General features: G+C 40.9%; 2 long non-coding RNA genes and 1 pseudogene across 3 annotated transcripts in view; all 3 read right to left on the bottom strand.

Moving 5' to 3' along the window:
* The window catches only part of LOC144333511 (uncharacterized), an 8515-nt gene extending 2705 nt beyond the window's left edge, over window positions 1–5810 (bottom strand). Inside the window, exon 1 of the long non-coding RNA XR_013402204.1 lies at window positions 5669–5810. This is a non-coding gene — a long non-coding RNA (uncharacterized LOC144333511). The remainder of the gene's footprint in view (window positions 1–5668) is intronic.
* Window positions 5811–18728: 12918 nt separating this feature from the next.
* Window positions 18729–43983, bottom strand: LOC710525 (ubiquitin carboxyl-terminal hydrolase 21-like; annotated as a pseudogene). Its single transcript, XR_013401832.1, has 2 exons — window positions 43853–43983; window positions 18729–19508 (listed from the first exon to the last, which is right to left on the bottom strand). The product of XR_013401832.1 is annotated as a ubiquitin carboxyl-terminal hydrolase 21-like (transcript).
* A 13488-nt stretch (window positions 43984–57471) lies between these two features.
* LOC144333510 (uncharacterized) lies at window positions 57472–60841 on the bottom strand. The gene is made up of 2 exons (XR_013402203.1): window positions 60733–60841; window positions 57472–60551 (listed from the first exon to the last, which is right to left on the bottom strand). It is a non-coding gene; the product is annotated as an uncharacterized LOC144333510 (long non-coding RNA).
* Between the last annotated feature and the right edge of the window lie 11248 nt (window positions 60842–72089).

The raw sequence follows: 72089 nt of genomic DNA, 5'->3' as shown, positions 1-72089 counted from the left end.
TACCTATGGATCAGTTTAAAAACTTCAGTTTCTTTAAAAAAAAATTTAATTGACGCAAAATAATTATAAATATTTATGGGGCACGTAGTGATGTTGCAATACATGTAATGTATAGTGATCATATCAGGGTAATTAGCACATCCATCATCTCAAATGACTCAGTTTCTTGATGTCAGAATAAAATCGATATTAGGAAGACCGGAGAGGAAGTCCAGTTATAAAGTTCTTAAATGGGTTGCTGAAATGGGGTATTTTCCCATTTCTGTCTGATTTCTAGATAAATTGTAAAATTTTGAAACAAGCTTTCTCTTAAAGTATGGACATCCCCCTACCTGACCCCTCGCTCATCAGATTTCAGGTTTGGTTTTAATTTTCTGTTGTGTTCTATTACTGTGGAACAAGCTAACTTAATAATTTGCTAATATAGAAACTTACTTCCATACGGGACAGAGAGGGGCTTTTCTCAGTGATTATATGGGCAATGGTTTAAACTCTTAATTGTAATCAACTTTTGCTATACTTCAGAGATCCTCCAGCAAACATCTCTGTATGATTTTCTAGGATGAGAAGATGGTATGAATTGATGTCCTGGCTATCAGGAAGTTAGGGATTTAGGACACCCTGAGTTAGGCCATCTAGCTTCTGCTAGCTCCAGAGTGAGCAGTGGGAACTCAGAAGCCTTAGCCAGTTATTTACACATTAAAGAAGAGATTCTTTAACTCACTTTGATAGAAATAGATGATAAGAATCATAGTGCTGGGCCAGAATGCCAAGAGGATTCAATGTCTTCCATCTTATAAGGCCCCATAGTCCTTTTACACTAAGAACTGCTTTTAAGTAACAAACAAAATAATTGATCATAGAAGCTCAATGCTACCTCACCACTGTCTTTATTTCCTTCATTGAGTGCAATAAGCCAAAAGTGAGTCTTAAATTCATGCTCAGTGAGTTTTAAGTCTCACAGGGATGTTCAGAGAATCCCTTTGATGTCAAAAGAATGTTGTTCAGAATAATTAGGTAAGAGGGCAGTGCTGGTGTGTCTTGTGGAAATGACAACTCGGGGGAAGAGGTTAGTGAGCCATGGAAACCAGTTTTTATTTGAGGTAAAGAACACACATAAGAGTCAGGAAAGTTGGTGTTTGAAGCAAGGTCATGCATAGTTCTTAGAGCAGACTAGGAAAATGAATGAGAAAGATGATGGGCAGATTGAGGGGAGATCAGGACTTACAGAAAGAGGGCTCCGTGAACCTCTTTCAGCATTAGAAAAGAAACGAAAAAATAAATCTGTTGTGGAAAATCAAGCTATTAGCTGCACTCAATAACCCCTAAAGCTGTTTTAGGCCAATTTAGCCCACTTGGGATGCCTGTGTCATGGCTCCCCTCCTCATATTCCCTCTTCTTCCCACACTAGCATGCCCTGATCAAGTGTGTAGGAGTTAACTCATTATTTTAGAATGGCAAATAAGTATAATCATAAAGTAATCCATTTTATATTAATATTCTGAATGTTGATCTCATTGTGTGGACTTTATGAAAGAATTAAATGTCTCCCAAAGTTCAGCCTCAGATCCCCTGCCTTACCTCATTTAACTGGAGGGAGTTGGCACTTGTTTTGAATGCAGCTGGCCTTGAGCCACCTATGATGTACTGGATTAGAATCCCTGTGCATGCTACCTGGGAGTCTGCATTTTCACAGTTTACATTGCTCAGGCTATGCTTATGCACACACACTTTTGATATCTGAAAGTGTGACACGTACTGTCCTTAGCTGATAAAATTAGCAGTTTGACTCACACTCATCAAGCCATGGGCTACCCCTTGTTTTTTATTATAAACACACATTGTCTCCAAAGGTTTACATTTGCTGAAAATGGAATACAGCTCACACTCAAGTACCCTTTGGTCTCTTCACCCCTTTCTCCTAAACATCTGAGGTTCTCAGTCCAAGGCATGGGCTATGGTCTGAATGTTTATGCCCCCTCCTCCAAATTCACAAATGGAAACCTAATCGCAAGGTGAAGTGAGGCCTTTGGGGAGCTGATTAGATCATGAAGATAGAGCCTGTATGAAAGAGGCCCTAGAGAGCTGCCTCGCCCCTACACGACATGAGGATATAGTGAGGAGGTGAGGTCTAGGAATTAGTCTGTTCTCGCACTGCTATAAAGAACTACCTGAGCCTGGCTAATTTATAAAGAAAAGAGGTTTAATTGTCTCATGATTCCATAGGCTGTACAGGAACCATGATTGGGGAGGCCTCAGGAGCTTATAGTTATGTTGGATGGCAAAGGGGAGGCAGGAACGTCTTACATGGCTGGAGCAGAAGGAGGAGAGAGAGGAGGAGATGCTATACCCTTTTAAACAACCAGATCTTGCAATAACGCACTCACTATTGCCATGACAACACCAAGGGGGACAGTGTTAAATCATGAGAAACCACCCCTATGATCAAATAACCTCCCACCAGGCCCCACCTCCAACACTGGGTATTACAGGTAGACATGAGATTTGGGTAGGGACACAGATCAAACCATATCAGTCTATGAACCAGGAAGCAGACATCAAATCTGCAGGTGCCTTGACCTTGGAATTTCCAGCTTCCAGAACCATGAGAAATACATTTCTGTTGTTTATAAGCTACCCAGTTTATGGTATTTTATTATAGCAGCCTGAACAGTCTAACAAAGCATGCTTGTTCATATGCCCCATGGACTGAAATGCAGTTTACACAGTGCATTTTACATTATTAATGTCGTTTGAATCTCATCAACTGTGAGTTTGAAATCATTAAAATCTCCTCACACTAACTCTCATTATAACTCTGTGGTAGTTTCAACATAATAGGATAATTTTGTTAACTTTAAAAATAATAAAATTTAAAAATTCTTTCTTGGTTTTCCTCAGTGTGTTTGATATGCTTAGGGATTAAAAATATATGACTTGAATAAAAGATAAGGTCAGAGTAAATTCTAAGCCTCAACGTAGACGGTCATGAGTTTCAAGGAAATAAATTTAATAAAAAAGCAGCAGCCTGGGCATTTATAAGTTATTATGGATATAGATTTGGTCTTTTAAAAATTATTACTTTCTTTCATTTCTAGCCCCCTCTGGCCTTCTTCTTTTGCTGGGGAAATTTTCTTTCCTTTCTCACATTTTTGTATGAGATGTGTTTCCTTTCTTTGGACAATTGAAGCAGTCTCTATCACTTTAAAGCAATCTCTCAGCTGGAAATTCCACTTGGTGTTTCAGCAAGGCACTGTTAATTAGCTCACAGAGATTACATAGAGTAAAACCAAGCAGGTTTGAGTTTCCAGTCTGGTTTTCTTGGTCAGGGCAGGCAATATTTGAAACGAGGTTGTCATACATTTTTTAAATGTATCTGATACACCGTGTCCATTACCACATTATGCAGATGTACTCTGGGAAACAACTAATTATGACAATTGAAGAATAGGAAAGTCAAATATCTACTGCAGTGGATCATGATCTGAGGAAATGAAAGTGTCACCAACCCTTCAAGGCCCATGTTAGCACCCAACAGAATACTGACAAGCAGACAATATCTTTAAAGAAGTCTCTCAAAGAGACACCAGAAAAAATTCCACTCAGTACACATGAAAAAACGTCTTAACATCATCTCCAATTTTTCTCTCACATCAGAGCAGTAGCCCCTAAAACTCCTCTCTCAAAACTCCCACCACTTCCGTCTCCCAAATCCCAAGCCATGTTGCCTTTTCTCTCTTGCCCCTTCCTCTCACCATCCTGCATAATTTCTAATATAACCCTCTGCCCTTTCAGATAGAACTCCAGGCATGAACATGCTGGTGTGACTTTGGTACAATCAGTAATTTGTATGTAGATTCAAAAACCATGCTGAATTTTAAGAATGTGGTTAGAATTTTCTTAAATGCAATGTAAGCCAATGTATGGGTTATTGTGAAGTAAGTCCTCGTTTATGAAAGTCTGACCTTTTGGATTCAGAAATAAGAGAATATCTGGTTATCCCTGGCAAAGGTCAAAAGAGGAACTAGCATGGCCAGCTGTCACAGATACTGTCCTGGTTTTATCACCAAAAGTGTCACATCCTAGGAACTCTTCAAATCTCAGTAGATGGAGACAGTCAGTCACTGAGGAGGAGGCCCTTAGTTATTTCTCTGGGCAGCCTGATGAAATGAAACCCCAAAGAGTAACCTAGAGCATGTAGCCCCAAGCATGCTTTGTTAGGCTGTTCAGGCTGCTGTAATAAAATACCTAACCAACATGGCAAAATCCTGTCTCTACAATAATGAAATTGGTGCCTCTCCTTTAATTGGACAAGGCAAAGTCATTATTCTTAAGGGATCCATGAGTTACCCAGATAACTCCTTCTCACCTGCTATGGTTTGGATGTTTGTCCTCTCCAAATCTCATGTTGAAATCTGGAACCCAATGTTGAAGGAGAGGCCTACTACGAAGTGTTTGGGCCATGGAAGCGCCTCCCTCATGAATGAATTAATGCCCTCCTTTGGGGGTGAGGGGAGTCACCACTCCATCAGTTCTCCTGAGAGCTGGTTGTTATAAAGAGCCTGGCACCTCCCCCTTCTCTCTCTCTTGCTTCCTGTCTGGCCATGTGATCTCTGCATATGTCGGCTCCCCTTTCATTTTCCACTGTGAGTGGAACCAGCCTGAGGCCCTCACCAGATGCAGATGCCCAATTGTGAGTTTTCTAGCCACCATATATCACAAGCCAAGTAAACCTCTTTTGTTTATAAACTACCTAGCTTTAGGTATTTTGTTATATCAACACTAAATGGACTAAGACATTCCCTACTCTAAATCCCTCCCTTGGTTTCAGCATTCACTGCAGCCTGCTTGTGATAGTGGTAGAGAGCATCTAGGGCAACAGACGCAGTAAAAAACTTGTTCTTGGCTGGGCTTGGTGGCTCACACTTTAATCCAGCACTTTGTGAGGCAGAGGAGGGTGGATGGCTTGAGCCTAGGAGTTCTATCTCTACAAAAAAATGCAAAAATTAGTTGGGTGTGGTGGTGTATGTCTGTAGCCCCAGTTACTTGGGAGCCTGAGATGGAGGATTGATTGAGCCTGGGAGGCAGAGTTGCAGTCAGCTATGATTGTGCTACTGTACTCCAGCCTGGGCAACAGAGCAAGACCCTGTCAAAAAAGAAAGAAAAACAAACTTGTTCTTGCTTTACTCAGATCTTTCAAGTCTTATTCTTATATTTTCCAACAACTTAGCTTCATTTTCACCTTTAGAACTAGAAAATTAGTCATTAACCAGATTAAAACCATCTCTACATGGTGACTTCCCTGCATGGATAAAATGAATAATTTTAGCCTTGAAGTAATTAATTTTAGTCCTGAAGCAATTTAATTGTCCCCATTTTTATGAGAGGATGCCAACACATAAGTAGATACTGTTATTTCTTTTCTTGTGTAGTTCTAATGACATTATAATGATAGCTGTTTTAAATCTTAAAAATGACATTTTGGAAAAAGTCACACATGCCATGCCTCTTCAAAAATTCAAACTGAAGACCAGGCAGGCATGGTAGCTCATGTCTATAATCCCAGCACTTGGGAGACCAGTGTGGGAGGATCTTTTGGAAACAGGAGGTCAAGACTAGCCTGGACAACATGGCAAAATCCTATCTCTACAAAAAATACAAAAATTACCCCAGTGTGGTGGCATGCACCTGTAGTCCCAGCTACTGGAGAGGCTCAGGTGGGAGGATCACTTCAGCTCAGGAGGTTGAGCCTGCAGTGAGCTGTGATTGCACCACTGTACTCCAGCCTAGGCAACAGAGTGAGACCCTGTGTCAAAAAAAAAAAAAAAAAAAAAAAAATCAAACTGACAGCATTTATGAATGGTCAGAGTAGTTTCTATTTCATTTTGTCTTGTTTTGTGGGCAGATGTGCTGAGGCTCAACTCCTGTATACCCACTCCATAGCCCCACAGATTGATTGGAATTGTCTTCATTTTGAGGCCTCATTGTTCACCCCTGAGTGCATGTCCTTAGGGCTTCTCACTCATTGGTAACTTGGTATAGTTAATTAGGCCTCCGGTGGGCTTAAGTCATTTATCCTTATAATGGTCAGAGGTTCTGGGCTTAAGTGAGACTGTGCAAAGAGAAGAAGCTAAAGTCTTATAAAAGCAAATCTTATTGTTATTACAAATGCATTTATTAGTTTCAAAAGACAAAAGGCATATGAAGCTGAATCAACAATGAACATCAATTTAATTACATCTTTAATAATTTTAAAAGAAAATATAATAAATGTATCAGGTTTCCTAATAACTATTCTGTTAAAACTTTGCTGTACCTTTGCATAATGGGTTTAATATACAGTACGAACTAGATAGATCAACATTTAACTGGAACTAAAATATAGGGTTTATGAAATAATCATTCCATATCTGATAAATTGGGAAAACTTCATCATAAGCATAACCAACCTAAATTCTCAGAACAAGTGATCCACAGACCACATGGCAAAAGAGAAGACTTGCTAAGATAGAAATTCCAAATCCAGGATTTAAAATGATCTCTCTGATTGTAAAAAGCTTAAGTAGAACAGCCTTGTGAACATTTTATGAAATACAACAATCAACCTAAATCTCCTGTTCTCCTTGGTCATCAGCCCAGGAGGTTGGGGAATGTTGCTTCATGTTGCTTCACTCTTCATTTACATGGGCTTCACCTTCCTGACCCTCTTCTAACAGTCAAGCTGTTTGGGGGCATCTCCTGTCTCTCTTGGGTCTTTCCTTTGCCCCTTCACACCAGTTAGGACTCTTTAGATCTGATCACAAACCAGTTCAACACCAACTTAAGCAAAAATGGGGCTTATTGCAAGAAAGAAGGGAATAGAAGCTCAAATGCTACGAAGAGCTGAGGACATACGAAATGCTGGGGACCTCAGGGTTTGCATCCAGCATGCACTGCTTTTATTCTGTGTATTCTTCAAGGCTTCATCCTCATCAACCACAGACAGGCCATCTCCATGTGGCAGGGATGTGGCAGCTATCCACCCCAGGCTGACATTGATTCAAGGTTTGAGAGGAGAGCTCACCTCCAGTAGGAAAACCCCAGTGAAACTCTGGGCCATTTGTGTCACAGGCTCCTCCCTGAGAAAGTTACGGAGACCAGTGGGATGGAGGGACACCAAGGTATCCTGTGGTCTCATCCCCCAACCCTTATCTCTGCTCAGGAAGGCAGAGTCTGTTGCCAAGAAAGGCGCCATGTGTGCTGAATGGACACATTACAATGGCTAATAGTTACTGTGTCCTTAGTGTGTTCCAGGTACTGTTATATTTGTTTTTGGTATATTATCTCTTTAATCTTGCAAGGCCAAGATGCAGGTCTGATTATTGTCACCATTATACAGAACAGGAGGAAATGAGAACAGTTAGATGACTTGTCTGAGGTCACAAACTTGGTGAATATCAGAGGGAGGAGCTGAACCCAGACTAGCTGACCCCAGACCTAGGCACCCCACGGCCCACCTACCAAATCCATCAAATTCTCTTTCCCTCTCTTCTCTCCATGCTCTTCCCTTCTCCTCTGTAGGATGACTGACAGATGGGAGGGCTTGGTCAGGGTTAAGAACTACAGTGCAAGGAATTCTATAGAATGCTTTTTGTCCTGGCTACACAAGACAAGAAGGGCCCACAGAGCTTCCTCTGGTCTTTCTCAGTCTCTTTTTGGCAGTTTCTGTTGCTATTTTTATTGTGTTCAACTATTATCTCCAAACTAGAACCAAGAACTAGATTCAGATTCCTGATTTTTAGACAGAAAGCAGTGGCTGATGTTCTTCAATACGGCAGACAGCACCACTTCTTGTAGGCAAAATGCCCAATGAACATCAGAAAACAATTTTACACTTTGGGAGGCTGAGGCAGGTGATCTCTTGAGCCCAAGAGTTAGAGACAAGCCTGGGCTACATGGCAAAACCCTGTCTCTACAAAACATACAACAAATTTTCCGAGCATATGGTACATGCCTGTAGTCCCAGCTACGAGGGAGGCTGGAGGTGGGAGCATTGCTTGAGCCTGGGAGGTTGAAGCTGTAGTGAACCGTGATCATGCTACTGCACTCCAGCCTGGGTGACAGAGTGAGATTGTAAAAGAAAAGAAAAGAAAAGAAAAGAAAAGAAAAGAAAAGAAAAGAAAAGAAAAAAAACAATTTTACATAAAACCATGTAGGGGGAAATAAACAAGGAAAAATAATATACAGAAATCTATTAAAATGAGGAATCACTCCTGTTTTATCAGATTACTATCCCAACTTAGAGCTAAATACCCACTAAAATACAATTTAGTGCTTGATTATAAACTGTCTTCTGTTTCTTGATTTCACATCTGTGAGGGGCTTTACAGCCCATCCCAAGTGCCATCCCTCTATGTGACCCCCTCACTGTTGGAGTTTTCCTTTCTCTGTCCTTAAAGCTCTTTGTACCTACACATCCTGTACACATACAACCCCCTGTTCCATCATTACTTGTTCCCATTTGCTTTCCTTCCATGAACAATTATGATTTGCTGAAGAACAGTAACTGTTTGTGGATCTATATTTTTCTATCCTCCTTAATAATAACTAGTACAAAGTACAAGTTCAAGAAATATTAATTCACCTTCCCCATTGATCTCCCTTCAGCATTTCTAGTACATTCTGCATATTCCTGCCTTAGGCCTATGGGCTTATTCTAAATGTTTGAGTGAACGTGCTGGACTCTATGGGGTGCTTTCTGCCAAAATCAACCCTACTCTATCCCTCTATTGCCTCTTCAAACCCACTGCTCAAAGTCATTCTGAACCACAAACAAGAAGAAATCTCAGGCAAGTGTTGGCAGTTTTCTGTTCATTCTCAGATAATAGATGAATTGTCTGTTTTTCAGAGACACGAGGGGGTTACATCACTTGGTCCAAACCACAGAGCTAAGGGAGTGATGGAGTTGGAACATGCATGCAGCTGTGCAGGCTGCAGCCCCATTCTCTTTCCCACTTCCAAAAACATTTGTCGAGAAAAATCCCGTGTCTTAGGAGGGACCATGCCTGAGGCACCAGTGCATTTAGAGAAAGCTTTAAATTCTAACTAGTCAAGAACTGGCTTGGGAGAGCCCTGTGGGGCATCTGTGTCCTCTATCAGACTCCACACCTGCAGTGAGTAAAATGGCAGCTGGGTTCGGTGCTGACCCTCACTCCTCGTACCCTGCTGTTCCCAGCCTTTGCATCTGTGTACGCATTGTTCCTTCTGCTGGCCGTGCCCTGGCATCAGCAAGTGCCAACATCTCCTCTGATGTTTGATATCAGGCTTGGGGGCTCTTCCCACTGTGCTTTTGTTGTACCTTAGTTATACCTTTACCTCACTGGGATCAGTTTGGGGGGGGGTGTGTGTGTTTGTGTGTGTGTGTGTGTGTGCGCACGTGCGTGCGTCTCCACAAGACTCAGCTCCCGAGGAGAAAGGATCATGCCTTCTTATCTGTATGGCACTAACGTCCACTTCAGTGCCTAATACGGTTTGGCCCTCTGTCCCCACCCAAATCTCATCTTGAATCGTAATCCCCACATGTTGAGGGAGGGAGCTGGTGGGAGGTGATTTGATCTTGGGGACATTTTTCCTCATGCTATTTTCGTGATAGTGAGTGAGTTCTCAAGATATCTGGTGGTTTAAAAGTGTGGCACTTCCCCCATCACTCTGTCTCCTGCCACCATATACGATGTGCCTTGCTTCTCCTTCACCTTCTACCATGATTATAAGTCTCCGGAGGCCTCCCCAGCCATGCAGAACTGTGAGTCAATTAAACCTCTTTTGTTTATAAATTACCCAGTCTCAGGTAGTTCTTTATAGCAGTGTGAGAACCAACTAATACAATGCCTGTCATTGATATGTTATGAATTTTACTGAGCACCAATTACATGCCAGGCCCATGCTACACACTATGGATATAAAGTAACAGTTCCTGTTCTTGTAACTTCCAGTAATGATAGGAATTGTTGCAAATGTCCCCAAACCATTAAGCCTGTACCTACCAGGATTGTGTCTAAGTTCTTGGAGTCCTATGTTATGCTGAGGCATTGGGTTGGTGGGTGGGAGAGCGGGTGTCTGATCTTCAGTTATTGTGCATGCAGGACTCTAGCCCGTTGCTCCTTGGAGTCTTGTCCAAACAGCCCCTTGGAGTCAGATCCTCTGTGCCTTTAACGCTTATCCTTGGCAAGAAGACACATTCTTCTCTCCCCACCCTCAGGCCCCCTCCCCCTTCGCTGGCCACAGGAAGCTCTGAGAACTGACCAAGAGCTTTCTGCTTCTATCCTTTTGAGGCACATGGTGCTGTAGACAACATTTGTATCTTTTCCCTTCAAATTCATATATTGAAGCCTAATCCCCAGTGTGATGGCATTTGGAGGTAGGGCCTTTGGGAAGTGATTAGGTCATGAAGGTGAAGCCCTCTTAAATGGGATTACTGTCTTTATATAAGAGAAGCCAGAGAGCGTGCTCTCTGCTTTCTGCTATGTGAGCATGCAGTGAGAAGACAGTCATCTGTGAACCAGGCAGAGGGCCCTCAACAGATACCAAATCTGGTGGCACCTTGATCTTGGACTTCCCAACCTCCAGAACTATGAGAAATAAGTGTTTGTTGCTCAAACATCCACTCTGTGATATTTTGTTATGGCAGCCCAAACTAACTAAGCCAAATGATATCTGCTCTTAAATCTCTTTATGTGTATGTCAGGTTCATGTCATGCACCATACATACCCTCTGGATTTTCCCTCCCTCCACCAGAAAGCACACCAGTACCCCTTTATCAGGCTCTGACAATGCCTTTTCCATCGCTCCCCCACACTAAGAGAAAAGTGTCTAGTCTCAGAAGATGGAAGGTGGCTCCAAGTCAGCTTTTGAGTTTGATGTCAAAAGCCTTTTTAACTTTTGTCTGTTACAATGACTTTCCCCCAAGTAGTGGTTTGTAATGGTGATCTCCCCAAATAGGAAAAGAGCAGGAGTAATGGAAAATACCAAAGAAATAAATTTCAAAAATAATTTCAATTTCAAATATTATTGTTTGAAAAACAGTAATAGCGATTGCAGCTAATTACTTCTAAGCTTTTATAATGTGCCAGGAGCTACAATAAGTAATTCATATGTCATGTATAAATTAGTTATCACTACAACCCATGAGGTAAGCAAATTATCATCCCCGTGTGACAAACGAGGCACAGGCAAGTTCACTGAAGGCCAGAGAGCCAGCAGATGTGAGAGCCTGGTGGGACTCCAAGCCGTCTGGCCCCAGAATCCATTTTTAACCACCATCCCCACTGCCTCCCTACATTGTGCAGCTTGACCTAGACTCAAAGTAGCTGACTACAGTGCAACGTGGTAAATTCATATCACAAACCAGTACAAAGTAGGCACCCAATAAATATTTGCTGAAAGAAGACAAATGGACAAATGCAAAAACATGGTTAATGAAAGCACACACAGAGGCAGTCCATCAGAGAAATGATTTGGAGGCTGTTCACCATATTCTCCAGTCAAATAAAAATGTCATAAGTGAGAGATTTCTGCATGTTCTAGAAGAAACAATGACTGTTATGCATGCAGAGCTCTGAATCCTCCTATGTCCAGACACGCTGTGGACCTGGGCAAAAAGCCAACGCGGGTCTGAGAAGACTCCCTAGAATGAATATATTTACATTTATTCCGTAAACCTGTGTTTCCTTGCCAACCAATAACATCCATCAGCCATGTTACAGGCACTCTCTGAGCTAAGAAAGAGTTCTATTTTTAGCTGGCCTGTGGGTTGGGGCTCCCAGACTTTTATATATTCTGTTTTGGTCTTGATATTTTTCTTTCTCTTCCCTTTATCTTAGAGTCTGTGCTTACTTCATCAGCAGTTAGAACGGAAAACCTTGAGGGCCTCCAGCAGGGCAAATCAGTTTTGTGTGTTGTTAAAGCTCAGTTCTTGATAGCATTCATGCTGTCTCATCATGAGGAAAATTAAAGTAATAATAAAGGTTTTCAAGAGACCTCAAAGTGTGTTTTAACTGCATAAAAATTGGTTTTAAAGAGCAGTAAGCCCTGGAAACTAAAAGCTGGATGCAATCATGGGATATTTCTAAGTCAATGTTCCTACTTTAACACGGCTATGATATTCGATGATAACTGTACAATGTCCTATTGATCAGTGCCTACCACTGTGCTAGGTTTTAGGGAGGCAGTGTTTTTAATACGCTTATGGACTTCTTGAAGGAACAAGATATATATACACATGAATAAAGAGCCAAATAAGGCTGGGCATGGTGGCTCACGCCTGTAATCCCAGCACTTTGGGAGGCCGAGGCAGACAGATCACAAGGTCAGGAGAGCGAGACCATCCTGGCCAATGTGGTGAAACCCTGTCTCTACTAAAAATACAAAAATTAGCTGGACATGGTGGTGCATGCCTGTAATCCCAGCTACTCGGGAGGCTGAGGCAGGAGAATTGCTTGAACCAGGGAGTCGGAGGTTGCAGTGAGTTGAGATCACGGCACTGCACTCCAGCCTGGTGACAGGGTAAGACTCCATCTCAAAAAAAAAAAAAAAAAAAAAAAGCCAAATAAGACAGATATAATTGAGTGATGAATTAATCTCATAAACAGCAGGCACTGTGTACTTCTAGGAGGATGGGGGCTCCTGCTGTGTGCTGAATTATGCTCCCTTCCCCAAGTCCATATGATATGAAGTCCTAAACCCAGTACCATAGAATGTGATTATATTTGAAGGTAGGTCTTTAAAGGGGTGATTAACTTAAAATGAGGTCGTTAAGGTGGGCCATCATCCAATATGACTGGTGTCCATTTAAGAAGAAGAGATCAGGATCCAGACATGCACAGAAGGAGGACTGTGTGAAGACAGAGTGAGAAGGCGGCCGTCTGCAAGCCAAGGAGAGAGGCCTCAGAAGAAAACCCTGTGACATCCTGATCTCAGACTTCCAGTCTCCAGAACTGTGAGAAAATAAATTTCTGTTGCTGGAGTCAGTCAGAGATACTTTGTTATGGGAGTCCTAGCAACTCCATATATCTCCATTAGCTCCATAAGTGGTCCAGGAAGAACTCGTGGAGGATGAAGAAGTAAAAACCAAGCTGAAAGACAGGTAACATCAGTGGATGGGGACAGGCATTCCTGGCAAAGGGCAGAAGACACCCATTGGAACCAAATTAAATGTCTTTGATGTAAAAAACAGCAATTTCATATGGTTCAACTGAATATAAGTAAAGGATCTAGGGTAAGAAGGTGGCTGCCTGTCACACTGGTGAGTGGTGACATATTGCAGTAAAATCTCATGGTTGTAAAGTACCCACTCTACTCAGTGACTGGGGGTCAGTATCCTCTTAGATCCTCAGTTTCCTCTTCTGTGAAGTAAGCACAAAATACTTGTACCTGATTCATAGGATTGTGGAGAGCATTAAAGTAGATGATGCCTGTAAATGCTTAGCACAGGGCCTGGGACATATTTAAGATCTCAGCAAATGTTAGGATAGCTTTTAAGACTCCCTGGGTTGCAGGTAATAAGACCTAAATTGAAATAATTTAATGGAAAAAGGAGAATTGAAAGAACAGGGATGTCTTACAGAACACAAAGCAAGAACTTAGCTCAGTGGATCTCAACTAGGGGTAATTCCGCCCTCCAGGGGACACTGGCAATGTCTGGAGACATTTTTAATTGTCACAGCCGGGGAGGTGCTATTAGCATCTAGTGGGAAGAGGCCAGGGATGGTGTTCAATATCTTACAATGCTCAGGACAGCCCCCACATCAAAGAATTATCTGGCCCCAAATGTCAAGAGGGCTGCTTGTGAGAATCCTCCAGGCTAGGGACTGCAGGGTCACCTGGACCCTCAAGGCCATACCTGTCCATGTGTCCTGGCTATTGAACTCTTATCTCTTGGCTCCAAACACACCCTTCTTAACTCTTCTTTGTGATGCTGCAGTTAGATCTCTACAAATCACTTTTTTCCCCCCCGGCTAACTGGTTCCATGCCTGGCTTTATGGAGGGGAAGGGATGCTAGAGAGAATCTGCCAGGCTGAAGGAGGGAGAAGGGACTACTTGCTGCCTTATCCTTAGTTGTCTGGCTGTTGCTGACTGTATCACCTATCACAGGTCTTTGCCCCAGCAGCAGCAGCAGCTGGTTTCTGTTTCCAGCTTTGTCCTGCACACCCATAACCTGCCTCATGGTGACCCTTTGGAGACACCAGCTGCAGCTGGTCAGCACCTTCTTCCTGGGCCTCTGTCTGTGGGGACTTCCTATGAGTTTCAGAGGCACCAACACCAGCCAGATGACAATCCTCCTTCAGAGTTCCGAGTCTCAGCTCTTCATGTTCCTTTTCCAAACCTCCAGGTTCTGGTAACTTCCTCCATTTGTTCCCCTAGCCTTAAGAATGTGAGCTGCTTCCTGAAGTTACTATCTCTGTAAAACTTCCATGTTCCCTGTTTGCCACTACAGCCCCCAAAGCCTTTTGACCAAATTGCATTATTAACTCTTCTGTTAAAATAGCTGGTGTGGTTTCTGTTTTCCTGACTGAAACTGACCAAGGTACACAGCACATCTACTCCATTCTTCTTTTTCACAGAGTGATTTCACCGCTCAGCTCCCCGTCTCGTGGTTCCAGAGTTCAGCTCCCCGTCTCGTGGTTCCAGAGTTCAGATAGTGCAGGTTTAGCCACTGGAAGAGAGAGAATCTCTCTCAGTTCCATTGCAAATTCCTGAGAAAGGAAATCTAATTGGCCCAGCCTGAGTCATGTGTCCAACCTTGTCCAATCAGCTCTGGCAGAGAGGGGGTCCATGTTGTACAAAATGGCAGCCGTTTCTTCTCAATTCAGGTCAAGGGTTTAGCAGGCCATTACTTTCCAGCTTTTTGAAACTCCTAAGTTTGTCCACTTAAAATATTTGTTGTTAGTTGCAGTTGTGTTATCAAAGAGATACCCTCGAAATGGCTCTTAGTAAGTTATCAGTAAATAATAGCCTTTTTGCACTTTGCTATTTTGTCTTAACAGAAAGTTGGGAGGTGGTGTGTATCTTTTAGAAAACAGCATGCAAACTCATATAGCCTGAGAAATATGACATATGAGATTTGCCCTTAGAGCCCTCATATTCCTTTTCTGAACCTATATTTAAACTGATCTTAAGGCTAATTTAAATGCAGATTTTAAAGAGGACTAAACGAAATATGATTTCTAATAGGCTGATGAGTCCCAAATACTGAGTTTTAAAAATGGTTAGATAAGTGGTATAAGATTATAGTCCTCAAAAGCTTCCCCTGGCCTTGGGGCTTATAGAAAGGGATCTGGATTGAGAGGCCAATGCCATAGGTTTAAATCTTATCTCCAAAATATATGCCTCAAGCAATCTCTCTGAGCATCAGTTTTCTCAGCCTTTGTGGATTTTATGCTCAACCTCACAGAGATGGAGTCATGATTACATAAAATAATACCTGTGAAAGCTTTGAACAGAATGTCTAGAACTAGAGCCTTCATAACTGTGAGTTATATTCCTTCTGTGTCCTGCAGCATGTTTCTGAACAAAAAAGAATGAACACAAGTCAAGACTTTGTAATAACACTAACATAGACCTGTTACTCCAAAGATGCCAAATGCCGCTTGTACATGGCCTTACTCTGTCTCCAATCCTTGCATTCAAGGTATCATCAGTCCCCATAGACTGTGGCAGCTGGGCAAACAGGGGCCAAGGGGCATAAGTGTCTGGCTAAGAACACAAGCTCTGAAGTCAGAACCACCTGTTTTCAAATCCATGCTGCTAACACTAGCTGTAGGACGTGGGGCAAATTACTTCTGCTTCATCCATCAAATGGGGCTAATAACGACAGTAGCTTTGTCAACACTCTCATTATGAGGAATGAATGAGATCAACCATATAAAAGCACTTAGTTCAGTGAGTGCCTGTTACTTAGGATCTAATAGCAGTGGGCTTCGCTAAGCTCTTATGATTGTCTTCTGTCAGTAAGCCTTTGGGAATTCGATGATTTTGTAAAGTCTAAAGGCAAAAAAGTTCCATTAGATAAAGGAACTGGAAGATTTTAAAGGCATATGGACTTCTTAATTTCGGAGGCATTCAATTTAATGCCTTTCTCTTGTAGCTGGAAAATATTTCTGCATTTCTTGCTGTTACAATATGCTCCAAGACCACTTTTTCAATGGGGTCCATGGTTGACATTGACTGAGATGTCAGCTTCCTTACTTGGCACCGTGCAGTTCTCTTTTTGTCGAAAGCTCTATTGAGAGATTTCCTTAGGTTTGGGTGTTGTTAATAAGGAGGTCAGAGCCTATCTGGGGATGTGTGACCATGGGCTATATAGAGTCCCTCTGTGAATTGAGAAGAGCCACGTTGAACACAGTGCATGACAACTATTCCAGGACTGCGTTAGGTTTGCAGACTTATGTTAAATATAGCCTTCAATGAGAGAGTGGTCTTAGAAAAATATGCAAAAAAAGATAGTTTACAATTATGGCAAATGCTTAGTGTTAAATATCTGATGAAAGAAAATTCTCTTCATATTTAGGATACAAATGACTCTTTTACGTCCATCATCAGGGGAATGCATAAACTGCGCCTTTTCAAACAACAGAATTACATACAGCACTAAAAATAAATGAACAATAGGTTATTTTGAATATGGATGACTCACAAACATAATATTGAGTAAAAAAGGAAGTGGCAAAAGAAATCAATTCTTTAAAAAAAAGGCATACAATTTTCTAAAGTTTCCAAGCAAAGAAAACTGATTAAATAATATATTGCTTTAGGAAGCATGCTTATGCAGTACTTCTATGAAGAAAGTAAAAAGATAACTTTTCCCTATTTGAGAAATTCCTTTTTTTAAAAAAAAGAATTTTTTAAGATAGTGTGATATATTCATACAAAGAAAAAAGAACAAATTACCCATGCCTGCAAAAATGTGAATGAATGTCACAGACAGTGTGCTGAGAAAGAAGTGAGACATAAGAGTCCACACTGTATAATTCCATTTATATAAAGTTCAACAACTTGTAGGTCTACTCTATAGGGTTAGAGATTAATATAGTGGTTTTCTCCTTGGGGTGGGGCAAGGGGTGGAGGTGAGGTATTCACTGGAAACAGTGATTCTATTTCCTCATCTAGGTTATGGTTACATGAATATTTACATATGTAAAAATTACCCTTAGTCCTTCCTAAATATTATTATTATTACTATTTTTTGAGACGGAGTCTTGCTTTTCGCCCAGGCTGGAGTACAGTGGCCGGATCTCAGCTCACTGCAAGCCCCGTCTCCTGGGTTTATGCCATTCTCCTGCCTCAGCCTCCCGAGTAGCTAGTTTTTTGTATTTTTTAGTAGAGACGAGGTTTCACCGTGTTAGCCAGGATGGTCTCGATCTCCTGACCTCGTGATCCACCCGTCTCGGCCTCCCAAAGTGCTGGGATTACAGGCTTGAGCCACTGCACCCGGCCCCTAAATTTTAAAAGTAATTAAAATGATGATAGTAGTGCATAATTTTTGAAAATTCGAAGTCCTTTTGCTAACATGAAAAGTAAACAACCAGGTGGGGCACGGTGGTTTATAACTGTTATCCCAGCACTTTGGGACGCTGAGGTGGGAGGATCGCTTGAGCCCAGGAGTTTGAGACCAGCCTGAGCAACAAAGTGAGACTTTTTCTCTAGAAAAAATTTCCCAGCTGTGGTGGTACATGGGAGGCTGAGGTAGGAGGATCATTTGAGCCCAGGAAGTCGAGGGTGCAGTGAGCCATGATTGCACCACTGCACCCCAGCCTGGGCAACAGAATGAGATCCTGACTGAAAAAAAAAAAAAAAAAAGCACTCTCCATAGTCACTACCACTTTATTTTGTTATTCTGTTGGCTCATGATATCACAAATGAACCACTTCTCTAACCTGTTGAATTTTTTATAGCACCTAATCTATCCTTCCTTATTTATATGACGTCTCTTCTCTATCAGACTATAAAAAACAGGAGAACAGAATCCATGTCCTATGGATCCCAAACTGTACACTGAGGCACCCCAGGGTGTCACAGCAAATTCATAGGGTAAATATGGGATATTTTAAATTTTCTAGAGAAACACAGCATCTGGTCAGATACCACATGAACTCCTGGCTCAAAGGTGTTCAGGTTCAGATTATATTATGCTACATTCTTTTTCATAATGTCGTATTTTTGGCAAAGCTGAATTTAGTGGTCACTATCTTAAAACGCAAGTAAGCATGCAGTGTGGAAGCATCCAATCTGATTCTAAGGTTTGAGAATTTATGCAGTGACCAACATGCACATAAATCCCATTTGTAAGTAACCATGGTTATTTACAAATAAAATAAAAATACATTTTTCAAAGTATGTTTTTCAATTTCAAATACATTTCAAATTTTAAATACATTTTTTTTCACAGAAAGATTGCCGAGGGTCTGGAGGCTCTACATGGGCAGGGGCCTGGTGAGCTCTGTACATGGGACTGGGAGACCAGGGAGCCTCCACTTGGAAAGGTACTTTTTAATTAAAAAAAAAAAAAAAAAAAAATATATATATATATATATATATGGAGCTACAATCACCCTCTCCCCACTCTCTGATTTAAAAGACACAAAAATAGATGTCTCTAAGATAAATGGGGATCCTGGGGCTTAAGGGTGTTTAAAGGGCTTCGCAAGGGCCAGGGCTTACGGGGGCGTCCCAGGCGCTGGGGTGAGTCCTGCGTCAGTTGGTAGGACAGTAGGCTTCATTGGATGCCACCTGTTTTTCACTTACAGGGAGACACAAGAGTCATTGTAAACGTGCCAACCAGTCTGGCACTGGCACAGGGCTGTGTAGTGGCCACAGTGGATGCTGCCTGAGTGGTTGCAAAGGGCACACAGCTGGTAGACAGGACTTCCAACTTTGCCACTGGCAAAGACCCCTAGGCTCAGTCACTGCAGTGGGAAGTCTACACTTACAGAACTTTACTTGATGGAGCCTCGGGAGACAGAAAATAGATTCAGATGGAGCATGAAGATGCAGGAGAATCTTTGTATAGTCAACTTTTGGCACCGCTTGTTTTCTGCCAACGTGGGTCACACACTGGGGCATTCTCTAACTCTAGCTCTTCTTTCTTGGTAAAAAGGCTCAAACAATCCCGCAGAGACACCTTGCCCCCAGTGAATCCTTTCTTGGGGATGGTCAGGGAGAGGTCACAAAAAAAAACCTCGAAGGTCATGGAGTGGTATCCACAGGCCTGGCACTTGAGACAACTTTTCAACTGGCCCACAAACAGATCCACCATCTTGTTGTCCTCTTGTTCTTCCAGATAACACTTCCACATTAGGTTGGCCCAGTCTTCATCATTTAACTCAGGCTCTTTTAGCATAGCACCCCCCTCGGTGGGGTGGAGAGGGAGCTGGACCATGGGCAGGGACTGGTGAAGCCCCGCAACCTCCGTGGTTGATTTCAAGGTGTAGCCACTCCATAAAGAATGTCAGGAACTCTTGGGTATCCTGCTGGCTATATCCAGAGAAGAATGTTTTTCAAATGTCTACTAAATTGTTAATCTATATGTATTTATTAAGTTGTTTAAGCCTAATTGTTAAAAAAAAAAACTGTTAGTTATTACTCTTAGACTGGTGGAGCCATAAAAATAGTACTAACAGACTGGGGGTGCCATGACCAAGAAAGTTCAAGAACCCTGCCACGACTCATTGTAAATAACACGTAAACACAAACACATTCACACATGTGCTAGTCACCCAGTGTGGGGTCTGATGTGAAATGACTTCTTAACAAACGTACTGAAGAATTAGTGAATGAATGAGGAAGCAGTGCTCCTCTGGCTTATCTTCCCATGTCTGGATATGTGTTCAAATTGGCCATCTTAGTGTGCAGCTCTCTCAGTGAATAACTCCCTTCCAGCCTTCCATTGCACAGGCTGGGAACAAGAAAATGGAAGCTAGGTGAGGTCCTGGATCACCGGGGTACCACTCTGGGCACACAAGAAATCTTCACAAAGCAAGTGAGCATGACAGAAATTGAAGGTATAAGGCTGAGGGAGAAGCTTCCATCCAAGACAGTTGACCAGGAACACACAAAAAAACCTGAGAACAAAAACACAAAGCAGCTGAGAGGGGCGGAGGGAGAGCCTGAATGAAAGGGCAGGGAGGTGTGAGAGGAGACAAGAACAGGAGGCAAAGGCTGGCAGAGGCGTGAAGTGAGACACGGAAGAACCAGAAGGTCAAGTCATTGAGTTTGAATGTCATTGAGATTTCTTGAAAAAAAAAAGAGTAGGTTGGATGATATGGTCAGTGTCTTGGGAAAGAAATGTCATTTTAGCACAAATGCTTGCAATGAAGCAACAAGGATACCAAGGTCACTTGGTTAATATGTAGCTTGGAGAGCTCCCAGATGGGCTCTGAGCAGGATTTGAGAAGAATTCAGAAGCATGACGGAGAGTGCAAAATAGGACCCGGGGTAGATTCATCTGAGGGAATCATCTATTATGTTAGAAGGGTTGCAAGTGAAGGAAAACAATACATGTTTTCTCTCTAGGCTGAAAATTTCTACACTAAACTCACTCCTTCAAATTAGGCTAGAGAACATGGTCTGATAGGGTTCACCTTTAGATTACCAATGGAGCAACAGGGATGTGGCTCAAATATAAAAACCTGCTCTCATACAGATTATGTCTGCTGAACAATGGCTCCGGATGGCTCGCCAGGCTGGCAGATGGCTCTGCTTGCGAGATTCATACCAAGTTTTGTCTCATTCTGTCTTTAAGAGGGTTCATTCATTTTGCATTGCCGCTCAAATTTTAATGTAGATCATATTTCAGTGTTATCTCTATGTGATCATACCATTTAAAATAAAGTATTTGCATCTGTTTATACTTGGAACATTTTACAACTTCATGTCAGACCTTTATTCTTAGTTGAGCCATTATTCTCTCCACGTATAAGACCTATTTATTCTGAAGTCCCCATTATCTTTTTACTAGTTCTTTGAAGTTGTATTGTATAATGGTCTTTTTGGTGTCCTGAAAGAGAATGATATCAATGTAGTCAGTATCATCAAGAAATGCTGGGGAGGCAGCTGAGATTGGTGGAAATTCACTAGACGAGGATCAAATCCCAAGTCTATCATACATTAGCTGTGACTTTGGCCCAGTTAGGTTACCTCTCTGAACATCTGCTCCTTCATCCATGAAATGACAAGGCGATAGTGACTGCAGGTAGAGTATGAGCTTGAGTTTCCCACGAGCCTGTGTGTGAATTCTGGGCCTACCATTTACTAACACCCTGAACCCAAGGAAGTGATTCAGCTGAGTCCAAATTTCACCTTGTATAAAATAAGAATAATGAGGTTTTCCTCATGGGGTTAATAAGATAAATGAAGGCAAGTGTAAGTAGAATTGCTAAATGTCTTGTTTTGAACCCCGCTGACTAGGATTTCAGTGCTCCCTTTAGGAAAAACATACATATATATACTTTTTAAAGTAGGGCATATATATATAGGGCATATACCATATGTATATATAGGGGATATACCATATATATGTATATATATAGGGTAGGTGTTATCTTGTCATGCCATGACTTAGGTGCAATTATTTCTACTTACTCTCTGAATTTATGCTTTACTACAGTGATTTGCAAATTAGACGTAAAGTATGGGACTTGATTCCACATAAATTCTGGTGTGAAAGGCAGACATGGCTGGCTCTATGCAGCAAAGCACACTTCAGAACTGTCAGCACACAGGATGTAATTATGAAATAATGCTCAATACTTTTATTGTGTAAACATAAGGGCAGGTCAGTGTTGGGTTTTGTATTAGTTCGTTTTCACACTACTATAAAGATACTACCTGAGACTGGGTAATTTATAAAGAGAAGAGGTTTAACTGACTCACAGTTCTGCATGGCTGGGGAGGCCTTAGGAAACTTACAATCATAGTGGAAGGCGAAGGGGAAGAAAGGTACACCTTACATGGCGGCAAGAGAGAGCATGCACAGGGAAAAACTGCCACTTAAAACCATCAGATCTCATGAAAACTCCCTCATTATCATGAGAACAGCATGGGGGAAACCACCCCCATGATCTAGTAACCTCCCACCAGGTACTTCCTTTGACACCTGGGAATTACAATTCAAGATGAGATTTGAGTGGGGACACAGAGCCAAACTATATCAGGTCTACTTTCATCTTTTACATTTATTCAGCAATTTTGTTTTTGTGATTCTTTATCCTTAAACTTCATCTTTTATTATCCTTAAACTTCATCTCTTATTATAAAAGTAGTATATACTTATTGAAAAAATTAAGAGAGTACAGATGATTTTAAAAATCACCTGTGATATCATGGTGAGAAATAACCACTACTAACATTTTGGTGTATAAATTCCAGTGTGTGTAGTAGGAGTGTGTGCACATATAAGTAGATATAAATAATATTTCACTGTAAACACAAGTTTTCAAGCTATAGTTTTTCAGGTAACATTTTTAATTGTGATACAATACACATAAAATTTACCATTTTAACTATTTAAAAGTGTACAATTCAGTGGCATCAAGTACATTCACAATGTTGTACAACCATTAGCACAATTTTAGTTCTAGAACTTTTTCATCACCCTAAAAAGAAACGCCATACACAATTAACAGTCACCCCTCATTTCTCACACCCCTAGCCCATAGCAATCATTAATCTGCCTTCTGTTTGTATGGATTTATCTATTCTAGCTGTTTCATACAAATGGAATCATAAATGTGTGATTTGCATCTGCCTTCTTTCACTTCACTTAGCATAGTGTTTTCAAGGTACATCCATACTGTAGCATGTCTCAATACTTTATTTCATTCATGGATGAATAATATCCATTGTATGGATATACAATATTTTGTTTATCCATTCATTAACTGATGGGCTTTTGGGTTCTTTCAACCTTTTGGCTTTTGCAAATAATGCTTTTATGAATATTTATGTACAAGTTTTTGTTTGACTACCTGTTTTACTCCTATACCTATGAGTGGAATTTCACATAACATTTTATCATGAACATTTTTCTAGGTCATTGAAAATTCTTCTGCAATGTCTTTCCACATAGCTGCAGAAAGTTTCATTGCATGGCTTTACCAAAATTTATTTCACAATCCCCTATTGCTGGATATTTCATTTGCTCCAAAATTTTCAACACTGTAAGTCATGTTTTAGCTCTGTGGGACCCTTGATTGTTGTCATTTTTCAGCACTTTCTGTGGATCAGACCTGCTTAGGGGGCTGTGTTTCTAATATATTGAAATCTCACAACAATCTGAAAAGATATACAGTGTTATTCTGATTTTACAGGTGAGAAAATTGAAACAAAAAAGACCACATGGGGATGTGATATTAATGCTTGAGTCTGGATCAGAACCCAGGCCTATCTGTTTCCAATACCTGAATACGTTCCGTTAAGTTCCATTTACAGGACTATTTTCTTAGGATACAGTTCTAGTTAAGGAGTTATAAATCAAAGAACATGCAAAATTTTAAATTATTTGTTGCAGAACTTTAAAAAGACAAGACACTTTCGGTAATTTCATCAACCTTGAATCAAGAATTGTAAAGATTTAATTTGGTTTCAAAGTACCATAAAAAGAAAGATGCTATAATCTCTGGCATGAAGGCCATATACAAATTGCAGAAAAATGAGCTTCATGTTTATGTAGATCATAAATTTACCGCCACAGCACAAATGTGAATCTAAGAGGTCTCAAACTGTAGAAGGAATGGCTAGAATTCACCATACCATGCTCTGAATCTTTTGCACTTGTCTAATCGTGATAAATCTTTTGATGAGTAATTCAAATCTGGAGGTTGTCAATGTGAGAAGAAAGGGGCTCCCTCCAAATTTTCTCTGGGAGGAGAGTTGGTATTTTGGACATGATGTTCATATCTCTCAACAGAATGTCATTTTTTGATAAGTGGAAATGTGTTTTCCACAAGGAACCTGCTGCTCTATGTAAGAACTGGTTTTATAATTGCTCTAACTTCTGTATTGAATACCAGATTGAAAAAAAATTTTTGTGCTATGAGTAATCTTGGTTTAATGGCTGTAACAGAACCAGTCCTGAATCAGTAAAAACCAGACTCTGTGGTTTGTTGGAGGTTTTTAAAAAAATTACACTTACTTGGTAATAAAAGGAACGTAAATGCAGATTTCCATCATTAAATGTTCCATGAGATAAACAATCTTTACTCGATAAATTGTTTCCAGCTAGTAATTTTGTTGAAACTATCTGACAACCCTATACCAATGTCTAGCACAATGCCTGTCCTCTTAGTAATTATTAATTTAATTCCCTGCATTGATTTTAAAAAGTAGTGAGATTAAAATTTATTTATTCTGGTAATAAATATGTATTGAGCACCTACTATCTTAAATTATTAGACACATCAATGAACCAAACAACTCCCTATCCTCATGGAGGTTAATATCTAGACCAGGTATCAGAGATGGGTGGAGGATACAAATTAGACCAAAAAACCCCCCAAAAACCAAAAAAGCTAAAACAAAGAAAAAGCAAAATAAGGGACAGAATGTAACAATGAGGATAACTTTTGACCAAAGACCTGAAGTGAGAGAGTGATGCCCTTTGATGATGGAGAAGGGACCACAGGCTAAGAAATACAGGTGGCTACCAGCTGCTGGGAAAGGCAGGGAAGTGGATTCTCTCCTGAGAGCCTCTGGAAGGAACCAGCTCTACCAATATTTTGACTTTAGCGGGGTGAAGCTGATTTCAGACTTCTGTCCTCCAGAACTGTAAAACAACACATTTGTGTTTTTTTAAGTCACTAAATATGTGTAATTTGTTACAGCAGTGATAGGAAAGCAATGCAGCCTCAATAGAACTGAAGAATTGTTGAAGCCAAGATACCAGAGGGAGTAACCTCAATAGCTGGGAGAATGGGGTTAGAAAAGGAGGTGCTTGAAGTTGAGCATATGGGAGAGTGAAATCCGTGGTTATGGCGAGGCTGAGACCATGAGATGCATGGATGAGGAAGGATAAGGACACAATCATTGCAGAGGACCTCAGAGGCCAGGGGTGAGAAAGATCACCTAAGTGGGTGTGAAATCCTCAAGGGTCATGATGAATGTGGCAATAGGGAGAGTGACCCTGAGCCAGGAGCTAACTCTTCTAGAAACAGGAGTACGTGACCTGCAGGTCTATCGATGGCTGGAGTAAGGAGGGTAGCAAGTGGTTTAGTCTGATAGCATGGGCTTCAAAATTGAGGGGGAAAAGGGAGGAAAGAGGGTACGAGTATGGTTTGGGAGAAGGACAATAAGGACCAAGGGCAACACCTACCCCACCTCTAAGCCCTTGGGCTTATACCATGAAAGCTGTGGGAGATAGAAGAGAGCTGCAGAGAAAGCATTCAGACAGGATAAGAAGGTAAGAAAGTTTGATGGGTGGGGCGGGGAGGATATGGGCGATTTTGCTGATAATGAATCTTGAGTTCCAGTGGGTCCCATGGCAAGGTTTTGCTCTGTGCAGAAGTGGGAGATGGGACTAGATGGATGATATACAGGTACTGTATGTAGGTGAGAGACTGGAGATGAGAGAGGACTGGGTGGAGGTGGGGGAATCCTAGCTTCCTAATGGTGACCGAGATTTGTCCCAATAGCATCCTGGCAGATGGTGGTGAAAAGGTCGTGTGGATTGGGAGGAGGGTGGAGGTCATGTTATGGACACGCAAGAAGGCTCTACAGGTCCCTCTTCATGCCTGTTTATGGCAGGAATAAAGGAAGGGGTGCTGTGTGTGAACGTGCTTTGAGAAGGATAGGCCATGCTATAAAGGGAAAAGTGTGTGAGTTACAGGATCATGTGATAAAAAGTGATGTATGAGGGGGAAAAAATCCTTTTCCTGCCTTGTTTTCACAATAGCACTCTCAGGCATCCACCCCGGGACTCTACAATGGCTGTCAGGCTTCCAACAACTCCCATTGTAGGCTGGAGCCTGACCTAGTGAGAAATTAGAACACCGTCTTTTAAAACCCATGTCTCTGTCTGTTCAACACCAAGGAGGTCCAAGAATAGACTGAGCTCCTTTCTTATGACCGGGAGGTTAAACTTCAACTTCGTAGGCTTGGTGTATTGTGCCTAAAATGCTCCTAAAACAACAGCTTTATAATAAACACAGAATCCCAATCTGAATATGAGTCAGGGGAAAATAATTCTATACCTTGTGGTTTCTGGAAATGTTTAGATTAAAAATAAAAACCTGTGTGGCAGGACCAACCTTGCAAAGAGTAAGCTTGCCAGCGAGTGCGTGTTGGCTGTCAGAGTTGAGTCATAGGGAAAGGGAGTTGCCACAGGGGCTTTGAGCTGTTTATTATATGATGTCCAGGTCTCAATAGCCAAGTAGACAAAAGGCTGGATATACAGGGAATGGAGAGCCCAGTGGGGCAAGAATTGAAAGGGCATCTTACAGTTGTCTACTATTTACAAAGAGGTCTCACCCAGCAATATATGTGAACATGCAATTCTGGCCATTGTCTTTCTGATATTAGGGTGAGTGTTTTAGCCTGTTTTCGCACTGCTGATAAAGACATATCGGAGACTGGGTAATTTATAAAGGACAAGAGATTTAATGGACTCATAGTTCCACGTGGCTGGGGAGGCCTCACAATCATGGTGGAAGGCAAAAGGCACATCTTACATGGCAGCAGCAAAGAGATAATGAGAGCCAAGCCAAAGGGGTTTCCCCTTACAAAATCATCAGATCTCATGAGACTTATTACTACTATGAGAACAGTATGGGGGAACCGCCCCCATGATTCAATTATCTCCCACTGGATCCCTCCCACACATGTGGGGATTATGGGAGCTACAGTTCAAGATGAGACTTGGGTGGAGACACAGCCAAACCATATCAGTGGGTATTCTGGGGGTTTTAAGTTGGGCTTGCTCACCATGTCAAGGGTGTAATACACCATCCTGCAAGTATGGTGTTCATCTGTGGTGGTGTATCCTGAACAAAGAATAGTCGTCAAAAACAACGGGTCCCTTGGGATCTGAGGACATTTTTTCCATAAATGGAGCACTATCATCTCCTCTTGAGAATACCAGTAGGGTCCTTGGCCATCAGTAATTAATTCAATTTTTCTGATTATTGAAGGGTATGCAAAGAAGACTCTGGAGGGCACCCAGTATGTGCTCTTCCCCATTTTTTGAAGGTGTGTAATCTTTCTTTCCATCCCTCAAGACATGGCAATCGTTAGAGCTACCTCTAACTCCTGTGAGCTGGCAGGGGTGCTCAGAGATGGCAAAACAATTTTGCTATCAGTCAAAAAAAAATTCACTTTGGAAAGTCCCTTCTGATGCTAACATTCTGTGATCCTAAAGCAAACCTCCTAATCCCCACAAATCATAGTGTGTATCCTTAAGGCTAATAGAGTTTGACGTTGAAGGGCCCATCTCATAGCTACCTCTCCTGATGGGAACAGTCAGAAGGGCACTCCATGCATCTTTCTGCTGTCCTTGAATGTTCATGCAATAGCAGACAACTGTCACTTTGCTTGAACAGAGCATAATTTGCTATTACTTTACTCAAACATACTTCAATGTAATAGATGCAGAGTAACACTGAAAAGCTGGCTTGTTGTTTTAGTCTACACTTTCATCCTTAGTCACTAGTAGCCAGACTTCAAAAATACCAAGCATCCTGTGTTTCAGTCATGTCATCAATTCTTGATTCCTCTCCAGGGAAGTATTGAGTTCCTTAGCATATGGCCTCTTACTAAGATCAGCAACCAATCCTATAAGCAAACAGAGAAGGGTGAAATCTCAGGAAGTGTAGGGCTCTCCAGGGATGCACGAAGTCACTGGTATCTCAAAGGGCATCCACTTATTAGCTTGCTTTGCAAGCAGCTGCTCTCTTGACCTAAGGGAACAAAAGGATTTGAGCTGAGACTGGGGGCAAAGAAGGTAGAGAGAGGAAGAAGGTGCATAGGACCTGTAGGGTCCAAGGCTGCGAAGGGGTGCAGGAGGTATGTCTGGAGCATCTATGGGACTGAATGAGAGCCCTGGAAACCTCTCAGAGGAGGCAGTGATGAGGGAAGACGAAGGCAAAGTTCACCTATTTTTCTATGTTTTCCTAAGTCAGCAAAATTGCTTCCCTATTATCCAAAGGGAATAAAATGTTTAAGGAAACCCAGGAAGCATTTTATTTCCATGTGACTTGTGAGTATGTCAAAGTGATTAAAATTTCATAGTCAGTCACCAAACAGGAGATGGTGTCTCTCAACCCACCCCATTGGTTTTACACAGGGGTGGTGATTTTTGTTTGTTTGTTGTTGTTTTCTTATCACAAAGGACTTCATGCACTAGAGGCCTAAGCATCTAAGAAGGAGATTTCTGAGGCTCTTCCAACCCCAGTCCCTTCCTGTCCTCAGCCTGGACGGCAAATCACTATCACCAAAGCCAACAAAATTAGAAGGCTCCTTGACTTGGGACCTGGAATCTATATTTTTAAAATTTCCCTAAGCAGACAGGTTTGGAAACTACTGAAAATTCCCAAGAATGACAGAAAAGAGAGTGGAAGAAGTGCGGGACTAGGGACAGAAGTCAGAAGAGGAGGGGCTGAGCTGTTCTTATGTGTCCTTCTGCAGCAGGAGGCTGCACTTCCCGTCTTCTGCTCCTCCCTGTCTTTTCTCTGGCTCTTGGAAAGAGTGAGCAGAAGCCAGGTAGAAAGACCCTTGGATGCCCTACACTAAGGATGTTTGCATTTTGGGGTCAGACTAAATGGGGTCAGACCGCTTGACCATCTGTGGCCTGTGTGAATTACCCAACTTCACCAAGCTTCAGTTTCCTCATCAATAGCACTTACTAAATGGCTGCCACCATCAGTTCATGGGTCCAAGCCAAGCCATGGTTGGCTATAGTCCATAGCTTCCAGGCAAGTCCTGACACCACAGCTCTGACAATTCCAGGCACCAAAGATGTGCCAAGGACAGCACTGAGGTGATTTTCAGGGCACACCAGCTCCAATGGAGCGGGAGCCAACTGAAAAGTGGACCAAGTCTTTCCACAGCCCATCCCACAGTCCTCTCCTCCTCACCCTGCAGACCCTCAGCCTTGCTGGGCTCTGAATTGCTAAGCCCAAGGCAAGCCTCTTCTTCCAAATGAACCACCATATTTTTCTCCCTGCTTTTGCTCTCTTGCAAACTTTATTCCTTTGAAGCTGACCACTGCTAATACTTGGTCTGATTAAAGCAATTATCAGTAAGGTATAGATGACTGTTGCATTTGCAACTTTACAGGGAGTGTATGTTAATTCAAAAACATCCCCTCAGAGTGGTAAAATAGATTCAGGAGATGGATCTTTATAGATTCAAAGGAAGTCTTCACCCCGAAACTGTTCTGTCAACCCCATCATCACTACCCTATTTTTTTCCTGGGTCAGTTTTGCCTGTAGCTCTACACCACACCAGATGAAGTTGGGTACATGGGCACTCCTGAAGGATAGTGCTGGCTGACATTAAGACTATATGGCTCCATCAGAAGCCACAAGCACAATCACCAGCATTATCTTTCTTCAGAATGTCAGAGTTTCCCAGGGGTATCCATCTGCAACCGCTATCTATTCCCAAGCTCAGTCTGCCTGTATGGAATCCCCTCTACCACGAGTAAAATCTTGAATGGATACACATGTTACACCTTCAAGTCCAAGAATATAGTTGGGCTATAAGACATTAAGAAGCCCAAAATTCCTGGGAATGTCATACAAACTGCCCATATTTCTCTAGGATTAGGTTTGTCTACACATGACCCTCCCCTCTGCCAAACAGCTTAAATATATAACTATATTTCCCTCTCATATAAAAGTCTGAAATAGGTGGCCCACGGCCAGCAGGGGTGCCATGGTATCATTCCCATGATTCTGTCTCATTGCTGTTCCCCAAGAGGCCTGCATTCGTGGATAGCTCATGGTCCAAATGGCTGCTCCAGTTCCTGCCAACATGTCCACATTCCAGCCAGAAGCAGAGAGGAGAAAGGATGAGCACACATTCCACTTAAGGACATTTTACAAAAATTTAACACAATTTCCATTGAGGTTCTGCTGAACGGAATTTAGTCACTGGACCACACTTTCCTGCAAGGAAGGCTGTGTGAAATGGAGCCTTTGCCTGAGTGCATCTTCATGTCTAGGTTACTGTGGGCTTTCCTCACCCCTCCTGACTTCCATGTGCTATAGCATCCCTGTGCCTGCCACTGCCCGAAGACACTGCCTCCTGGGGTGATATGGTTTGGCTGTGTCCCAACCCTAATTTCATGTTGAACTGTGATCCTGAGTGTTGGAGGTGAGGTCTGGTGGGAGGTGATTGAATCATGGGGGTGGTTTCTAATGTCTTAGTGCCATCGCCCTAGTGCTGTTTCTTGACAGAGTTCTCAAAAGATCTGGTTCTTTAAAGGTGTGTAGTACCTCCCCTTTTTCTCTCTCTCTATCCTGCCGCCATGTTGAAGACATGCTTGTTTCTTTCCCCTTTGCCCTTCTGCCATGATTGTAAATTTCCTGAGGCCTCCCCAGCCATGCCTCCTATACAGCCTGTGGAACTGTCTATCAATGAAATGTCTTTTCTCTATAAATTACCCAGCCTCAGGTAGTTCTTTAAGGCAGTGTGAGAACAGACTTATACATGGGGCATAACACTTCTTTCTTGCTTCAGCGGTTATAGCACCTGTGAGGTCACACCCTGTGCAATCCTTGGTGGTGATCTGGGACTGAGTCCCTGAGAATATTCACTTTTTATTAATTTTCCTAAGGCATGGTGGAGGACATCCTCCATTCTGACATTGCAGTAAGAAAGTCGGAAAAAGCCTCCCAGGTAGTTCCTTTCACTAATCTATAAAGGTGTTAATGAGGCTTCTGATATGGTAAGTCCTGGACAGGTGTTGAGAACACAGCAAACAAAAGGCTCTGTCTCTGCCCTCAAGGAGCTCAGGGGCCCCCGGGGAGACAGGGGTGAGTGCAGTGTCAGAGATCTGTGGAAGGTTATAAGGGGGTTCTGAAGGAGAGTACCTGGATGGTCAAGGCAGATGGAAGTGGCCAGGTAAGTCACCTCGAAAGGGGTTAGGCTGAGATGAACTTTAGAGGAAAAGCAGGAGTTGGTCAGGCAAAACAGAAATGTGCATTCAATGAAGTTTACCATTGCCAGAAGCAAGGAGAAAGAAAAGAGTGTGCAGTGTTCTTGCAAGTATATGCTATTGAGCACAACTGGAAATGCAAGAAGATGAAATTAGAGTATCAGGAAGGAAGGCATGTACCCACTCACAGTCTTGTATACAATGACCAAGAACAAGCAATGAATTTGACAAAATTCTCTCTGGGATCAGAGTCCTGTTTGGGTACCTAAAGTGTGGGGCTGGATACTCCATTATACACTTACAGGATTTCAGCTTATTGCAACCTTAATCTTCAAATAATGGTATGCTTGTGGATCCTGGTCACTGGTCTCCACCCTCTTGTCAGCACCTTTCTGTATGTTGTGTGGTCTCCTGCATGTCTTGTCGACTATTTTCTACAACTGTCTCTGTCATCGACTGTCGCTTTGTAAAGATGCTTTGTTTTGCTCGTCAAACTGTAATTTTCTCTGCATCCTGCATGGAGGTTTATCCCACCTCTCAGCTCAACAGTCAATGGTTGAGGTCCCAGCTTTCACTTGCCCTGGCCTGCTCCTGCCTAATCTGTCATAGCACATCAGTGCTGCAGATAGAAAGGAAATCTAAGCAACGTAGATTAGGGGTGAGGAAAGGTGTCGTAGGTAGTCTCCAAGAAGAACCCCAGTGAGCCTTGCTTCTAATCTTCACACCCTTGTGTAGTTGCCTCCCATATCATACCTAAGTTGGTCTGTGTGATTACAGAATATGGCAGATGTGATGATATGTCACTTTCAAGGCTAGATCATAGAAGACTTTGTGGCTTCTGCCACTCTTTCCTTATCACAGGCTCTGAAGGAAGCCAGCTGCCGGATAGTCAAGGCACTTACATCACCTTATTGAAGGGTCTATGTGGGGAAGAACTAAGGCCTCCTACCAGTGGCCTTCTGCCATCAGGATTCAGTCCTCCTGCCAACAGCCACGTGAATGAGCCTTCTTGGAGGCAGACCCTCCAGCTCCATCAAGCTTTAAATAGCTGCAGCTCTAGCTGACATCTTGACTGCAACCTTAGGGGAGACCCAGAGAAGAACGCTCCAGCTAAGGCCATTTTGAATTCCTGACCACCGACACTGAGATCATAAATACCCATTGTTCTAAGCCAGTGTGTTTTAGTGTTATTTGCTGTGCAGCAACTGATAACTAATACAATAAACTTCCCACCTTCTTCCTCACGCCCCTGCTAGAAGAGGTAATGCGACCTGATTGGCTAGATTTCAAGACATGGATTGGGTTATGCTCATTGGTGAATGGGTCACTGGCAACCAGTCAAGGACTTACTGAGTCCCTACCATGAGCTGAGTGCTGTTTTAGGTGTTGGAGATACAGCAACATATAAACCAGTGCCCCTGACATTCTAACGGGAGGAGGAAGGCAATGGGTACACACTCTTTATCAATATGTGCTATCAAAAATATGAAATTAGGTTGCTGTTTCTTTTAAAAACATTTTTAATTAGTTGGGCGCAATGGCATGCCTATAGTCCCAGCTACAGGAGATTACTTGAGCCCAGGAGTTTGAGACCAGCCTGGGGGATACAGCAAGACCATGTCAAAAAAAAAAAAAAAAAAAGAATATGAAATAGACTCACATGTGCAAAGAGTCAGGAGGAATGCTTTAGCTAGGATGAGCAAGAAAGAGCCCTCAGAGCTAGTGGCATCTGAGTTGGGACATGAAAGTTGAGGAGGAAATGACTATCATGTGGAATGCCACTACTAACAAATGCAAAGTCCAGAGAGAGAAAAGAAGTTGGCATGTTTTAAGGATAAAGAGAAGGCCAACAGTGGAAACGCAGGAGAGTGGAGGGAGGTGTATCTCAAAGTCGCGTACCCGCACTTTCTTCTTGCAGCTGGCTGGGTCAGTGGAGGCAGAGCTTGTGTCCTTGAACAAAATCTTGCTATCTCGTCCTCCCACACTTTACTCCTCCCCACACAGGCGCCCTCAGGTCTGGAGTGGAAAGGGGTGGGCTTCCAAGCTTTTCCAAAGTGCTTCACTGTAGGGGAAGTGAGGACTTAGGACAATTTGTCATAAAACGGTAAGTGGATTTTCATTTTTTCTGTTCCCTTGACAACCCCAAGGAGGGAGGCAGGCTTGAGGAGCAGAGAGAACTCAGCTATTCCTGGATTCTTCAAATACTATCAACACTCACCACCTCTGTTCATAGGCGTGACTGTGGAGTGGGCACATGATGGAGAAAGTGTGTGCATCAAAATTAACATCATGAGTCTAGAACAAAGCATGTGAAGGGGTAACAGATGAAGAGTATGACCTGATTCCTACCTCAAATGTGTCATGAAGAAACTTTCCACAGGAACATTCCTGGGCTTGCATTACATGCTCATATGTGGGAATTAACTCCCTAACACCTTTACATGTTTACGAATATAAAAGTTTCCAGATCACTCCTTTAAAAAATGTAGTGAGAGACTATTGATGAAACAGGATATAGCCGTCCTCATTCATAAGTCTTCAGATTTTCATGCAGAAGGTAAAAGCTGGCAAGGGGGTATTAAAGATCCAGTCATCGATCAATTTGCTTTTAGGAGGGAGGGGCCCAAATCCTCTGGTTCAGTGAATGGGCAAATATCAGAAGCAAGGTATTCCAAACTGGATGACGTCATGAAGTTCGCAAGGTACAAGCATGACAAGAAATAACAAGAAGTAAAGAATGTAGGACTAACTGCTGAGCTCTGTTAACCATGTAGCAGATCCTCCTAAGAGCTTTAGTGGTGAAACCAGAGAATTGTTTTTTGGCATTAACCGGATATGACAAAAATAGCACTAAATTCCTGCAAAAGCTCCGAGTGGGTGGCAGAACTACAGGATAAAATGAGATGTGAAGAGGCTTGTGTGATGTCTGCCTACCAAATTGCTTTGAAGGGCAAAAAGTCAGAAAACCTTATAGATTAGAAATAGAATAAGAATTACTTAGGGAGAGTTACAGAAGAAATAGCTGATTCTCAGAAGACTTCTAAGCCAAATGAAAATAAATGGGATTTCTGAAATTCAACAATGAAAAACAAAAACAAACCTGAAAATGAATCAACCTAGCCAAATGAGTAGGAATCCACAGCTTAAAGAAAATAAAGGACTCACTTAAGAAAGAGCTCATACACTCCGCGGTGTCCTTCTGTTTTGTTTTGTTTTTTTTTTTTAATAATACTTTGATTTGCATAAGCATCTGACCTGATAATGGGACTTTGATTCTATTTGGTGCAGGTCAAAAGGTGTATCCCTTTGTCTGCTGATAAGGGAGTTGTTGGGCCTGGGTGAGGGCCAAAAAGCAAGGAGGAAGGGAAGTTAAGGAAGAGAGTTTGATTCAGGCCCCTACTGAACATTGCAGACATTTCTGTAAGACGGAGTGCAAAGTAATAATTTGTCATCTAAATATCAAGAATACACAAACGAGAAAGTCCTAATAAGTAAAATCAGTACATAATTTTATTTTTTGTTTTTATTTCAAGCTCTCAACCCCCAACTGTAATCCAAAGTCCTTTTATCTGTCCACCCACAGCTAATGAAGGATGAACCTCATTCTGGACAAGAAGCTCTCAAGGCCCTGCATGGGCACCCAGGGCTGGCCTTTGTCTGGGCAGGGAAGTGGTGGTTTTACTGCTGACCAGCACTATACCTGAAGTTCCCTGTGGCAGGCAGAATTCTAAGAATCACCCCCCAGAGACCCTTGTTTTTGTATTGCCCCTTTCCCTATGAGTGTGGGTGGATGCTGGGAGTAATGATGAGATCCCACTCCATGGTTGTTTCATTATAAGGTGAAGAAAGATTGTCTAGCAGGCCTGATGGATCACATAAGCCCTCTAAAAGCAGAGCTGTCTTCAGCTAGTCACAGAAGAGGATGTCAGTGATTGGAACCACAAACAGGATTTGATGTACCATTGCTGGCTTGAAGATGAAGGCCCCATGGCAAGTAATGGGAGCAGCTTCTAGAAGCAGACAGCAGCCCCTACCTCACAGCCACCAAGGAAATGGTGACCTTGGTTCTACATCCCCGAGGAACTGAATCTGGCCAACAACTTGAGTGAACTTTGAAGCAATTCTTTTTCAGATGCTTCCAATAAAAGCCCAGCCTGGCCAGCACTTTGATTGCAATTTGGCAAAGTCCTGAGCAGAGAATCTAGTCAAGCCTGCCCTGACTTCTGACATCTTGGATTGTGAGATAAGAGATGGCATTACCAAAAAAAAAAAAAAAAAAAAAGAAGAAGAAGAAAACTTCAAGCCAATATCCTCAATGAACATAGATGCAAAAATTCTCAACAAAACATTAGCAAACTGAATCCAGCAGCACATCAAAAAGCTAATCCACCATGATCAAGTAAGTAGGCTTTATTCCTAGGAGGCAAGGTTGGTTCAATGTACACAAATCAATAAATGTGATTCATCACATAAACAAAACTAAAAACAAAAACCACATGATTATTTCAATAAATGCAGAAAATACTTTCAATAAAATTCAACATACCTTTATGTTAAAAACCCTCAACAAATGAAGCATTGAAGGAACACACTTCAAAATAATAAAAGCCACCTATGACAAATCCACAGCTGACATCATACTGAATGGGCAAAAGTTGAAAGCATTTCTCCTAAAAACTGGAACAAGACAAGGATGCCCTCTTTCACCACTCCTGTTTGACATAGTATATGAATTCATAGCAAGAGGAATCAGGCAAGAGAAAGAAATAAAAGATATCCAAATAGGAAAAGAGGAAGTCAAACTATCCCTGTTTGCAGAGAATATAATTCTATATCTAGAAAACTCCATACAGTCTTTGCCCTAAATCTCCTTGATCTGATAAAGAACTTCAGCAAAGTTTCAGGATACAAAATAAATGAACAAAAATCAGCAGCATTTCCCTATACCAATAACATCCAAGCTCAGAGCCAAATCAAGAATGCAATTCCATTCACAATAGCCACAATAAGAATAAAATACCTAGGAATACAGCTAGCCATAGATGTGGAAGATCTCTACAATGAGAATTACAAAACACTGCTTAAAGATACCAGAGATGACATAAACAAATGGAAAACATTCCATGCTCATGAATAGAAATAATCAATATTGTTAAAATGGCCATACTGCTCAATGAACTTTATAGATTCAGTGCTATCCGTATCAAACTACTAATGCCATTATTCACAGAGTATTCTAAAATTCTTATGGAACCAAAAAGGAGTCTGAAAAGCCAGGCAATTGTAAGCAAAAAGAACAAAGCTGGAGACATCACATTATCCAGTTTCAAACTATACTACAACGTTACAGTAAGCCAAACAGCATGATATTGGTACAAAAACAGACACATACACCAGTGCAATAGAATAGAGAGCCCAGAAGTAATTCTGCACACCTACAACCATCTGATCTTCAACAAAGTTGACAAAAACAAACAATGGGAAAGAGATTCCCTATTCAATAAATAGTGCTGAGATAACTGGCTGGCCGTATGTGGAAGATTGAAACTGGACCGCACCCTTGCAGTATATACAAAAGTCAACTCAAGATAGATTAAAAACTTAAATGTAAAACCTAAAACTATAAAAACCCTGGAAGATAATCTTTGAAATACCATTCTAGACATAGGACCTGGTGAAGATTTCATGACAAAGTTGCCAAAAGTAATTGCAACAAAAACAAAAATTGACAAATGGGATCTAATTAAACCAAAGAGCTTCTGCACAGCAAAAGAAACTATCAACATAGTAAACAGACAACCTACAGAATGGGGAAAAATATTTGCAAACTATTTATCCAGCGAAGGTCTAATATCCAGAATCTATAAGAAACTTAAAGACATTAACAAACAAAAAACAAACGACCCCCCCCCTAAAAAGTGAGCAAAAACATGAACAGACACTTTTCAAATCCATGCAGTCAACAAGCATATAAAAAATACTCAACATCAGTAATCATTAGAGAAATGCAAATCCAAACTACAATGAGATATCATCTCACACCAGTTAGAATGGCTATTATTAAAAACTCAAAAAATAACAGATGCTGGTGGGGTTGTGGAGAAAAGGGAACACTTATACACTGTTGGTGGAAATGTAAATTAGTCCAGTCATTGTGAAAAGCAGTTTGGCAATTTCACAAATAAATTAAACAGAATCACCATTTGACCCAGCAATCCCATTTATATACCCAAAGGAATATAAATTATTCTATCATAAAGACACATGCACATGTGTGTTTGTCACAGCACTGTTCACAATAGCAAAGACATGGAATCAACCTAAATGCTCATCGGCGGTAGACTAGATAAAGAAAATGTGGTACGTATATACACTATGAATTGTTACTCAGAGATCTTTTCTTTTGCAGCAACATGGATGGAGTAATTATCCTAAGTGAGCTAACATATGATCAGAAAACCAAATACCGCATGTTCTCACTTATCAGTGGGAGCTAAGCAATGAGTACACGTGGACACAAAGAAGAGAACAATAGACACTAAGGCCTACTTGAGAGTGGAGGGTGGGAGGAGGATGAGGGCTGAAAAACTACCTATTAGGTACTGTGCTTATTTCCTGGGTGATGAAATAATCTGTACACCATGACACACAATTTACCTATGCAACAAACCTGCACATGTACCCTGGAACCTAAAATAAAATATTAAAGAAAGAAAAGAGAGATGATATTGTTTTAAGTTGCTAAGTATATGGTTATTTGTTATGCAGCAAATGCAGCATATGCAGTAGCAAATCCGTCTACCCCCTTGCCTGAAATTCCCTCCCACGTATCATTTCTGGAAGGCTGCATTCGTTTCTTATTGCTGTTGTAACACATTACCATAACTGCATGGCTTACACAACACAAACTTGCTATCTTACAGTTCTGGAGGCCAGGAATCCCTAACAGGTCACACTGGACTAAAATCAAAGCGTCAGTAGGGCTGAATTCCTTCTGCGGGCTCCAAGTAAGACTTTGCTTCCTGCTTGTTCCAGCCTCTAGAGGCTGCTGCCTTCCTTGGCTCATAGCCCCTTCCACCAATCACATCGCGATGACCTCTGCATCTGCCGTCACATGTCCGCCTCTGACTCTGACTCTCCTCCCTCCCTCTCTTACTTATAAGGGCTTATGTGATTCCACTGGTCCCCCTCCAATGATGCAGGATAATCTTCTCATAGTGAGGTCCTTAATTACGTCTGCAAAGTTATTTTGTCGTGGAAAGTAACAACACAGTCACAGGTTCCAGGGATTGGGAAACGGACATCTTTGGGGGCCATTATTCAGCCTCTTGTAACAGGCTTCCCTAATTTGGTCTGCTTTTCATCTTTCATTTTTTGCTACTTGAAAGTGAGTAATATTTTTTAGAAAGATTTTCTTTCCCAATCTTCCCATTCATTTACTCAGTATTTATTAGATGCCTATTTCACAAGACCATCCTGTTGTATAAATCAATAATTTATATAAATAGCATCCCTTCTGAAGTTGTTCAGTCTACACAAACATACCAGAGGACTCTACTCATGCTTGTTAGACATTGAGCAAGAGATGTAGTGTAAACAAAATGACAAATCCCTGCCTTTATTTATTGAATGACTGCAGGAGGCTAGGGTGGTGTCTGCGCATGTGAATTTTCTAAAACTCCCCAAGTTATTCTGATTTGCACTGAAACATGAGGACCACTGAAGCCCCCAAGCCTGATACTACCTAGACCTATTGAAGTAGAATCTTCACGGCGGGGGTTGGGGTGTCATAGTCTGTTTGGGCTGCTACAATAAAAGACCACAAACTGAGTGGTTTATAAACAACATAATTTTTTTCTTATAGTTCTGAAGGCTGGAAAGTTGGAGATCAAGGTGATGGCAGATGCAGTGTCTGCTGAGACCCCCTTTCTGGTGTCCTTTCATTGTGGAGGGGGCAAGGCAACTCGTGGGATAGCTTTTATAAGGGCACCAATCGCGTTGATGAGAGCTCTACCTTTGTGGCTTAATCATCTCCCAAAAGGCTTCGTGAGCTCCTCATACCATCACATTGGTGGTTAAGATTTCAACATAAGAATTTTGTAAGGGACACAAATATTCAGACCATGGCAGTGGGGTAGAGACAACTGTCTTTTGAAAATCTCCCTTAGGTAATTATGATGGACACAAAGCCTTGGGTTTGTCTGCTTGAGACACGATGGTCTATCAGTTGGTGCCTAGAGGGCATGAGATATGGGAATTATATTTGATGGAACTGAAGGAAGGAAAGAGTATGGTAAGCAAGTGTCCCTGGGAAGCCCGAGGGAAGGACAACTCCTCCAAGATCAGGGAACAGGAAGAAGGAGTAATATAGGGAGAAAACCCATAAAGTAAAATCCTCTTCTCCACTAGGCAGTGGTGGTGACAGGGGCAACCTGAGGAGGGCTAGAAGTTGGGGCATCTGTCTCCATTATTGCACATGGGAGCCTTAGTATTCTTAATAGTTGAAGGGACCATAAGTGAGGTATCTGAAGGCCAGACAGAATTTGTTTTCAGAAGGTTGAAGAGAGACATGTTGAGGGGACAATTCAGAAGACCTGTTTATACCTGTCGGGGCTGTAAAGAGCTCAGGAAAGATTTTTAGAAAACAACTTTGACAAAAAACAAAATAGGAAAATGGAAAGTCTATTCATCACCATTAAGAGTAGAAGAGCATTTGGGAGGCCAAGGTGGGTGGATCACGAGGTCAGGAGATCAAGACCATCCTGGCTAACACGGTGAAACCCTGTCTATACTAAAAATACAAAAAATTAGCTGGGCCTGGTGGTGGTGGCCTGTAGTCCCAGCTACTAGGGACATTGAGGCAGGAGAATGGCGTGAACCTGAGAGGTGCAGCTTGCAGTGAGCCGACATTGCGTCACTGTACTCCAGCCTGGGCAACAGAGAGAGACTCCATCTAAAAAAAATAATAATAATAAAAAGTAGAAGAACAGAGAAAATGGCCTCTGAGAAGCACTTTAGGGCACGAGTCAAACTGGGAGAGGAAAGGCAGGACTGTGTATAAGAGTTAAGTTGGAAGGACACTCACTGTGATGAGGAGGCAGCCCGGGCTCAGAGGCCCTGGGCAAATGCAAAACCATCTCAAGGCTGTGAGTAGCAAGAGACTGGAATCCAGGTACCAAGAGGAAGTCAAGGGCCGGAGCTCTGGCCTGGGTAAGGACTGTCTGTGCAAATCCCCTGGGCCGGGGAGGAAAATCTAAGGGTCTGATGAGTGTCTTCTCATTGGCTACGTGGTGAATGCCATGTTGTTTGGTATCAAAACAACTTTCAACAACATTAACAGAATGTTTAAAGAAAATATGCATTTATAACACCATCTACCTAATGTAACAGCAGAATGAAATATTCGAGAACGACCATTTTGAGGACTGACATTCACACATATAGGCATCAAACTCCTATTCTGATTCGGAAAATGATTATTCTCTTAAAACATCTTGCTTTGCACGTCTAGTTGCATGGAGAAGGATGTGAAATAAAAGTCAAGTCAAATAATGCAAAATAAAAGCCACAATTACACTTGGATAAGTGGAAAAAAAGAAAGAAAGAAAAGTAACTCTTAATTTCACCCCTGAGAAATAACATTTTCTGTTTATACATTTATTTACACTTGTATTTCCTAATATCATACTGTACATATAACTTATTTTGTGTACACACACAAGCACACACACTTTATATAATTGGATCATCTTTTTGTGTCATTACATGTTATTCTCCTGCCACACCAATAATAATGCTTATTTAGTAATATATTGTATGGGTGTGCTATTTCTCAAGGTTCTCCATAACCAGGTATGTATTTCAGAGTTTAGCAGCTGGGTTTTCAGTCAATTAGCAAGAACTGAAAAGTTCATTCTCAAGGCTAAATAATAAATGTATTAACATTTATTTAACCAGTAACCTGTTATCTGATATGAAGGTAGTCTAATTGTTTGATATTATTTAAAATGTTGTAGTAGATACCTTTGTGGTCAAATTTATTTCTTTTCATATCTCAGAACATTTTTAAAAATTAAATTCCTGGAAGTATAAGAGTTAGGCCAAAAGTTACACACATTAAGAATGTATTGAAAATGTGCCCTACCGAGAGAGTGAGCCAATTTATATTCGTGCCAACAGTATGGGAGAGAGCCTGTTTTTCTGCACCCTCACCAATATTGGCTATGGTCATTTAAAAATTATTGCCATTTTAAAAAGTGAAAAATGCTATGTTATTTTCAATCATGGCCTTTTGATTACTCATTAGATTAATCTTATGTTTTTGTCTATTTATATATTTTTCCTTATGAATTACCTATTCATAATGTCCTATGCTTATTTTTCCTGGCAAAGATGTTAAACATTTATTGATTGATGGATATTTGTTGATTTATAAGATTTATCGATTTCTAAAAAGTATAATGTACTCTATATATTAAGTGTATTACCCCTGGTCTTGGATGTTGTGAATATTTTTCCTAGCTTGTCATTTACTTTCTGATTCTGCTTAGGGTGAGTTGGGTTCGGTTTGCTTTGTTTTGAAGCCCAGAAGCTTTCTTTCTTTTTTTTTTTTGAGATGGAGTCTCACCCTGTCTCCCAGGCTGGAGTGCAATGGCACAATCCTAGCTCACTGCAACCTCCCCCTCCCAGGTTCAGGTGATTCTCCTGCCTCAGCCTCCCATGTAGTTGGGATTACAGGCCCACACCACCACGCCTGGCTAATTTTTTGTATCGTTTGTATCGTTAGTTTCACTATGTTGGCCAGGCTGGTCTTGAACTCCTTCCCTCGTGATCTGCCTGCCTGGGATTACAGGCGTGAGCCACCGTACCTGGCCCAGCTTTCAATTTTTTAAATATAACCAAGTCTATCCATTTTTGTTTCCCTTCTAGCCTTCTCCTTTTGCTGTTATACTTAAAAAAGCCATCTCTACTACAAAATTATTTAAATATTGGCCTATGTATTTTTCTAGAATTATTTAGGTTCTCAGTGCGGTTGAACTACATTTGGGTATAGAATATAAAGAAAAGATCAAATGTTTATTCCCAAATATCTGGCCAAATGTCACAACACTCTCTATTAAATAAATCATCAAGTTCCCTTGTTTGAAAGCTACTCTTTCCATGCAATGATAATACCTAACCCTTATTGAATGATAACTCTGTCCCAGGAACCATGTGAGGTGCCTTTCCTGCATTAGTCCCCTTCATCCCTACCCCATGAGTTTCTGATATTATCTTCATTTTACTGAGGAGGAGATGGGCACAGAAGGATTCAGTGACTTATGCAAGATCACACAGGAAGTAGAAAGCCAGGAATCAAACCCAATCAGGCTATCTTCAGAATCTAAACTCTTCCAATACTATACTATACTGCCTTCATAATTTTTGATATATTCTTCAGCTTATTCTGGACTTTATACTCTGTTTATTTATTTTTTCTTTAATTATAACATCATTACCTTTACAACTGTATAATCTATTTTACTGTCTGGTTGGGTGAGCCCCCTACAACTCAGAGCCTTTGCCTTGGGTTCCTTAGCTTGCTCTGCACACCCAGGATATCATAACCAGAAGCAGGCTGGCCACAGCTCTGGATGCTAGAACTATAAGTCCCTTCTCTGGGATTACTTTAGACACTTGAAGTTGGAAATATTAGGGTATTCTGTTATCACTTCCATGTACTTCCCAGAAGAGCTTTGAAATTCAGGTCGTCGATGCTGGCTCCATCAAGTCCTTGCTCTGATCCAGTCATTTCCGTGGTCATTTGGAAGTAAAGGCATTGGCTCAGAACAGGCTTCAGCTGGAACCCCATTTTAATTTTAAAAGTCTAAATATATGTTTCAATGCTGCCTCTTTTAAGGGCAGTGCCTTTCAACTTCACCTCCACTATCTCCTCTCTCAGTTCATCCTGGCTATAGTCAATACTCCTTTCCTCTCCCACTTGCTCCCATTGACCTTCCAGAATCATATTCCGCCCTATGTCATGAAGGGGAGCAGGGCACAATTATGGCTCCCAGGCACAATGAATACTTTGAATTAAAGGCCCTTAGAGATTATCAGATGCTAGAAGAGACTTTTACCATATCACACAAAGGCTGGACAGACTCACCAAGGAGAACAATTTTTTTTTCTCCTTCTCCTCCTGTCTCTTAATTCTCTACCTCCTCTAAACCACAAGATTAAGTTCTTTTATCTGCCTGTACTCTGGATGTACCAGAGAAGAAAACAATGACTTCTGGTCCCTTCTCTGAGTTTTCATTAACTGAAACCATATCACAGGAAGGAAGACTAAATCTGTCAACAAACCTGGACAGACTTTTGTCACGAACCATTGTCCACTCTGCAGGCCAAACAGACTTTGCCCGAAGCCATTGTGTGTTCATCAAGCCCACTGAATTCTTCTAAAAATCATTTACTATCCCCCTAAAAATCAGCCACACTTCCCCATCTCCCTTTCTCCAAAGAAACAGGGTATATGAGCCTATGTACCTCCATGGAATATGGGGCAATCGCCCTGCGACTCTCCCTGCGTGCATGGTGGTCATAAATTTTAAAGCTCTTTCTGTTATTAATCTGCCTTATTTAGAGTTAATTTTTCAGGGATACCTCTGAGGGTGAAGGAGAAGTTCTCTTGGCCCCAAATATCGAGACTTAGACTCACCCATTCCCCATCAGGCCCCTGACCACTCACCCACAGAGCTGCCGTACAGTCTCTGCTAACTTCTGGAAGGCCAAAAGAAAAGAGCAAATTCCAATAAAGAGCAAATGAAGTTCCGACCAAGCCCAGCAATGGGTCACGTGCTCTTTAGAACATCCTCCCATGTTTCCAGAACAGGATGTGATTCATTCCCAAAGCAGTGTCCTCCCAGTCACACACACCAATAAAGGAGAGCTTGGGCCAGAAACAACAAAATCACAAACAACTGCACAAAGGGTATATTTTCCCATGGAGTGTGTCCTATGATATTATGGAGCAATGTGGCCTTCTATTTCCATACTGCTTAAGCCTACAGTAAAATTAGCTTCTATCTCTTGAATTCACAGCAGGTTGCAATGCTGTGGGTGCTTGGACTGGGCTGAGCAGTGATGGAGATGCTGGTCTGAGATTTAAAATATTTGACAACAGGTTTAGTCACCCCACAGGTTGATGATTAAGAAGAAAATTGCCAGAAGACACAATTGTCAGAATTTAGGGGAAGACTTCCCTGGGACTGTCAATTCTTCCAAAAACAAACCAACCAACAGACACCCCCATAGAATTACCACAGTGCCTGGAACACAATAGGCTGTCATTAAATGTTCCTTTAATATGAAGACAGAATAAGTTTTGTAAATGCAAAGGAAATCATGTAGGTTGTGTAACGTTAATGGTTAAAGACCTAACATTTCAAGCTTAATACTTTTTGGAAAGAAATTCAAATTAAAATCTCTTTAAAAAATGTTAATGAACCTCACTTGAAATCTTAGGGGCTTTCCTTGGCTTTGTGCTACATTTTAGGGAAGAAATTAGATAAAGAAAAAACCTGGCGGTTTATGAAAATTTTCATTTATATAGTTACTTTTCAAAAACCATGTCCTATCTTGCAAGACCTTCAAGGCTCTGTGCCTGGGTACAAGTCCGTTTCTTCATACTTGATTTGAAATTATTTTAGATAATACAGGTTGATTGAATGAGGCTCTTTCCCCTGAACCCCACTTTCCCTCGGCATTCCTCTATCATGAAAACATGTGCACACACAGACACACACACCTAAAATACCAAGGACATTTTCATCAAAATATTTGATTGGATTCAACTGGATCTCCTTTGTTTTATAACTCAGTTTGAGAGTTTAGATACAGACAAGTTCAAACCCAGTCTCGTTTTTATTTTTACCCTATTACATTATTTATTAGGTAATAGATTGCTGTCCCTATTGTAATCCTGAGTGAAAATTGGTATCCTTGACAGAGTAAATAAATAAAGGGAAAACCAAAACATTTTCAAGTGAAGCACTGCATTCTTCACTGAATGTACAGCTATATTTTGCAGGTTTCCTTTTTTATTTTTATAAATCAATGATCCCCCAGGAAAGCATCTACATAGTCAGCGTCCCATATAGACAGCATCTCACATGATTTAACCTCTTACTTCAGGTGACTTGTTGGCAAGTGGTCCTCCAAAAAGAGACTTGTTCTATTTCAACTTACTCTGGTTGTAAGAGCCTTGATGTAATGCCTCAAACTTGTTTTTTTCAGTAAAGTGTGTGGATTTTAAGCATTGTTTAATATCAATAGAGTCAGGAACTGGACTTATTTTCTCTTTTTTTTAAACTCTGTGAAATTGTACAGGTTTTGGTAATTTCTGGTTTTTCACAGGTATTTTTTTTTAATGTCTACTAACAAAGCAATTATTAAAAGCCTTGACCCTGAGTCTATCTCACATGCTCAATTTAAATTTACTTCTATGAAGTGGCCTTCTTTTCAGACAATTAGGAAGCTATTCAGTAACTCTTTGAATTTAACCCCTAAAATATTCATAGCTGGGTTCTTACAATGAAGTTTCTTTGTCAGAATCCACTACCTTTAGAATATTTGTTAGGATTTCAATATTTTCAAATTTAGAGGCATAAAATCTCAAAACAATGTTGGCAATATGTTCCAATATGAACAATATGTGGCTCTGGGCGCAGTGGCTCATGCCTGCAATCGCAGCACTTTGGGAGCCCAAGGTGAGTGGATTGCTTGAGCCCAGGAGTTCGAGACCAGCCCAGGCAAAAGGGCAAAACCTGGTCTCTATAAAAATAAAAACAAAAATAATAATACAAAATTAGCTGGGCATGGTGGCATGTGTCTATAGTCCAAGCTACTCAGGAAGCTGAGATGGGAGGATTGCTTGAGTCAGGGAGGTGGGGACTACAATGAACCAAGATTGTACCACTGCACTCCAGCCCGACAGCCTGAGTGACAGAGCCAGACCTTGTCTCAAAAAAAAAAAAAAGAAAAGAAAAAAGAAAGAAAGAAAGAAAGAAAAGTTGTAATACCTTACTCAGTAGACTATTCTGAATACATTTCTTAACTGAAACATACATCGTCTTCATTGACCCCACTTCATAACACAAGTGTTATCATTCTGGTCTAGTCAGAAGAAGTGGTGCTAAGACACCACTGCCTGTTTGGAGGACTTCTTATGTGCTGGGCAGTTCTAGAAGCATTCATGTAAGGCTGTATCTAGAAGTGTTGAAGATGATTTGTGGAGTGGTTTTCTCAATGAATGCTGATGCCTAGAATTGCTTAAAGAATAAAAGCATAAGGCTATGTTACTAGGCTCTATTTATTAACGAGCTTTTGGCTTTGATTTTAGTTTGATTGATTAAGCTCATTGCCATCCATAATCCCCAAAATGAGTTGTAGAAAGAGTACAAAAGAAGACCCTGTTGAGGAGTACCAAGATGACACTCAGTAAAGTACACATATTTGTGAAAATATTGCTTCTAATATTCATATAATCCAATTTTCTTGACATTTAGAAAGAAATATATTCCTTATCCTCCTCCTGCCACAGAAGAAAAAAAGATGTACTTGTTGCTTTCAAACGTCTATCAAGATCATTACATTTTTTTAATTTCATTTACACATGTAGCAGACAAGAGATAAGGGACAGGGAGTCTTTACATCCCAGAAATGTTTTATCTGACCCAGTAAAACAATTTTGTTTTGATTTTTCTTTTAAAGCCAATATATATTTATTATGGGTTTTGTATTTTTGTTATTTTCCAGATGTTATTTGTCTTTGATTTTCTGTCACCATTTACTGGCCAGAAGAGGGCTCAGAAGTGTTGGAAATTCAACAGACAACTCCTGCTGTTTTCCTTCCCTTGAACTGATTTGTATATATTAACAATTGTTTTTGTAAATTGCTTCCTGGGATCTTGGGTGTCACTTTTAGCTGTCATTTTTTTTCCCTTTTTTATACACTTCACAGGATAGCAGTATTTACTTTTATGCAGCTCAGATTTCATGGTTCAGCAACATTTTTTCTAATGACAAATCTCCTGTCTTTTATGCTGTGAGTCAATGACACATTTGGAGTAATCTGATTAATACATTACTTTTTAAATAGTCAACAAAACCCCGTATTTCATAGCTTCACTTCAACAGGAAAAAGTTTACATGCGTCAACTATTATGACAACCTTAAGTCATATTTGAAGTATTTTAGAACATTTATCTTCATAGTCAATGCCTACTTTATTACTTCCCTTATTTTGCTTTTCTTGTCAATCTTTTTTCCCCTTCTATTACTTTTGGATCATTTATAAGAGCAGTTTCTACGTCAAATTTAGTACACTGAAGTTCGAGGTTACATTATTCAAGATGACTCATATGAGGAAAAGTAGATCCAGACATAAGCAACCCTGTTGCCCTGGGCAAGTCATTTAATCTTTGTGAAACCCAGAAAAACAGATTGAAGATCTCTAAGGTTGGTTCAAAAGCTTGCTACATCACCGGAGCCCTAACCAGAATCCATTTGTCAGCCTGCAGGCAGGCTATCACCATTGCATCAGAAGAAATTTTTATTTTTCCTTTCTCTATTAGCCAAACATTATGTACTATATTCTACAATAGGCTAGTTACTGTTATCTAAAGCCCTGTAATTTCCAATAATCTTTCCTGTAGTAATTCAGAGTCTTTAACTGGGCAATATTTTGTACAAGAGTTTTCTCTGAGCTATCCCCACACAGCAACCTTGCTCACTCTGCAGTCACCAGGGGCTGGGCATATTATTCTGTGCTCTCTGGATGACTTGGCCAGGCTGGTATGGCAGCCTGCTTTTGGTCCCTAGTCATTGAGCTTCCCCTGGAAGTTAGCAGGGAGCCTTGTCCTAGAAGTTAACAGAAGTTCTTTCCAATCTGGCCAATGATTACAGTTTGGAGTAAAAAGTATATGTTTTGAATAATGAGATACCTCTTTGCCTCCAGAGGTTGGTTTTTCTTCAAAAGAGGTTCTGTACATAAAACCTCATTCATCTCACCTTACAAATCAGAGCCCCATTTCCCTTGTACAATAGAGAAGCCAACGTATAATATAATAAATACTACTTCTAATTCTATTGTCTTTTTAGATTTCACATCATTGCTTTCCTACTTTGATGTGCACACGAATTATCTGGAGATCTTGTTAAAATGCAGGTTATTTAGCCTGGGATAGGGTCCAGATTCTGTATTTGTAACAAGGTTCTAGGAGCTGCTTGCTGTTGGTGGTCTGTGACCACTCTCAGAATAGCAAACTAACCAATAGCATGCATTGGGTATTCCTCGCCTGTTCAGGGATGAATAAGGTACTCAGTTGTTCCAGTAAGGCATGAAGTACATGTAGTCAAATCATTTAAGAGTATTCATAAAAATCTCGCTCTTATTTTATCCCCCATTCCAAGTGAAATTGCTTACTTAGCAGTTCCAACGCATGGCCCAAGGGCTGATCTCAATTCCCTTAAACCACTCCTGGAGTAGATGAAATCGCACGACCCCTGATGAGTTAACACTAAACTTATTTACTACTTAAAAAAAAAAAAATCATTATCTGAAAGATCACACCCTAAACGAGCCTGGACAAAGGCAACACGATTATTTTGCACGTCTCTTATAACGTTCCTATGGATATTCTAAAGTTTCTTCGCTGCTAATTGCATAATCTCCTTAATTTATCCAGAAGAACGCCAGTGCTATCCTATCAATCCACCTGTGTTTTGAGTGCCCATTATACTGAAGTCACTGGGAGAAGTCAACGATGCAACGAAAAGCAGAAAATACTGTTCTTTTCCTTCAACACAGGTTCACGCTGAATGCTTACAATGTACCAAATATTTATCTTGACTCTTTTTGTAATTTGACTCTTTGAATTTTTACAAACCCTCTGAAGCAGTTATTATTATTATTTTAATGTTATAGGAACTGGGAACAAGTTGCTTGCTGAAGCTCACACAACTAGCAAATGGTGGATCAGAACTTCAACTCAGAAAGTCAAGCTTAGGGCAGGGCACAGTGGCTCACGCCTGTAATCCCAACACTTTGGGAGGCCAAGGCGGGTGGATCACTTGAGGTCAGGAGTTCAAGACCAGACTGGTCAATATGGTGAAACCGCATCTTTACAAAAAAAACAAAAAAACAAAAAAAAAAAATTAGCCAGGTGTTGTGACACATGCCTGTAGTCCCAGCTACTCAGGAGTCTGAGGCACAAGAATTGCTTGAACCTGGGAGGTGAGTCAATATAGTGACTTGTAGTGAGTCAATATCATGCCACTGCATTCCAGCCTGGGTGACAGGGTGAGACTCTGTCTCAAAAAAAAAAAAAAAAAAAAGACAAGCTTGGATGCATGGATTTTCAAACAGTATATTCTACTGTGTGTGTATCTCATGAGCACAAATCTAAATCTACCTAAAGCTTGCTAAGAATTTTGACAAGGGGAGCTGAGGGTTAGAGAACTGCTTGCCCTGTAAGCAAAGATATTGCCCTTTCCCCTCTAGGGCAGGAAGGAGGGTGTGGGACTTACTGGGCAACCAGGTTTGGTCCAAGCCCAGGTGTCTGTGCTTCCAGGTTGTGTGACCTTGGGCTGGCTCTTTCATCTCTTTGAGACTTAGTTTCTGCTATGTATGGAATGTTTGTGTTCCCAAAATGTGTGAGTTGAAACCCTAATTCCAATGTGATGGAATTTGGAGGTAGAGCCTTTGAGAGGTAACTAGGTTATGAGGGTGAACCAAATACCTGTGTTCTCACTTATAAGTGGGAGCTAAATGGTGAGAACTCATGGACACAAAGAAAGGAGCAACAGACACTGGGGCCAACTTGAGGCTGGAGGGTGGGAGGAGGGAGAGGAGCAGAAAAAGTAACTATAGGGTACTGGGCTTTGTGCCTGGGTAATGAAATAATCTATACAACAAACCCCTGTGGCATGCATTTACCTCTATAACAAACCTTCACATGTACCCCTGAACCTAAAATAAAAGTTAAAACAAACAAACAAAAAACAGCCAGGCACAGTGGCTCATGCCTGTAATACCAGCACTTTGGGAGGCTGAGGCAGGTGGACACTTGAGGTCAGGAGTTAGAGACCAACTTGACCAATATGATGAAACCTCTGTTCTACTAAAAATACAAAAATTAGCCTGGCATGGTGGTGCATGCCTGTAATCCCAACTACTCAGGAGGCTGAGGCAGAAGAATCACTTGAACCTGAGAGGCGGAGGCTGCATTGAGCTGAGATCAAGCCACTGTACTCCAACCTGGGTGAGAGCGAGACTCCGTCTCAAGAAAACAAAACAAAATAAAACAAAACAACATACACAAACACACACGCACACACACACACGAACAAGCAACCAATAACAAAAAAGAATGGTGCCAATGTCTTTATTTATTTATTTATTTATTTATTTATTTATTTATTTATTTTTGAGATGGAGTTTCGCTCTTATTGCCCAGGCTGGAGTGCAGTGGCTCGATCTTGGCTCATTGCAACCTCTGCCTTCCTGGTTCAAGCTATTCTCCTTCCTCAGCCTCCCGAGTAAGTGGGACTACAGGTGTGGCCACCACTCCTGGCTAATTTTTTTGTATTTTTAGTAGAGATGGAGTTTCACCATGTTGGTCAGGCTGGTCTTGAACTCCTGACCTCAGGTGATCCACCTGCCTCAGCCTCCCAAAGTGCTGGGATTACAGGTGTGAGCCACTGCGACTAGCCTAGGACTAATGCCTTTAGAAGAGGCCAGGCAGCTAGCTCCTGTCTCTGCTCTTTGCCATGGAGGATTCTAGAAGTCTGCAGTAGGCATCCTGGAAGAGGGCCCTCAGCAGAATCCGCCCATGCTGTTAGGCTGATCTGATGTGGAACTTCAGCCTCCAGAGCTGTGAGAAGTAAATTTCTGTTGTTTGTGAACTACCGAATCCATGGTACTTTGTTATAGCAACCCAAACGAACTAAGATAGTTTCCCTTCTGCAAAAGGACATGAAAACAATAGTACCACTCACATATAGGTGTTATTATAGGCAAATAAAAGAATGCAGCTACAGGACAAGCCCTCTAAAGCATTAACTGACAAAGAATAAAACAGTGGTTAGCAAGAATAGGAGCGAGGAGAAGGAAGTGGGGAGATGTTGGTGAAAAAAGGATACGAAGTGGCAGACATGTAGGATGAAACAGTCTGGGGCTCTAACGTACAACCTAAGGACTAGAGTTAATCACATTTTATTGTATTAGGATTTTTTGTTAAATAGTATTAGGATTTTTCGTTAAGGATTTTTTTGGTTGCTCTCGTCACCCCAAAAAAGTAACTATATGAGAAGATAGGTGATATGATTTGGATCATGTCCCCACCCAGATCTCATGTCTAATTGTAATTCCCAATGTGAAGTGGGGCCTGGTGGGAAGTGATTGGATCGTGGGGATGGTTTCTCATGAATGGTTCAATGCCATCCCCTTGGTTCTGTTCTTGTGATATAGATCTGGTTGTTTAAAAGTGTGTGGTGCCTCCCTCCTCACTCTTGTTCCTGCTTCTGCCATGTAAGACTTGCCATGATTGTAAGTTTCCTGAGGCCTCCTCAGAAGCTTAGCAGATGCCAGCATTAGGCTTCCTGTACAGCCTGCAGAACTATGAGCCAATTAAACCTCTTTTCGTTATAAATTACCCAGTCTCAGGTATTTCTTTATAGCAATGCGAGAACTGCCTAGTACAATAGGTTAACTTACTTCGCCACAGTAACGATTTGACTGTCTATATGTATCCCATTGCATCATGTTGTAAACCTCAAATATACACAATAAAATTTATTTATATAACAAATAAACAAAAACCAAAATGGTGATTGCTAGTTAACAGCAAAGAGGGCTACAATTCAGATGTCAGTGTGGATATGAACAGGAGGAGGCAAAGACCTTGTGTAGGGACAATCCACACACAGCTTGGTGGTTGGAGGTAGACGGCAAAGAGAAGGAAGAGGGGAAACTCCTGGGGTAAAAACCTCATGACCAGGGAGAAGGGAGCCATTGATTCAGGCACAGATGTCAGAAAGAAGGATAAGTTATGATAGAAGACACAATTCATTCTATTTAGCATTTACTATGTGCTATTTACTATTTACTCTCTGCTAGATGCTTTATAGCCACTGCCTTACTCAGTCCTCAACACTAGAAGTGAGCACTATTTATTATTATTATTACTCCCCCCCATTTTACATATGGGAAAAGTAAAACTTAAAGAGGGTAAATATTCTGCCCAAGGTGACCCAGCCATTGGGTCTGAACCCACTAATCTGAATCAAAGTCATGTTCTTTTATTTTTTGTATAAATTTAAAGGGTACAAGTGCAGTTTGGTTACATGGACACCTTGCGTAGTAGTCAAAGTCATGTTCTTAAGCACTATGCTGACCACAGGTGGGTGATAAAGCAGAAACAAGTATGGAGCCAAAGCTGGTTTCTCTCTCCTCTACATCACAACCCTTTCCCCCCTGTACGTTTGGATTCCACCTTGCATTAGGGTGATGTGTTATTTCCTCTTCTAGATTATAAAGTCTCTAAAGGCAGACTTTGAAACCCTTGAGTTCTCAGTGCCCTAGACTCAGGAGGCAATCTCCTATCTAGGGAAGTTAGGGAAGGAAGGAAGGAAGGAAGGAAGGAAGGAAGGAAGGAAGGAAGAAAGGAAGGAAGGAAGGCATAAATAAATGGGAAGAGTCATCAGGACAAAACAGAAAGATTTTGATGACATTTGTACAGAGAAAATATTTCACCGATTCATAAAAAGAAAACTAACAATAAGGTGCAAATAGTATTAAAATCGTGTAAGGAAAAAAGCCATTCAAACCGGGAGGCTTTCTGTGGACTATGAGCCATCTCTTATTATTTTCCCAGGTTCTTTAACTTTTCACAATTATATGAAATCTCTCTGTGCTTGTCATTGAATCCTTTGAAGATCAAGTATATGGAAAACACCCACCATTTGTCAAGGTACCTCTTATTGCAACCATTCTTTTTCTTTCCCTTTTTGTCTTTTACATCTGCTTTGCCCTCCCATCCAAGAAAGTTAAATCAATTTTTCTTCTGTGCTATTTGAACCTGTAGATGGATATTGGCAGCATCCCCCTTCATTCATTTATATCAGCCCTCTTCCAAATCAGATTTATAGTTGATGAAAAATTTGAATCCATTTTTAGTTCAGTCATGATAACTTGGCAACAAAAGAGAGATCATGGCACAGAACGGGAAATTAGGCTTCTTGTTCACACAGTTCTTCGGAGAATTCTTTAGATGCTTTAGAGCCATCTCTGTTTAAACATCCTCTTATGTCTAACACCAGGGGATGGGAAGTAAACCAAGAGAGAAGGTCGTATTCTAGGAGCATTCCTTGATGGGAATGTGACTTGCAGCCTGGCTTGCCTGCTTGCCTGGGGTTGGCCAATCATCTTGGCTAGATCTGGATCAAGCTTCCACCTTGAGTCATAGCAGAGCGGCCTTGTCATCTAGAGAAAAGACCCTGATCCAGAGAATACAAAATAAATGTGATCTTTCGTAGCACCCAGGCCATTTACTGGAAACTGTCCTTACCTGCGAGAGAGCAGAGGGCCCCAGAAGAGCCTGCCTTTCCAAGACACTTCCTCAGAAGCCTGATACAGGGCCATTATCCGCTGACAGGGGACTACCCATAAATCCTACACTGACCACTCTTTTGGACCAGAGGATGAGTGCTGTGCCTTTAAAAGTTTACAATACTAACTTATATAAGCCCCTGGAGGGGATGAAGATTCTCCTTTCATTCTTCATTCCACATTCAATACACGAATATTTTCTATCACTGGAGCAGAGGCCGATGAGAATCAGGACCCTGTCTGTACTGTTCATCTGTAGTTCCCAGCACTTACCACAGGACTGTCAGCTGCAGGTCCTCAAGGAATACTGTGAAATCAGTGAATGTGAAACAAACAAAGGAATGAGAATGCACTGAGCATCTAGTGTATGCCATCTAGTACCTACCTCTTGTGACTGATGTGAAGGACACTGCAAACCTATTTTTGCCCCCTGTGGATGCCAGAATCTGACTCTAACAGAGCAAGTTTGGTCCATGCACATCAGATACCCACTTGTGAGCACACCCAAGGGGTTCTTTAAGTAGGGGTTGATGACAAAGATGGAAAACCATGATGAAGATTGAGAATTACTGAGCCCATGCCCCTAATGTGAATAAAGTTCAGTGCCTTAAACATAGTCATATCTGAGAAACTACGAAGGGTAGACAATGCATCTTGTACTGGTTTTCAGTTTTCCCGCTTTTTTTAACCTGAAAAGCTGGTATTCAATTCAACCAGTTTTTTGTGGTGAAGGCCTCTGTATGGCTTCCATCTGTAGTCTTTCTTGAGGTCCACATTTCTTTTGTCTTTCAAGTCCTTCTTCTTGGTCTAGAGTCCTTAGTATACTCACAGAAAATCAGGGGGATACCTTACTGGGGCGCTGGATGATGAGAAGGGTTTGTAAGCCCCTTTATAGAGAGGTAGAGGGGAATCACTGCCTGCTTAGAGTTCACCTAAACATGCATTCCCCATTTGTTGATGCCATGACATTTCCTGGGCATCACCATTAAACATCTCTCAGATGAGAGCCCCTGACACATTGCTATTGAAGCCTTCTATGCCCAGTAGCCCCTGCCTCCGCTTTCACATACTTTATTTAATCCTGCAAACACCCTGAGGCCAACGATCATTATTGCATTTTTTAGAATTTGCTAAAGGCAGACTTTCCCTAATGCACCCCTTAAAACATTAGTCACCCAGATATTTCCTTTGAAAAAAATCTTCCACCATCTAACAAGTTTGAAAAAAAATGCACAAATCTCCATGTTGAATATTCCCAGCACATATTAATACCATGGAAAAGAAACATCTAACTTTATTTTCCCATACTTTGATCCCTCTGTTTCTACATAACACCTTTGGAAATGCTGGTCTATATCACAGAAAACCAAGAGAGAGGGGAGTAATGTGAACCCTTGGCCTTTTTGACTTTCACAGTCTACCACAGTAGACTTTCTTCTATGAGACCATTTATATTCATAAGTGTATTATAATATACACAAGTTCATCACATTATACATAAGTTTGTCACACAGTATACAACAGCTACCTTCTATTCTTTTTACTAGTTCAATAATGTACATTAAGTTTACCTGATTATATAGATGGAATACTGAAGGGAGAAAATAGGACCCTAAGAAGAAATTATACGGGACCATTTTGGGAGAATAGAGACAGACACACAACCTAGAGGGATTACGTCCAAGCTAAGCACCTCAGTAGTGACTTAAAATGAATAGTGGCATGTTGAGGAAGCAGCCCACATTCCAGGATTTAGGTGTCACCGTTAATCATACCCATCACATTGACATGACACTCTATAGTTTGCAAAGCACCTGTCAATGTACCATAAAATTTGATTCTCATAGCCAACATGGCTGGCAGGTTCATATGAATGAGCGAAAAGTCCAGGAAAGGACTTGCCCAATGCCCATATAGCTTGTATTATAATTGGGAGTTAAACCCTGGTCTGGTTATTTTAAATCCGGGATTTTTTCCGGGGCAAGGTTGTTATGATGATGAAGGATGAAGCTAAAAATGGGCAAGGAAGAACATTTGGGGACAAATTAAGATGTGAGAAAAAGCTAAAGCTCATCTATTTCACAATTTCACCTTAAACTGGAAATACATTGCAAGCCCATTGAGGGAGTCCTAGGCAAAGAGCTAGCATTCTGTTCAGACACCCAAAGCACTTGAGCTTTTCTCCTGAGAGGGGTGGAGGCTTGGCTGGTGAGGCATTTGGGAATGTTAAGAATTAAATGAGTTTGGGTCGAGTGTGGTGGCTCACGCCTGTAATCCCAGCACTTTGGGAGGCTGAGGCAGGTGGATCACTTGTGGTCAGGAGTTTGAGACCAGCCTGGCCAACATGGGGAAACCCCATCTCTACTAAAATACAAAAATTAGCCAGGTGTGGTGGCATATGTCTGTAATCCCAGCTAGTCGGAAGGCTGAGGGAGGAGAATTGTTTGAACCTGGGAGGCGGAGGTTGCAGTGAGCAGAGATTGTGCCACTGCACTCCAGCCTGGGTGACAGAGCAACATTTCTTCTATAAAAAATAATAATAATAATAATAAGTAAATAAAAAGAATTAAATGAGTTTGAAGCAAGAATTTTCAAGGGTTGGGATCTCTTCCCACGGACCTGGCACTGGAGCTGAGGAGAAACCAGAGAGGTTGGTGAGTCCAGACAGGGTCAGGCTTACCCGGCAGCAGTTGCTGCTCGGAAGAGGAATTGGAGCTAATCCTGAGCTGAGAGGAAGACAGTAGCTTGGCAAGCGGTAACATTAAAAACTGGTAAGTAGAAGGAGCAGAACTACTTCAAAAGCATGAGAAGCCAGCGCTCAGCATCCCAGAAAAGGAAACTTCAAGGAGGTCCTAATTAAATCATGATGACTGAGTCATAACTTCATTCCATGGTAAAATACAATGCATTTCCTTTCTCTCATACATTATTGTCTTAGAATTTCTTTTGTGTGCCATTTCCTAAAACACTAAGCCTTGTGGTAAAGATGAAAGAGTGTCTGGTCCCATTGACAGTTTTGTGAAATGCAGCACAATCACTGACTTCACTCTGAAGAGAAGAGTAGTGATGGCTACCTTTCTAGGCTCCTGTCTCCTACATGCCATCCAAACACCAGAATACATTTTTTTTTCCCTAGAAAATGAGGGTTGAGTTTCTAAACTCCTGGCTTTTGAAGTAGAGAGAAATTTTGCCTTTATCCACTGTATCCAGGTTTCTGCCTTCAGCTCTGCAGAGCATGGAGGCAGCTGCTCCCTGGTCTCTTTTGGGATTTTCACATCTCCTGGCAACTTGCTTCCAAGACCAGCAAATACAGAGAATTTTTCTGACCTTCGTCTACTGGCCTGTGATGCAAGTTATGATCTCACCCACCTGAGCATGGAGCACGTCTACTCACACCTCCACCTTACCTAAAATACTTTCAGTGTTTCCCTATCACCTAAAGGATAAGATCAGCATTTTTAGCACTACATCGAAGGCCTTCATGATGGACCCGCATGGCTAGTCTCAACTATCAAATTTCCACTCCCCAATTCACACCTTATACCTTGAACTCACTGAGCTCTTTGCCTTAACCAAACAAGTCAGCCTCATTCTGTCCCCCTTCCAAGATTTGCCCCAACCTGGAATGCTGTCACCATGTGCTCCCACCCCTGAGTTTGTTATTGGGCCACCTCCTCAGACTTTAAGATACAGCTGTGTCATTCATTTACGTGTCATTTCGGAAGTTTTTCCTTTATTTTATGCATCCCACAACCCAATTTGCATTAGATGAATGCCAGAATTCATGCTGTCATCACATCAACTCTTGTAAGCATCTTCTGACCTGTGCCCCTACTCAACATGTATTACCCAGTCATTTACAGAGTGCCTGCTAGATATTGAATCTTCAAGGGTGAGCAAAATGAACATCCAGATTATAGTCTAATGGAGAAACTTAACAAATTATTACATATAAGAAAAGCATTGGCTATGTTCATTACTGTCAGGGAAAACAAAAGGATTCCATGAGTGTATAAACGTGTAGGCTGTGGAAGGATTCTTTGAAGAGGTGGTAACTGGACTGAAATGTAAAGTGTAAATAGAAGTAAAGTGAAGAGGGGAGTGGGAAATGTCCCAAATAGAATGGGAAGTCCCGTCTTTATTTATCTCCAAGCCCTGACATGAAACGTGCTGATTGGGACATTGAAGGCATGACTGAATGAGGGATTTAATAAATAAATGATACCAAGGTACTGGTTTTCTGAGAATTGCTTCATGCCTCTATATGACTGGCCAAACAAACTCTGAAAGTCGTTGAATCTACCTGGTGATTCTGATGTTGCACCTTCTCTTCCCACTACTCTAGGAGAAGGAAAGCTGTGTAGGTCAATCCCAAATGACCACCTGCTACCCCAAAGGATGGCCAATAGGAAGCTGGTAAGAATACAGCCTCTTAGAAGTAGAGACCAAAAGTCTGAAGCCAAATTATCTGAAAAATAATGGCAAGGCCGGGAAGGAGGAGAGGAAGCGAAGATGAAAGAGGAGAGTAGGAATCATAAGAAGGTAGTTCTGGCCATGGAAAAAGCAGCACTTGAATTATTCTTGGTTAGAAGCCAGGCATAATTATCAAAGGCAAATCCTATTCTAGAAATAGTGGGAGGAAACCTGAACCCCTGGACTCTGCATAAGTAAAAGTTTGTTTGTTTTCTCAGCCCAAAGTGTGTTTGTTCTGAAGGCGATTTGTCGCTGTGAGATCCCTGGGGGCTGAGGAAGGAGTTTTCATGGAGAATGGGTCTCAGTCCCGGAGTCAAGCTGGGACCAGTTTTATAAGAAGAGCCCCCTCCAAGGGAAACTTCAGAAATGTTTACTTATTTTATTGATAATAAAAAATGGTATTATTGTTATCCTGATCTCATCAAGTCATTTCTCTTTCATTTTTCTTACTTACTGTGCAGGAAACTTTGTAATTAGTTTTCTTTTTCTCTTAAACCTCTAAAGCAATGCCAGGAAGAGATACATAACCATTCCTCTTAGGAGAGAGGGTTGCCTTCCAATCTGGAAAAGTATGAAGGAGCTGTGCTATCGAGTTCTACTCAAAGCCAATGTCAGTGTAATTGTAGGCTGCTGCCCTGTATTATTGAAGGGAGCTGTTCACCCAAAAATCTTTCAAATTGCTCTTTCATGCTGTTCTGGACTTGGTGACAAAACTGAAACCTCCATATCTGAATTTCTAAAAGGATCCTCAATGCCTCCCTGAAACAGGAGTATGTACCCCTCATTGGCTTATGCTCTCTGACTAGAACTCAGCCACCCAAAACTTCAACTTTTTTTGTGTGTATGATGGAGTCTTGCTCTGTTGCCCAGGTTGGAGTGCAATGGCACCATCTCAACTCACTGCAACCTTTGTCTCTAGGTTCACCCTCTCTGGTAGCTGGGATTACAGACATGCGCCACTACGCCTGGCTAATGTTTGTATTTTTACTAGAGACGGGGTTTTACCATGTTGCCCAGGCTGGTCTTGAACTCCTGACCTCAAGTGATCCACACCCCGTGGCATCCCAAAGGGCTGGGATTACAGGTGTGAGCCACCACACCTGGTCAAAACCACCAACTTCATAAGGAGGTTTTAAAAAAAGTGATCTCCTCTCTGAAAATGGTAGGAATAAACAAAACAAAATAAAACTGAGAACCAGAAAGTAAAAGTCTGATGAGCGGTTGGGAGCCATAGTATAAGTTTCATTAATGGAATTTTATACACATAACTTGAAGGAACACATTTCCAGAATATGACAGAAGCTATTTGATTAAAAAAAAAAAAAGAAGAAGAAGAAGTACAAATTTTAAAGCCAGGCAGACCTTGGTCAAGTCCCATCCCTTCCACAAATCAACTATGGGAACTTGAGCAAATTTTGGTAAGAGGCTGCTCCTTAGTCCTCATTTTATATTAACCATAGCTTAAAAGACTGCCAAGATAATTAGAAATCAGAAAATAGGCTCTCAAAGTTAAGTCTGACTTCTTCTTCTTCTTATTATTATTATTAGTTATTACACTTTAAGTTCTAGGGTACATGTGCACAGCATGCAGGTTTGATACATAGGTATACATGTGCCATGTTGGTTTGCTGCACCCATGAACTCATCATTTACATTAGGTATTTCTCCTAATGCTATCCCTTCCCTAGCCTCCCACCCACCAACAGGCCCCAGTGTGTGATGTTCCCCGCCCTGTGTCCAAATGATCTCATTGTTCAGTTCCCACCTATGAGAGAGAACATGCAGTGTTTGGTTTTCTGTCCTTGTGATAGTTTGCTGAGAATGGTGGTTTCCAGCTTCATCCATGTCCCTGCAAAGGATACGAACTCATCCTTTTTTATGACTGCATAGCATTCCATGGTGTATATGTACCACATTTTCTTAATCCATTCTATCATTGATGGACATTTGGGTTGCTTCCAAGTTGTTGCTATTATGAATAGTGCCACAATAAACATACATGTGCATGTGTCTTTATAGCAGCATGATTTATAATCCTTTGGGTATATACCCAGTAATGGGATTGCTGGGTCAAATAGTATTTCTAGTTCTTATTTAGTCTTATTTCTAACACAAATCCTGCAGATTTCCTTCTCTGAATTTCCGAAGTAGAAGAAGAAAGAAATTCTCCCAGGTGGTGGTGAGAAAGGACCTCTGATCAGCTGATGTTAAAGAAAAAGCTGACACTGACACTGAAATAGTACATCTTTCTGGAGTCCATTAGCCGAAAAGAGGAGAAAAACAGTCCTGCCTTCCTCATTAGGTCCTAAAGGGAATAGAAAAATTAGGCAAAATAAGAGTGGCTCAATATGACAACCCACCAAAAGTTTTCCATCTACCCAGAATGTTGTAGTTAAGAAGGCAGAAAGTTAGAAAACTTTTGGAAATATTTTCACCCGTGATTTTAAAGGATTTATTTATTCAATATCCATGAAATCTTTACTTACCTGTCACATTCTAGACACTCTTCTAGGTACTTGAAATACATCAATGAACAGACAAGAGTCTCTGTCCTCGTGGAGCTGAAGTTTTTGTAGAGATAGGCACCCAGTGAATACAGCAATGAAATAACGATGTTAGAAGGTGTCAAGTGTGATGAAAGATGGGGGGCAGGGGAAGGGAGGGCAGGGGAAGTGGGAGGGGAGAGGAGCAGTTTGTGGTTTTAAGTAAACCAGTCCAGGAAGTATCAAAAAAGTCTGATACTCAGAAGAAAAACCCAAAAGGAGGATGGTCCTGGGAAAGCTAAGAAATCACAATTCATTTTCTGTGACTTAATTTCTAAATTGAAATTCAACTTTATATCTCACTGCCCAGGTCCACTTAAATTCTTTTGAGAATGAGCCCAGATGTGTCCCCCACAGTGCCTAGGATGTCAACAAACATTCGCCTTCTCAAGCTATTTTGATGGATGAATGAATGAATGATGACTATGAAACACTCTCCTCAGAGAAATAATGGCTCAATTCACTCTATTACATTGAGAACCCATCTCCCAAGAAGTGGGTCATTTTTCCCCCCGAACAAGCACATCTCTTGCTCCCTGTTTCTCTCCCTGGTGAATTTGTCATTCACTGTTTCCAAGACAGATGATATGTTTGGGCCAGTATGACACCTTTCACTATAGAACTCTACTCTTACGCAGCCTCACACCAAGCTGCCTCATTGTTGAGTTTCCTTATAGTTCCTTTTCATTCCAACAAAGACCAGAGGTCCAGGACAGGCTGTTGTGGTCAGGGTGACAGGGTCCCTGGCAATAGGTGGGAAGAAGGCACCACAGTCCAAACTCCCAAGACACATTCCTCAGAAGGAGGCTTCAAGAAAGGCAGGCATATAACAGTTTTTTGTTGTTGTTGTTGTTGTTTTTTGAGACAGAGTCTCGCTCTGTTGCCCAGGTGGGAGTGCAGTGGCGCAATCTCGGCTCACCGCAAGTTCCGCCTCCCGGGTTCATGCCATTCTTCCGCCTCAGCCTCCCCAGCAGCTGGGACTACAGGCACACACTGCCACGCCCGGCTAATTTTTTGTGTTTTTAATAGAGACGGGGTTTCACTGTGTTAGCCAGGATGGTCTCGATCTCCTGACCTTGTGATCCGCCCAGAAAGGCAGGCATATAACAGTTTTACGAACTAGCAGATATTAGTTTCAAGAAGAAAACGAGGAGAGTGAGGTTAAGGTTATTAGATAAGCCCCTGAGTTGCTGTGCGAATCTCTGTGGTTTTAATATTGATTCATTTCACTGTAAGCTGCAGTAACAACTTGAATAGTTTCACATATCTAACAAGATATGCGAACCTGGCCCCTAGCCAGGCAACAACCAAGATACTAGATTCTCAAATGCAGAATGCTTTTTATTACATACATTTAACTTACAACAGTGCTTCTCTTATATTAGACTTTTCACTTTCCTATGCCATTCCACACATCTGCAAAATCTCAAAAGTTAAGAGTCAGTATCATAAATAAGTACTGGAACAAGGGCCATACTTAAGAAGATGTGTCCAAACCAAAAACCAAAACTCCAGTAAGTGAGTTTTACAAAAGTGTTCACTGTCTCATGAGGTTGGACCTGAATCAGTTCTCAAAATATCTGAATTATATCTACTGTTTAATTCTTTTGCGTGGAGGTTCTTTTGGGTCAAACATATTTATCTGTTTCCTCTTAATACTTAACTCAGGGTCCCAAGCAAGGCACTGGACAGGGCAGGATTTGATGGAAATGTGCTGAGCTGTGCTTAAGCTGACAAAGAGGAACGGTTAGCAGGGTGGCCTGGTGAAAATCAACCCGGATCATAGGGAAGATAAACACCAAGAGCAGTCGTTCAGGTTTAATTTTTGAGGTGTCGTGGCACTGAAGGGCTATGTGTCTGATGACCAGATGAAGGGATCAACCCAGCTGCTTCACTGGGGAGAACAAGAAAAACACATTATTTGCATTAGGCTTGGCTTTGACATTGAACAACAAACAGACATCAAAACCTTCTTTAATGGCAAGTCTTTCTCAATGCTTCTCCACAGAGGTCTTTTCAGTCATGCCTCTGCTCAGACATCTGGGACCGTGTCAGACCACCTTCATCAGCGGTGGCAAACTTCTGGTTCATGGGTAGGACACAGGATACAGGGACATTTTGCCGGGCCTGCGCTGAGTTTTTAAAAAACATTTAAGATCGTTTCCAGTATTTAAAAACTGAGAGGTTTCATGCAAAAATCCTGATACCCAACTTGTCTTGACGAATCACAAGATCTGGCAATACTGACAAGAAGGGTTAGATTTGGGCAGCCATTGTCCATTTCAGCTAGACAAGGATGCATCAACTCACACAAACCTCTGCCTGGTTTTATGCATAGGTGTTACCTGCTTCATATGTGAAAGCATTTAAATTGTTGACAAACTGCTCTGACCATTTTGACAACCGGTTCAAAGCAGGGAATTATAGCCATCGTTTATTGAGTGCCATCATATGGGCACACCGCGTTCTGAGCTCTCTCCGTGTACAAACTCATCCCTCCAACAACTCCATAAACTCTGCAAACTACAAAAGGGAAACTGAAGCAAGAGAAATTCAGCAATTTACCGGGGGTCATGCAAGTAGGAAGTGCTAGAGATACGAGGAGAGCCAAAGAGCCTTGACTGCAGATCCCGATGCCTAATTTCTAATCTACCCTGCCTTTAAGATTAGCTTAACTTTGTGATTCCTCTTAAGGTTGATTACCTGGTCAGTTCTAGCCTCGCAAGTATTTCTCATCATATGTACCTTGCACATACAGGTAGATACCTGATATAAGCCATGATATGTATGTATATATCCTGATGATCAGATTAAATATTCATCTGCTCAACATCTGAGGGGCCTAAAGAAACAAGAAAATTAGCTACAGGCATTGGCAGCCGTTGGGTAGAAATGAGCCGTAGCTTGTTCCACGAGGAGGTGGCTGTGAAGGGTGTGGAGAGGAGATGGATGATGTGGCTGTCAGGAAGACCGCGAGCTCCTGAACCTCACTGGCTTTTTGGACTTGAGCTGTGCTCTGATCCAAACCACACACTGGGCTCAAGCTTTCCTGATTGATCTCAGAGTCTTCTTTCTCTGCTCAGGTTCCTCGTGACTATTTCAGGCCAGTAACTCCCAGACCATCCTCCACAGCCACAGCTTCATCCAAACTTGGATTTCCCCCAAACGGCCTTCCCTGGGGTTCATCGCATCTTTCCTGCTTCCTCTGAGATATCTTTTCTCTTCTCTGAATGCTCTTTCATTAATAAGACCTGAGGGCTGAAATCATCCTTTTTCTTTCTAACAAAATAAACTACTTAGATGTTATTTGTTTTATTTCATTTCGGAATATTCCCACTTTGAGGGTATTTTGTTGTTGTTGTCTGAGGCTTTTTGTTATTGTTTGTATAATGAAGCCCAGGCTGAAGACACTGTGGCGTCCCCAAGGCACTGCCTCTCTGCCCTGGAATTTTCCTTCAGCCTCAGCCAGCCACGCCCTCTGCTTCCTGTGGGCCCTGGCCTGAGAGCCCCTGCAGCTGGAGGGCTGCTTGCCTCACATAACCACCTCCTTGCTGAGGCTCCAGGCTGGGCCTTTCTGGGAACCATAAATACCCAAATTCCCATGCTCCTCCACAGACACTCTCAGAATCCCGGTCTCCTTGGAAAGTATTTCCTATCCTTATTTTCCAGGACTTCATAATTTAAATGGATTACGTTTCAGGGGAGGTTCAATTGATATCTTCAGAAATCAAAACCTTCTGGGGGAAAATTTACAAAATGAGGACTCCTATAACACCACATTTGCCTCACCTTTCCCTTAATTTTTATTTTTTTCTTTGAGTACAAGGTACTGTCACTGTTATGGACTGAATGTCTGTGTCTCCTCCAAAACTCATGTATTGAAGTCCTACCTCAATATGATGATATGGTTTGGCTGTGTTCCCACCCAAATCTCACCTTGAATTATAGCTCCCATAATTCCCATATGTTGTGGGAGGGACATAGGTGGAGATAACTGAATCATGGAGGTGGTTCCCCCCATACTAATCTCATGGTAGTGAATGAGTCTCCCGAGATCTGATGATTTTATAAGGGGTTTCCCCTTTTGCTTGGCTCTCATTCTGTCTTGTCTGCTGCCATGTAAGACGTGCCTCTTGCCTTCTGCCATGATCGTGAAGCCTCCCCAGCCATGTGGAACTGTGAGTTCCTTAACTCACAGTTAAGGAACTTTTAAACCTCTTTTTTTTTTTTTTTTTTTTTTTTTTTTTTTACAAATTACCCTGTCTTGGGTATGTTTTTATCAGCTGTGTGAAAACAGACAAATACACAGGAGGTGAGGCCTTTGGGAGGTAGTTATGTCTTTAGGGTAGAGCCCCCAGGATGGTACTAGTGCCCCTATAAGAGGAAAAAGAGACACCAGAGTTTCCTCTCGGCCATGTGAAGGTACAGCAAGAGCAAGAAGGCGGCCATCTGCCACCCAAAAAGAGAGCCCTCACAAGGAACTAAATCTTCCAGACCCTTGATCTTAGACCCACCAGCCTGTAAACTGTGAGTTTAAGCTGCCTAGTCTATGGCAGTTTGTTATAGCAGCCTAAGCTGACTAAGTTACCAACCCCAAAAACCCTTAGAGGTTAGGAAATCCTTTGAACTTCAATATGCTAGAATTGAGCTCCACAAAAGCAAGGATCTTTGTTTTGTTCACTGATATATCTCAAATGTTTAGCATTTCATAGGCACTCAATAACAACTCAATAACAACTTTCCGAAAAGAAGGTCTCATTATTTAAGAACCATTATATATAATTATATATAACATATATATTATATATAATTATATATTATATATAACATATATTATATATTATATATATGTATGTTTTATATATATATGTATTTAGAGATGGGGGTCTTTCTGTGTTGTCTAGGCTGCAGTGCAGTGTCTGTTCACAGGCACAGTCATAGCTCACTGCAGCCTTGAACTGGGCTCAAGCAATTACCTCAGCCTCCCAAATAGTTGGAACTACAGGTACACACCACCATGCCTGGTAAGAACCATTATTATAGACTAGTAAATATATGAGAAACTCATTGATAGAGCTCAATCACTATAAACATGTAAATGATCTTATCTATACCAACTTCTTTGGCAAGAAATAAAATTTTCCCTTCAACCTGAGTCACATTGTGAATTTCGATTATTTTTAAGATCTATTTAAGATCTATTCTACTCCTCATTTTACTAAATTTCAAGAAATAAAGAAAGAAAAATACGGGAATACAAAAATTCAGAGTGCTCATTTTGATCCTGAGCATTAAGTTCTTTTTATTAAAAAAATACTTCTGTATAACAAAAGTTACCTGAATTTTCAAGATAAAAAAACTTTGTCAATGCTTAGGGCAAATTACAAGTAATAAAATATATTTTTTGCTTAATATCGCTAATTCCAAGTCATTCCTGAAAGTTTTCTGGTAATAAAGTCCTTTTCTTTCCTCTAGTAAAACCAAGGTTTAAGCAAAAGGCTATGTTGACAGTATCTGGTAGATGATAGATATTCAATAAATGTTTGTTGAAGGAATGAATTTAGTTAGTTTGTTATAGGGCTAATAGTACCATATTTTGAGAACCAAATTTGACCAAATTTGGTAACATTGGCACACAAATGCCATGAGCTACAATCTATCCCCAGAACATGTTGCTGCCCCATGTTTCCAAAGGAGAACTAAAAAGTTCAGCCTAGTTGGCCTTGTTTTGCAGAAAATGGAGTTGTGAGAGGTCCTCAATCTCAGAGAGAGAGGGGAGATTGTGGGCAAGATGGAATAGACTAGACAGTTCCCTAGGTTTCCTGAGAGCACCAATTGGGGGTGGTATTGAATAGAGTAGACAAGCTTATTTGGCCTGAAGAGGGACATTGATATCAGTGGCAGAACCTAGGAATCTGCATTTTAAAACATGCACCCTGAGACAGATGTTTCGTAAATATGGTCAGAACTCTCCACCTTCCCTGTATCCTTGCCACTTGCAATGTGTCATCCCAGCTCCTCTCCTGAAGCTGTGAAGTCTGTTTCCCCACCCTTGAATCTAGGCTGGTCTTGCAACTTGCTCTGACCAACAGAGTGTGGTAGAAGTAACACTGGGCTGGTGCTGCACTAGAACTCAGGAGGGCTTGCTTGCCTCTATTCATGCTCTTGTTTGCTGCCACTGTGTAAGCAGGCACAATCTAGTCTGCTGAATTATTCGAGACATGTGGCCCCTGTCACCCCAGTCAATATCCAGTCAGCTATCAGACATATGAGTGAGACCATCCAACTGTGCCTGAGAAATGACTGCAGACACACAGCAAGCCCAACCAAGATCAACCAGGCTGAGCTGACTGGCAACTACTCAGCTGGCAGAAGTGCAGTCAGCCTACAGATTTGTAGGCAATAACAGATGGTCATGTTGAGCAACTGAGTTTTGAGGCTAACCAATGCACACCTTAAATGATTTCTGCAATCAGGCAACCTTAGGAAGCATTAGCATAGATGATATCTGCAGCTTTCTTGGAATAAAGAGATACATTTGAATGCCAAGCTCTATAAATCCCCAGTATTTAGCTATTCTGCCTCATTAATGAAGACAAGTAAAACTAAAATTAAGAAAATTGTAACTAAATTTTAACAGCTTAAAAAATCCACCAAAAGCCATCCAAAAGTCACCAAGAATTATGATCTTCTAGGGAGGCACAGGGTTAGGTTATGAAAATAACCACAAGCCCTCAGGAGTGTGGCCTATGATTACCATGAACTCTTTAAAATACTCCGTTTAGGTTTCTCCTCCTCACAAATTGAATTGATATATGAAGCAAACAATGGTTCTTAATTTTGTTTTTCCTAGACTAGCAGGTGATGGTACAGTAATGATTTTCAAGTAGCATAATTTGAGGAGTCTGGAAATAAATGCTGAATTATTCATTTTCTAGCTATGGGCACATTTTACACTCCTTCTAGTCCTTTGTCCAATAATAACACTGTATTTTAGTTGATGTTTCCAGATTAATGGATTGATGACTAGACAGGAAATCCTGTGCCAGTCCACAGGGCAAGTTGCCTTAGCTATTTATTAATCACCTAAAAGTGAACTTCATTAACTCACAGCAGCAAATTAGAGAGGAAATCTTAGTTATATTGATAATTTTTAATTTGCCCCTAGGTCAGCTAGAATGCATAAGGGAAAGTGTTATAGGAACAGTATGTCTAGAAAGAATACCAGAAGTCAGGTTGCTTCAGCAATCTCCTTCTTTGGAGACTGATGAATGAGCTACAATAATGATCCTTATGTTCTGACAACAATGAAAAAGAACTACTTTTTCAATTAGCACATTGATTAGAGGTTTCATAAGTACATTTATTCTCCTTTTATCAGTTAATAGGTTTTCTTATTGGGAAAACAATTCTGGCATGGTTTTACCTATTATAATGTTTTACTCAGACCCATGACATTTTGAAATAATAAAAAGAAAATAGCACAATAAAAATGATTCTAAAAGTAACCTTATTTTGAACAAATTTTCTTGACCACTAAAAATATCACATTATGTCTTGTTTAGAATAAAATAGATTTAGAGGGAAAAGAGTCTATATTCTTTGATAAACCTACTTTATGAACTAAGTTATGAGATAAAATAACCATATCTTAAATGGGAGAAGACTGAGGGAATAAAAGAAACCTCTGTAGTGTGTAGCTTTTGTGCTTTGTTAAGGCTTTTTGCATGAATATAATAATTTTCTTTATTTCATCTAAGAAGTAGACTGGGCATGTTTTCTTACACTCATGTTATAGATGGATAAATTGAAGTTTTGTGATACGAACGTGCTGACTACACAGGCTATACATGCCAAAATTAATCATAAAACACCTTATTTAAAATAAGTGAGTATCTTCCAGTTCAAGGTACCACATTAGACAGACTCATCTGTCTCCTCTCTTGCTTGTATTTCCATTACATTTATTTCAAGGGAATAATAATATTAATAATAATAATAATAATGTATAAACTCACAACAAAGAATAGAAAGGGGAGATCATAAATACTCAAGATTTCATTCAACATTTCAATAGATTTTTAGAAAAATGGAAATCATATGCAGGAGTTGCGAATGATCCAAGTGGATAAAACAATGGTCAAGAATAGGTAGAGACAGGTGAGAGTTATGGTTTGGGTGTGATCTGCCCCAAGAAAACGCATGTTGAAATATGACTCCCAATGTAGCAATGTTGGGAGGTGTGGCCTAGTGGGAGATGTCTGGGTCATGGGACAGGATCTACCATGAATAGTTTAATGCCATCTTGTGGGAGTGAGTTCTTACTATGATGGGACTGGATTAGTTACCTAGAAAGCAGACAGTCCCTTCTCCTGTTTGTTCTCTTTACACATGTCCTCTTCCTTCCATGTTTCTGCTGTGAGTTGAAGCATCACAAGATCCTCACCAGATGGGCTGCCCAACCTTGGACTTTGAAGCCACCAGGTTCACTAGCCAAATAAACCTCTTTTCTTTATAAATTACTCAGTCTCAGGTACTCTGGGATAGCAACATTGAACTAAGACGGTGAGCATCTGTGAAAGGAAATGATCTGCCCTAAAGAACCACAGGAAAGCTTGAATTTGAAGATTCTAGGTACAACAGAGGGTCGGGGTGAGTCATGGGAATAAATATGGAACAAGGGCATAACTGCAGTTCATAGACTAACAGATCAAGCTAATCTTCACCCAGAAGCAGATGTCCAACTGACAGGTGTTTGCTCTTCAAACAAGGAGAGTTGTTTTCTTAAAAACTGAAAGATAGATTTGAAAGAATTAAGTCTCTGATTGCAGGAGGTCGTATCCCCTAAAAATGATCTTCGCATTCTCATATTAGAGTTTCCAAAATATAAAGATGGATCACCACTCTTTTATTAGTCAATACAAGCTTCATCCTTCTCTTCATAGAGTTGCTTTTCCTAAAAATCCTCCCTGGAAATTTGACGTCTTAACTACACACATTTATTTCTTTAAAATTTTAAGTTGTTTTTATACACTTGGAAATTAAAACTAAAGTAACCTTCTTACTAAATTTTCTACCATCTTGGAGGCCATTTTCTACTCATGTTTATAACGTTATATTAATTACAAACTATAACATTAACAATTTTTTCTGACTTAAAAATATCATAAAGTAACTTTTTGAGGATGTGCATTACTTACCAGATTGATCTTCACAGTGCTAAATATTATAGCGAAAGAAAAAGTGAAAAAAACAGGCAATCTGGGAATGATTAAATAAATCCCTTGCACAAAATGAAATGCTATGCAGCTAGCCAAATTTTGGTATAAAATTTATTATTTAAAAATGTTTATCATATGTTATTCAGTGAAAAGAATGTTAGAAAATATGACAAAAGGCACTATTACAGTTTTTATTTGTTATACTTAATATCTAGATATGCATTTAAGAAGTCTGAAAACATATTCAACAAAATTGTAACAGCAACTGGCGCTGGGTGGCAGGATTATGGGTAGTTTGTGTTTTCTTTTTCTCTTTTTTACACACATTAAAATTCTATATAAACATGTAATATTTAAATAATTTTATAATTTTTTTGAAGCAATCTTACAGTTCTTTTTTGCTTTTTCTTTTTTTATTCTTGTCTCTTCTATAGACAAGAACAAGAAAAAATATATATATATTATATATATCTGTATATCTAACTACCTATCTAGAGCTATATGGATGGCAGATCTATACAGATGGCAGATCTATATAGTGATAGATAGATAGATAGATAGATAGATAGATAGATAGATAGACCTAGAAAAATCTCTTCTGGACATTGGCCTAGGCAAAGAATTCATGACTAAAACCCTAAAGGCAAATTGTACCCAATATGTAGTTTTTTTATCCCTCCCCCACCTCCCACCATCCCTCCATCTGAGTCTCCAATGTCCATTAACCACTCTGTATGTCTTTGTGTACCCATAGCTTAGCTCTAATTTATAAGTGAGAACATACAGTATTTGGTTTTCCAGTCCTGAGTTACTTGACTTAAAATAATGGCCTTCAGCTCTATCCAAGTTTCTGCAAAAGGCATTATTTTTATTTTATGGCTGAGTAGCTGTATTAGTCCGTTCTTATACTGCTGATAAAGACATACCCACAACTGGGCAATTTACAAAAGAAAAATGTTTAATGGACTTACAGTTCCACATGACTGAAGAAGCCTCACAATCGTGGTGGAAGGCAAGGAGGAGCAAGTAACGTCTTACATGGATAGCAGTAGGCAAAGAGAGAGCTTGTGCAGGGAAACTCCCCCTTAGATCTCATGAGACTCATTCACTATCACAAGAACAGTACAGGAAAGACCTGCCCCCATGATTCAATTACCTCCCACTGGGTCCCTCCCACAACACATGGGAATTCAAGATGAGATTTGGATGGGGACACAGCCAAACCATATCAGTAGTATTCCATAGTGTGTGTGTGTATATATATATATATATACACACACATATATATATATACACACACACACTTTTTTTTATCCACTCATTGGTTGATGGACACTTAGATTGGTTACATATCTTTGCAATTGTGAATTGTGCCATGATAAACATTCACATCCAAGTGTCTTTTTGATACAATGACTTCTTTTCCTTTGGGTAATTACCCAGTAGTAAGATTGCTGGATTGAATGGTAGATCTACTTTTAGATGGAATGGTAGATCTACTTTCAGTTATTTGAGAAATCGCCATACTGTTTTCCATAGAAGCTGTATTGATTTACATTCTCACCGGAAGTATATAAGCATTCTCTTTTCCCCACATTCATGTCAACATTTTTTTTTTTCTTTTTTCTTTTTTACTTTTTAATGACAGTCATTCTGGCTGGGGTAAGCTGGTAACTCACTGTGGTTTTAATTTGCATTTCCCTGCTGATTAGTGCTGTTGAGCATTTTTTTCATGTTTGTTGGCCATTTTATATCTTCTTTGGAAAAGTGTTCATTCAATGTCATTTGCCCACTGTTTGATGGAATTACTTGTTTTTTCTGGCTGATTTGCTTCAGTTCCTTGCAGATTCTAGATACTAGTCCTTTCTTGGATGCATAGTTTGCAAATATTTTCTCCCACTCTATGCATTGTCTGTTCATGCTGATGGTTATTTCTTTTGCTATCCAGAAGTTTTTTGTTTGATTAAGTCCCATGGATTTATTTTTGTTTTAGTTGCATTTGCTTTTGGGTTCTTAGTCATGAATTCTTTACCTAGGCCAATGTTCAGAAGAGATTTTCCTAGATTTTCTTCTATAATT

The sequence above is a fragment of the Macaca mulatta genome, chromosome 12 (assembly GCF_049350105.2).
Source record: "Macaca mulatta isolate MMU2019108-1 chromosome 12, T2T-MMU8v2.0, whole genome shotgun sequence".
Lineage (NCBI taxonomy): Eukaryota > Metazoa > Chordata > Mammalia > Primates > Cercopithecidae > Macaca > Macaca mulatta.
Note: the sequence above shows the minus strand (reverse complement) of the source record. Positions and strands in the feature narration are given on the sequence as shown.